The 72,089-nt window shown below is 45.6% G+C and overlaps 1 pseudogene; it reads right to left on the bottom strand.

Moving 5' to 3' along the window:
• Positions 1 to 14,992: 14,992 nt before the first annotated feature.
• LOC138299909 (histone-lysine N-methyltransferase SMYD3 pseudogene) lies at positions 14,993 to 47,830 on the bottom strand (annotated as a pseudogene).
• Between the last annotated feature and the right edge of the window lie 24,259 nt (positions 47,831 to 72,089).

The following is a 72,089-nucleotide window of genomic DNA, read 5'->3' as shown; positions in this document are numbered from 1 at the left end:
GCTCACCCAGGAGGGTGGGCATCCCCTTCGCCTCAGGCACCTCAGGCCCTGCCCCAGTGAGCCCTGCTGCCCTGAGTGAGGAGGCTATTGACCTCCTGTGATCCATCTCTGTAGGGCAGTCAACCATTGTGAATGCCATCCAATGGCTGGCATCCCAGATGCAGCAATGCAATGCATTCCTGGAGGGCATCTACGGTGCATTGGCGGCCCAACAGAGATCAATTCAGTCTCTGGCCTCCTCTCTGATGGCAGCCATTGTCCCTGTTTCTACTGTCCCCCCTCCAACTACCACTTCCCAGTCCCAGTCTCCTCAAACCCAACCAATCCCATGCACACATACAGACGAGCATGCACACAAGACATCACACAAGAGTGGCACAAACACAGGCACCACACTTCAGTCCACAAGCACTCACACAAGCACCAAACAGTTGTATACACAACCACATCCACTGCCTCCACTGTCTCCCCCTCCTCCTCGTCCTCCACCTCTCTCACAGTCACGTCCATACTCACACCTGCATGCACTGCTTAAACAGCCACCACCAGCATCACCACACAAGCAGCACACACACACTTCACTAGCAGACACCTCCACAACATCCATCCACGCGTCCCCTGTGTCCTCTCCCACCCTGTCTGTCTCCCTCCATCCTAAAGGATATAAAGGCAGGCACTCAGACACCCACAAGCCATCCACCTCACATCAGCACACTACCCATGTATCAGCACCCAAGTCCAGCAGACACACTCCGCCAACAACCACTCCCTCAACCTCCACTCCCATCCCTCCTCCCTCATCCTGCCCCACCGTCCCTAAGAAGCTTTTCCTTGCCCATCTTGACCTCTCCCTTCCCCCTCCCCCATCCTGCCTGTTAGAGCGGGTCCCAAAGACCCAGCCCAGAACCTCAGCCGAACCTTCCATGGGGACAGCGGAGGCCCCTCCTAGTCGTGGAGGGAAGACAATGAAGGATCCCACTCCACCAGCCAGGAAAGGGAAGGATCCCACTCCAACAGCCAAGAAAGGGAAGGATCCCACTCCACAAGCTAGGAAAGGGAAGGATCCCACTCCAACAGCCAAGAAAGGGAAGGATCCCACTCCACAAGCCAGGAAAGTGAAGTCTTCTACTCCACCAGCTTGTAAAGGGAAGGATCCCACTCCACCAGCCAGGAGGAGTAAGGTTCCCACTCAACCACCAATGACAGAAAAGGTTCTCACTTTACCACCAATGACAGAAACGGTTCATACTCAAACACCAATGACAGAAAAAGTTCCCACTCAACCACCAATGACAGAAAAGGTTCCCACTCAACCACCAATGACAGAAGAGGTTCCCACTCAATCACCAATGACAGAAAAGGTTCCCACTCTACCACCAATGACAGAACAATTTCTACTCAATCACCAATGACAGTAAAGGTTCCCATTCAACTACCAATGACTGAAAAGGTTCCCACTCTACCACCAGTGACAGGCAAGAAGCCCTCACCTCCAGCTGCGACACAGCTAACCTCACCTACAGCAGAGGCTGTCCAGGAGACACGTCCCCCAGCAGAGACAATGCAGCCCTCACCTCCAGCAGAGGCTGCCTAGGAGACACCTCCCCCAGGAGATACAATGCAGCCCTCACCTCCAGCAGAGGCTGCCCAGGAGACACCTCCCCCAGCAGAGACAATGCAGCCCTCACCTCCAGCAGAGGCTGTCCAGGAGGCACCTTCCCCAGCTGAGACACAGCAGCCCTCACCTCCAGCAGAGGCTGGCAGGGTACCACCACCAGTGGTAATGGAGCCCTCACCTCCAGCTGAGACACAGCAGCCCTCACCTCCAGCAGGGGGATTGGAGGCCACCCAACAGGCACTGCTGTACAAGGAGCCCCCTGCAAGATCAGTGGGCACGTTCCCCACCTCAGAGACTTTGACCTTGCACTCCCCAGCATTGGGAAATGGGCATGGAGCCCCCTCCAGGATCAGTGGGCAAGTTCCCCCCTCAGAGACTGTGACCTTGCACTCCCCAGCATTGGGAAATGGGCATGGAGCCCTCTCCAGGATCAGTGGGCACGTTCCCCACCTCAGAGACTGTGACCTTGCACTCCCAAGCATTGGAAATTGGGCATTCAGAGCCCCCTCCAGAACCAGTGGGCAAGTTCCTGACTTTAGCTCAGGTGTCCCCATCCCCCTCCCCCCTGAGGTGCCTGTTCACTTCTGTAATGTTGCCCCTGCACAGTTTTGTGCGTAGTTGGTCAGGATCAAGTTGGGGCTTGGACTGTGCCCTGTGGCCATGTGGGCCTTATGGACTTTGGACTGGGCATTGGCCCTTTCTGAACAATTGTTTATGTATCTCTGTTCTAAAATTGCTTCATATGGTGGCTTTTGCCTTGCACTTACAATTTCAGTACTGCCGACCTCTAGTCCTTGTATTATTATGCCGTGTGTCCTGCGCCATTGGTTTATGTCTGCAGCTGGTTGTGTGTATGGTGCGTGTCATGTGTGTGTGTGTCACTCTCCTTTTCCTCCCTCCCTTTTGTGCTAGGCGGTTGTACTCACCATTGTGTCTTCGTCGGCGTTGGTGTTACAGGTGGAGCATGGCGTAGAAAAGCATCGGGAAGTCTTGCAGTTCCGTTTCTATTGCGGCGTTGATCTTCTCTGTGTCTCTGTTGGTGAGTCTTTGATCTTCTGTGCAGTGTTTCCGCCAGGAACTTGATAGCGTTGGTACCGCCCCAGAAATCATGGTGGTCTGCAGTGTCATGATATGGTGGGCTGTACCTTGTCTTCCGCCTGTGTGTTGATGGCTACTGCCGTGGTGCGTGGTGTTAATGCCCTGGCGGATGGTGTGGTACATTGGCTGTCTATGGGAGTTATCACCGTCATGGTCTTAGTTTGGCGATAATTACCGCCAGCCTGTTGGCGGTATTACCGCCACTTTAACAGTCACCGCCAATGCCATAATGACCACCTATGTCATTATCCTTAGCTACCCTACTCAAATACCTAATTATAGGGACAAATGAAAACACCACATTATAATTGGAGTAGATATACTGAATGTACTTCTGGTTATAGAATCTTGTTAGTAGCAGACCACAACTTATTCCATATGTTAGAGACAGACTATGGTAAGTAACTCCTTCTTCAACTGATGAAGGAATCTGCGTACACACATAACAATTCCTCGCATCCATTGTCTCAACATACTCAATAAGCGATAGAAGACATTAGAAGAAAGTTCTCCCTGCGCATTAGTACCCTCATGTAACTACTTCTCATCTAAGCTAAACTTCTCTATTGCTGTTAGTGCAGTAGTCATCTCAAAAGCAGAAGTATGGTTGGCTTTGCTCACATCAAGAACAGACATTCTCACAATTAATATCACAAACAATATCCCACATGCAATCGTCAAACCAATACTCATATATTTACAGAGCTTCTCCTTCCTACCCTGCTGGCTAATGTTACTCATGATCTGTAAAGAATCAGAAAGCAGAAGAAAAATTTAGAAAAGCAGCAAATCAAAAACAAAATCTTCTTTCAGCAGTTATTTACAGCTCTCAGTCTTTTTTCCAGGATCCCTTGTCAAAACCGGTAAGCAGCTTGTCACAATCAGTTTTCATAAGTCAAATCAGGTTATTAAAGTCTTTTCCGGTTATTTTCAACAGTCTCTTTCTCAAACATTTTCCTCAGATTGTTTCAACATTTCAGTTCATCAGCTACCTTCAAGTGCCAAAATATTGACCCGGACCTGTATACCTTCGACTTGCTATTCTCTTTTTCGTCAACTTTCGATCACTATTCAATTCTTCTTCACTTAGATCTTCTCTCCTTGTTGTGTCTATTTCTTCTTCGATTGTTGTTTCACCAACTACTTCCTTTCTCTTTTCTTGTGACTCTGGCCGCTTGTCTCCTTTCAGTAGACTTTTGGCCAATGTTCTTTTCAGAGTCCAACTTGAAACTTCTCATTGTTCTATGGTCTTTTCTCTTGACGGACCTGAAACTGGTTCAGGAGGAGTCAGATCAAAGTGACTTTACTCCGCATCAACTCCTTCTCCCTCGGGGTCAGGCAATTGCTCTGTTTGTCTCTCAAAATCGTCTGCTTCTGGGAAAGCTCTCCTCTGACTAGGCTCTCCTGCTGCCTCAATTGAGACAGGCTCTCCGTAATCCTCCTGGAGGTCTTCTCCTTTGTCTCTCACAGGAGGTACTGAACCATCCTCATCGGGCTCAGATCTGGTCTTAGTTCCCCTGTGTTCTCCTTCCGGCCCTGAGACTGGTCCTGTCATTGTTGGTATTCTCAACAACTCATTTTCATTGTCCAGAGGACTCGCTACTTTCTTTGTGTGGCTGGCGTGGATCCAGTTTGGTACTCCAGTGCACTTCACAGCTGTGGTAGTTGTCAGAACTACCTGGAAAGATCTTTTCCAACGAGGCTCCAAACACGTTTTCCTCACGTGTTTCCGGACCACAATCCAGTCACAGGCTCTTAGGTTGTGCCCTGGGTCATGGATTGGTGGCTTCTACCTGCTGAGAGAAAGAGTGAACCACATCTGCCAGACCTTTGCAGTAGTTCAACACCATATAACCTGTAATGTTGACAAGTGCATGCGCAGGCACCGCTGGCAACCTCATGGCTTGGCCCCTAAGGATCTCATGCGGCGACAATCCTGTTTTCCTATCGGGTGTATTTCTCATTGTCATCAGAACTAAAGGCAGTGCGTCAGGCCATTTCAGATTCATCGACGCACACATCTTTGCAACTCTAGAATTCAGGGTACCGTTCATCTGTTCCAGTAGTCCTGATGCTTCATGGCGGTAACTACAATGCAACTTCTGCTCAATGTTCAAGGCAGCACATAGTAATTTAATTACTTAATTGTTGAAGTGACTTCCCCTATCTGAATCTAAAGAGATCGGAAATCCGAAATATGGTATCAGTTCCCTAAGCAGTAGTTTCACTACTGTGAGACTCTCACTCCTTTGTGTAGGGTAAGCTTCAATCCAGTAACTAAAGATGCACATAATCACCAACACATACCTCAAACCTCCACACACAGGCATCTAAAAAAAATCCATCTGCATTCTGCTGAATGGACCTCCAGCTCTTCTAATGTGGCTCAAATTAACCACTGTCCCTTTCCCCACGTCCATTTGCTGGCAAATGACACAACAATGGCAAACTGTTTCGGCAACCTGTCTAAACCTTGGGTTGAACCAATCATGCTTGAACAAACGAATCATGGCATCCCTCCCAACATGTGCTTGGCCATGATAATACCTAGCCTTTTGAGACAACAGACTATTTGGCAAAACCAATTGTCCCTCTTCTGAAACCCACAATTCATCTTGTCGTTGCACACATTTCATTTTACTCCATGAACGTTTTTCCTTCCTGTCAGCATTATTCTGCAACATTTTCAATTCCTCCAAGTTGTTAATTACTTTCAATGCAATACTTTGACATTGCGTCTTCTTCAGATAACAGTTATCACTTATCTTTGAACGATATACAGTTCAATGAGCAAAACCTTGCAACTTGATCCACATATTCATTTCTCATAGACACGAAGTCCTGTGACTTCAGATGTGCACTGCATTACACCACTGCAATCTTTTCAGGCATTTCAATAGCATGTAACAGTTCTTTAATCCTCTCACCATTTCTCACTGGTGAACCAGAAGAGGTCATTAAACCTCTCTGTGACCACACCTGGCCAAAATCATGGACTATTCCAAATTCATACTGGCTATCCGTATAGATTGTAACTTTCAGCTGAACAGAAACATGGCATGCTCTCGTAATGGCTACCAGTTCCGCTAATTGTTCAGAATACACTCCTCAAAGCCAAGAGGCTTCCAATATACCAGTAATTGTGCACACAGCATATCCTGCTCTCAGTGTCCCTGTATTGCCTCTTAGACAAGAACCATCAACAAAGATAATTTGGTCATTCTCTTCCAATCGAGTATCTCTAATGTCAGGTCTCGGTTTTGTGCACAAGTCAGTTACTTCAAGACAATCATGCGCAATGTCTTCCAATTTCTCAATTTCAACATTCTCATTTGGAAGTAAGGTTGCCGGGTTCAGCACTGTACATCTTTTCAATGACACATTTGATGACCCTAGAATACTTGTTTTATATCTGGTCAATCTTACACCAGTCAAATATTGGGTTTTTCATCCTTGTAAGTAGAATTTCATTAGAGTGAGGGACCATTATAGTCAAATGATATCCCATCACAATCCCTCACAGTTTGTAAGGCTCTGACCAACCGCTGAAACTGCACGCAAACAACCTGGTAAGGTTGCTGCAACTGGATCCAAAGTAGCTGAAAAATATGCTACTTGGAGGTTTACACCTTCATGGACCTGTGTCAACACAGACAAAGAACATGCATCATGCTCATGACAAACAATGTGAAAGGTTTTGTGAAGCCAATCATACCTAAAGCCGGAGCCTTGCACAGACTCTCTCTCAATTCAGTGAACGCTTTCATTCCAGCGTGGTCTAAAACTTTGGGATCAGTGACTTCCGTGTGAGTCAGCTTCTGCAATGATCTCAAAATGACTGAAAAATTGGGTTAGCATTGGCAACAGTAGCCTACCATCCCTAGAAGCATCCTGACATCTCTCTGTGTGGTGGGTGGATTCATCTGCGGTTTGGTTGTAACCCTTTCTCTAGATATCTTTCTCGATCACTTCTCAATCTGGTGTCCCAAGTATTTCACTTCTTTCTGACAGTATTGCAATTTAAGCGGGGACACTTTAAGACCATTCATTCCCAAATGGTTCAGCAAGGCAATCATTTCATACTTGCTGCGTCCCTTGTTTTGGACGCAATCAGTAAGTCATCAATGAACTGTACCAGGGTCTATTGGAAAGGCAATTCCAATGACTCCAAATTATTTTTCAAGATCTGATTGCATATGGATGGTGACTCTGAAAACCCTTGAGGAATTCTGCACCAACAATAAACTTGGTCCAAACACAAATTTGTAACATAAGAGAAATTGTCTGTCCTCATGAAGAGGGACAGAAAAGAAGGCTTGCGACAAATCAATGACAGTGAACCACTCTGCATCACATGGAATCTGAAACACTATCACAGCTGGGTTTGACACCACGGGGCAACATTTCACCACAATATAATTTATCTTTCTCAAATCTTGGACAAATCGAACTTTCCCACACGGCTTTTGCAAACTCATTATCGGTGAATTACATGGGCTGCTCAATACTTCCTTCAAAACCCCTTGTTTCACAAAGTCTGCAATTATTTGGGCGACCTTCATCAAGACATTTTGGGGGTCATTCTAACCCTGGCAGTCCGAGACTGCCAGGGCTAAAATGACTGAAGCACCGCCAACAGGCTGGCGGTGCTTCATAGCCCATTCCGACCGCGGCTATAAAGCTGCAGTCGGAAAACCGGGTCTCGCGGTTTCCCGCCGGATTTCCTCCGGCTGGGCGAATCCTCCATGGCGGCGCTGCAAGCAGCGCCGCCATGGGGATTCTGACCCCCTTCCCGCCAGCCTGTTTCTGGCGGTTTTTACCGCCAGGAACAGGCTGGTGGGAACGGGTGTCCTGGGGCCCCTGGGGGCCCCTGTACTGCCCATGCCACTGGCATGGGCAGTACAGGGGCCCCCTAACAGGCAACTGCACCCGTCGCACACCTGCAACACCGCCGGCTCCATTCGGAGCCGGCTTCTGTGTTGCAGGCCCCTTTCCCACTGGGCCGGCGGGCGCTACCTTAGGGAAGGTAGCGCCCGCCGGCCCAGCGGGAACGTTAGAATGGCCCCAGCGGTCTTTTGACTGCGGGGCGGCCATATGGCGGTTCCCTCCAGGCGGGCGGTGACCGCCGCCCGCCGGGGTTGGAATCACCCCCATAGTGCCATGTGGTACTGTGGAATTTGAGGAAAAACTGCATTTGGCTTTACAGTAACTTTAACTGGCTCAACTCCCTTTATCAGACCTATCTCTTTTCCTGTCAGATCCCACACTTTCTCCTTAACTGTTCGCTATAAATCAGGATGAAGCTCCACACCATGAACATCGGGAAAAATTCAATCAGAGGATATTCTTCATTTGTAGTCTTACATTCTGTTCCTGGGGCTTGATCAGCTTCATCATCACTATTCGTCTGAATCTCAATTCTATCATTTGAACAAGTAATCAAGCATGTTGTTTTACACAGCAAGTCTCTTCCCAGTAGGGATACTGGACTTGAATCACAGACTACGAATTTGTGCAATCCCTGAAAGTTGCCAATTTTAACCTGAACTGGTTCTGTAATCGCTTTGGTCAAATACTGATTCGCTACCCCTACAATCTGAACTGTTTTACCTGAAAGGGGCAAGTCCAGAACTTCTGCACTTCTCACTGAAGAGCGTGTAGCTCTAAGAATGAAACTCTGTGACCCATGACTTTTCCCTTCACATAGGGACCTCTCTGATCTACTTCTAAGGAGGTTGCACACATGGCTCCTCATCTGAACTTTCACTCCCCCAATCATCATTTATTCCATCCTCACTGTGTAACGGGAATTGATGCACTGTGTTTTTACTTTGGTTAGGCCTCTGACCTGTGACCTGTTGAGAAAGCATAATTTGCTGCTGTTCCATTGGGGCTTGAGGTATGTGAATTTGCTGTCTAGGTACCATGGGAACCTGCTGCTGCATTGGCTGCAACTGTGACATTTGTACACCTGGCATTTGCACCTGCCGCATGGGTTGGAAACCTTGCATTTAATTCCCATTATTTTGGAAATTCGGATTAGGACCTCTCATTCCTGGTCCTGTCATGTTCTGGAATGAATTGATGTCATTACTTTGCTGAACATGACATTCCTGCCCCATCACCGGACACTCCAGTTTCCAATGTCCAACGGTTCTGCAAATGTGACAAGGCAACAATTTCTTCATTCCCTGTACATCATTCTCAACCAATACAGTACCTAAGTCTGGACCGCGATTCATATTACCTCCGCGACCTCTATCTCTCATCTTGGCTGAAATACCATGTTACCCTACTGCTGCTGTGGTAGCTGTTGTGGAACATTTCCCTGCATCTCTGTTTGTGCAGCTTTAATCTGCATCACCATTGCCTTCTCTTTCAGCTTTCTTTGTTTCAACTCAGTCTCATCACTACAGTACTTTGCATTCTGCAACACCTCATCAATCAGCTTTGCTTGCCAGCAAATCAAATGACTCTTAAGCATCTGGCTAATTTCAGGTCTCAATCTTTCCACAAATCTGAACACAAAATGAATCATGTCCTTCGCCTCAGTTGTCTCTGTCCCACTGTAATGCTTGAACGCCTGTAACAATCTCTCATAATATGCATGTATCAACACCTTTGTTTCCTGAGCTGTCCTGTTAATTCTCTGCCAAATAATGTTCTTGGGCAAAATTCTTGCTTTAAAAAATTCAATCACCTTATAGTAACATTTCATTACTTCAGGAGATGGTGCACCTGTATTTTTATCTCTCTCTGGTTCGCTTGTTAGCCAATCTATACTCCTTTTACACTCTATCCACAGATCAGCTGGGACCAATATCTCTAGTAATGTGTTTAAGTCCTCCCATAGGCACTTTGCTAGTTTCACAAACCTGTCTGTCTGCTGGTACCATTCCACTGGCTTCTCTCTCAACTTTGGATAATCATGTGTTAATGATAGAATGTCACTTCTGCTCCAAGAGACGTGAATAAAATTCCCTCCTGGAACCTCTCTCATTGGTAAAATCTTCACTGTTCCTTGACCTTGCTGCACATTTGCAGTCTGCTCCACAGAATCCCTTTTCCTTTTGTCTCTTTTCTTTACCCATCTGGCTTCCCATTTGTCTAATGCTCCCCAGGTCTGGGCACTTTGAAGTAATTCCCTAAGGTGTGCCTTCATTCAGGCAGACCTCATGTGTTCAAAATCTTTAGTCTTAAAATATAATCTGTAACTCCTTTTTAAATGCTTAATTTTTTCGATTTCTATGCCGTAATTCTCTGACAGGTCTTCTAGTTTCCAATGCACATTACTCACTTCCCATGTGATCTTCAGGCACAAATATCTCAACTCTTCCTCTGTGTAGGATTCTAAACTGTTCACACCCATTGTTCCTTCAATGAGCTCACCAGCTTTCTTGCTTAGCCTAGCATAGTTCAAATACACCTCTCCCTATGGAGCACTCTGCAGGGTATTCAGCTTGTTTAACCATTCAGTCAACTGCTGAGATGTCAACCGTTGCAAGGAAATGTTGCTGGCCTGTACTGGTGTCACCTGCTGTGCAACTGCATTCAGGGTCTGCGGTGTCAACAATTTCAAGCTCTGGGTACTGTTTGACCCTATCATAGTATCTGGAAGTGATACAAATGGACTAAGATCTAGCAGTGATCTAGATCCGTCAAACGTCTGTCCCACAGGAGAGAGTGCTCCAGTATTTTTGTTATGCCCTCCCCCCATTGTATTCTGTGTCATGACTCCCTGTTCATATACACCTGGTTTCTTCTGAGCAAATAGGGGTACGACTGGACCAACAGTAATAGGCAAAGATATAGCATCTGGGGTTGGTCTGGTACTTAAGTTCTGTGGGAGAGTAACTGCCATGTTCTGATTCACCATTGAAGACATATCTGACTGTGTCCCTGTTACTGGAGTGAATCTCTGCATGACTTGTGGCTGCACTTGGGTCAGTAAAAGTGGAGTTGGCTCTGTCTGAACCAACATCGGTCTCAGGAAAACATGTTCTGTAGGAACCATTAAGTTCAACATCATTTCCATAATGGGCACATCAGGGTAAATTATCTGAACCTGATTTTGTACTACAGGAGTAGTAGGCGCATTAAGACTACCCCTCATCGGACTCTGTGTCAGGCTAGTATCAACCTGCACCGGACTCACTATCCCATTAACCTGGGTCGGAGCTGAAGGATCAGCACTGGTGCTCGGATCACTCTCATGTGCTGCATATGATGGTGGACGATTTCTCAATAACTGTAAAATGAATTCATCATCATCTGATTCTTCCTCCACTGTTGAAGTCTTTCCAGCCTCCCTATTTTCGGACGGGCTTTTGTTAGTCTTTCTAGTAGCTTTCCTTTCTTCCTTCTTATTGTCCTACATAATTGCCGAAACAACTTAATTCTGTGCAAAGTCTCCATCCTCTGAACTCTCTGAGCACTATCCCACCTAGCCTCTGTCAATGTCTTTTCTGCCTTTCTCTTTCTCCTCTCGAATTTCTGTTGCTGTTGCTATCTGGCTACTAGCTCCCAAATCGCTATTGCCTCAAACTGTGCTGGTCTCGGAAGGGGCTTTGATTCATATAGCACCATCCTTAAATGCTCTAAAACCCTCAAATTAAACATTCCATTTATAGGAAATGCTAAATTCCCAGCCTTTTCTGACACCTTGCACCTGACGCGACACCCTTCTCTTTCATTATAATGTAAGCGGGTGTATCTTCTGGCGGTGTAGCTTTGCCTATACTCGTTGTAATGTACATATCTCCCCTTAAAGCACTCTTTAAAGCTTTGAAAAATTTCATCTTTTCAACCTTTTTGTTATTCAAATCAAATCAGGAAGTGACTTTTAATTCAAGAATTCTCTTAACCCACTTTCTCAACCAATTGCCTCTCACGGACGGCTGCCAATCCATGCATGACCCTTCTCACTAACCAACCTATCCCAGCACGGCTCCAATGACGGCACACTCACACGTACTGTGGCTGACAAAGTCTTGCGGCTTGTCCTCCCAAACTTTGATTCACACAAACTAATGCAAAAATTGCGAGCACTAATCAAAACCAAAAACCAAATCTGCAGGTTTACTTCAGGAAAAGGTAACACAATCGCTTCAGAAACTTTACGGATTTTTCACTGACGGCTGTTCCCACACTTACAGCTTCTCCTTCTTTCTGAGTCTCCCTGATTCGCAAGCAAATTTCGACCTGCAAATTTTACTCTCAACTGATCAGTGGGTCTGTCCTGGTGCACATAGAACTCGCCAGATCTCAGTCGAAATTCTGTTCCACTCACTTTGACTCACACTCTGACTTGTTGACCAAGCCCGATCGACCTACTAAACCAGACAAATGACAACATAAAACCAAATGTCGCATACACTTTTCAATATACTCCAGAGTCTTAGACCACGCGGGGTCATACATCAACAACCGTGTGGACACTTTTTGAGCACAAAGCCCCACACACGTGAAGTTCAACGACTTCCCTACTCTCACACTTCAGAGTACGCACACTCCTTCTACAACTTCATTTGGAGTACGCAAACTTCCTAAGCCCTCACAAACCTCACAATTCACCTTCGATTTGCATAAGCTGTGCAAGCACAAACCTACAATCATTCACACTATCACTAGAACGCCGAGAACATCCTCAAACAACCATTGGCAGGCTCTAAGATTCTGGGAAAGTCATTTCTGGACTTAAGGGAACATTGACAAATAAAATCCAAATCTCAGTAATAAAGAAACTCTCAATAGACCAAATCATCAAGCTACCACCATCTCCGTTAATCTCTATGTCTTTCTGCTACCGTCTCTGTGAACATCAATCCTACTACTATCTCTGTCAATATCTGTGTTGGACCTGGCCCTTTTTGCAGGGTCATCCCCAAACTTTTTGTCTCCTTCCTCCTATTTTTCCTGACCTGTTTTTGTTGGATTTAGGACTCTGGGCACTTTCCCACTGCTAACCAGTGCTAAAGTGCATATGCTCTCTCTGTGTAAGTTGTACTGTTGATTGGTTTATCCATGATTGGCATATTTGATTTACTAGTAAGTCCCTAGTAAAGTACACTAGAGGTGCCCAGGGCCTGTAAATCAAATGCTACTAGTGGGCCTGCAGCACTGGTTGTGCCACCCACATAAGTAGCCCTGTAATCATGTCTCAGACCTGCCACTGCAGAGTCTGTATGTGCAGTTTTAAACTGTACCCACTTTCCAGGCCTAACCCTTCCCTTTTGCTACATGTAAGACACCCCTAAGGTAGGCCCTAGGTAGCCCCATGGGCAGGGTGCAGTGTATGGTAAAGGTAGGACATATACTAATGTGTTTTATATGTCCTGACAGTGAAATACTGCCACATTCGGGTTTCACTGTTGCAAGGCCTATCGCTCTCATAGGTTAACCTGGGGGCTGCCTTTAAACATGATCAAAGCGTAGATTCCCTTTGGGAGCAGATAGACATGTGGAGTTTGGGATCTCTCAACTCACAATTTAAAAATACATCTTTTAGTATAGTTGGTTTTGAGATTGTGTGTTTGAAAATGCCACTTTTAGAAAGTGGGCATTTTCTTGCTTAAACCATCTCTGTGACTCTGCCTGTTTGTGGATTCCCTGACTGGGTTAGTTTGACAGTTGGGCTGTTTGCACCTCTCCCTAGACAGTGACACAAAGGGGGCTGGGGTATAGCCTGCATATCCTGATGAGCCGTCTGTGCTAGGAGGGAGGGGAGGAGTGGTCACTCACACCTGAAAGGGCTGTGCCTGCCCTCACACAATGCAGTCTCCAACCCTCTGAGGTCTGAGGCCTTGCCTGGGCAAGGCAGGATTTCATAAGCAAGTGAGACTTTCATTTAAAGTAAGCCTACTTCCAAAGCCAAAATGGGCATGAGAAGAGCGCCCAAAACCACAGACTTTAGACACTTCCTGGGGTAGACACTCTACCTCACAGACACTTCTGGACAAGAAACCTGTTGGTGAAGAATCCTTGAACCAGACCTGCCAAGAGGAACTGCCTGGCTGCCCAAAGGACTCACCTGGACCGATTTCTGTGACGGACTGCTGCCTTGCTGTTGCCCTGCTGCCTTGCCTCTCTCTGGCTGTGCTGAGAAGTGCTCTCCAAGGGCTTGGATAGAGCTTGCCTCCTGTTTCCTGAAGTCTCAGGAACAAAAAGACTTCACTCCTGCAACTGGACTCCTTGTGCGGCAAAAATTCAGCCCGACTTCGCAACGAGAAGATCGACACAGTGCCAGCGTAGCGACCGGAACTTCGACGCACGCCCACTGTCTCGACGCACTGCTGACCTGGAACAACGCATCCCAACTTTCAGAGAGGAATCGACGCAGCGTCTGCTGTGCGGGAGAAATTTTCACGCAACGCACACCGGATTGACGCAGCACCTGTGACTTCACTCTGCAAGCCCAGGATTCCATGCATCGACCCCAGGGCTTCAGAAAACCCCGCAACCCGAAGAGGAACCAAGTCCGCGCACCAGGAATCGACGCAAAGTCTTCCCGTGCGTGAAAAATAACGACGCAAGTCTGTGTGCGAAGGGGCAAAACCGACACACCTCCCTGTTTTCCACGCATTGCCTTCCCTGTGGTCCCTTGCGGAGATTTTGAACGCAAACCAGATACTTTGTGCTTGCAAGAGACATTTATTGTTGTTCAGAGACTAAAGACACTTTATATCACTTTTACAGTGATATCTCAACACATACTTATTGCATTTTAATCATTTTGACCTGCATCTTATCAGATACATATTATATATTTTTCTAAACACTGTGTGCTGTATTTTTGTGGTGTTCTACTGTGTTATTGCATGATTTATTGCACAAATACTTTACACGTTGCCTTCTAAGTTAAGCCTGACTGCTCAGTGCCAAGCTACCAGAGGGTGGGCAGAGGATAATTTGGATTGTCTGTGACTTACCCTGACTAGATTGAGGGTCCTTGCTAGGACAGGGAGTAACCTGACTGCCAACCAAAGACCCCATTTCTAACAATATGTTATTCTATACTGGACGTCTATGATGGGCTCTTAAGGAGACAAACCATCCGTCTCTGCTACCATCTCTGTTTGCCCGTCTGACCTTCATAAGTAAACTTACAAGGGGACGCTAATAGGTTGATGAACCCTTTGACTCACAATTAAGACATTCCCACCATAACTCCAGTACATGCAGATCAATAATCAACCATAAATCATCAAAACCAATAATCAATGACAATCAATAACACTGGTAATCAATGGAGTCAGTAATCATCACACACCATGATCATTCAGTCATGAATAACCACACCTTTAGTATAGTTAGAATATTTATTCCCCTATATTAACAATGCTAATGTCACGTAAGATATTCTCAAAATCAAATGATACACATACAGAAACAACACTGGCTGTCCAAAGTGATGAAAGAAATGGAATCTAATTAATGCTTGAACTACTACACATTCTAAAGTTACAGTACAAATCAATAACAAGAATAATTGAGCAAACAATATTACATACATTTAGATTCAGCAAAGAAATACATCAATGTTATTCCCTATAGCAATGTCTCATTAGTGAGGATACTTATCTAACATCAGATTGGCATCAGTATGTTAGGCTTCATGCAAAACAATTTAGTAAACATAAAGTTGGAAACATTATGGCTCTATCAAAACCGTGCAGTTGGTACCTAGAAAGAAAAAGCAACTAGGCATAACAAACACATGGGGAAAAGAATACCTCTCCTCAATTGGATCGGCAAGCTAATATAGTCTTTCTCATCAGGACATCAGCCTGGTCAGCAAGGTATCAGGATTTAGAATCAAAGTTCAGAAAACGGAAAGTCTTTAGGCAACTCGAAAGAATAGAGGTACACCCTCAAGAAGAATAGAGAGAATGGCTTGGCAAATGGCAAAATGCGCAATGCTCAATGGCAAAATTCTGATTTCTTCTCAGTGCAGTCCTGTTAAGTTACATTTCCTAAAACTAATTCCCAAGTCCCCGTTGGTCAAGGGATCGCATGTTCACACTTTGTCCAATAAAACTAAAACTTCAAATCTACGCATTCTACCACTACTCTGTTCACAGGTCGCTGATTGGTTTCTCCTGTAATATCCTCATCATCCGGCTTGTCAGGTACCAATATTGTTGCAGCTTATACTCCAGTCAGTGTCTCTATTGTTCTTCTCCAGAGAAAGTCAGTCTCACACACATTACACTCATAATGTTACATTTAGCAAGAACAGCATCTGCTAGCAGTCGGTTCTCATGAGAAAGACTTTTAGCTACTAGCATATTTAGACAGTACAATGGAAAATCACAGTTTAATTCTCTGAACAGCCATTTTATTAAACATTAAGAAATACAGCTTGACATGAGGCCGTGCAACTAGGCCAAGAGCTCCGCTAAATAAAAGGTTCAAATTAATAAAGCTAATACATAATGCATAACCCCAAATATGACATACTACTACATTAATCAAACATATGCTCAACATTTCCTATTAATAAGCCATTAATAAGTATAGATTGTGAACATTGGCAGCCACTCATTGTGATCACATTTTCAAATGTGTGCATTATTTTCCTACATTCTTACATTTTCTACGCAAGTTCATTACTCAGAATACATGAACACTCATGAATAATTTTATTAAATCACCTACGCTCGCAAAGCTGTGTGTCCTATAAAACCACATCTAAATAACGTATCACTCTTCCTCTCCATAGTTTTTGTATTTTAATTTCCAACGTTTTTGCCTTGTTTTTTGTATTTAATTTCCTTCACCTCCGCTGCAGTCTCTTTCTCTGGACTTTTTATATAGTTCTTTGTCATTTCTATCTCTTTCATCCACACATCAGTGTGCTCCATACTCCTTGCAATCTGTATTGACTCCTCTAAAGACGGCTCAATGGATAATAATCTTTCTTTTACTTCCTTATTGTTTGTACAGCATACTATCTGATCACATATTAAGGAATCATTCAAATCCATAAAATCACACGTCACTGCTAAACCTCGTAGGGCTGCAACATAGGTCATTATATCTTCGTCATGACCTTGTGTACGAGAAAAAAAATGATATCTCTCAAATACTGTGTTTACTTTAGGTGTGAAGTGTATCTCTAACATCAGTAGTGACGTTTCATATATATTTATGGTTTCTAGTCGTTTCAAGTATCAGAAAGGAAGAGACTTCCTCCTGTTTTTATTTCACAATAGTCCTTTTTTTTGTTATTACTATTGTTCTTCACTCAGGATTTACATTGGGATGCCTATCAGAGCTAGAAAGTTCCATTAGCGTTGCTTGTTCGTAATTCCAAGAAAAAATAATAAAATATTGCTAGTATTGTGGAGCGCGTAGAAAAACACTTGTTGAACACATTGAAATTGATTTGTGGAGCGCACGTTCAACGCGTGTAACAAAAGAATGTTACTATGGTTCAGCGCAAGTCAAGCAGTGTGTAGAAAAACACTTGTGGAACACGTTGAAATTGATTTGTTGAGTGCGCGATCAGCGCGTGTAACCAAAGAATGTTACTATGGTTCCGCACGCATCAAGCAGCGTGGCGAAACAATGTGATTGCAGCACGCAGTGATAATTTAAAAATCAATATATCACTGCACGCCAATGCGTTTAGCAAAAAAAATGTCACTGTAGTTCAGCACGTGAGCGCATTCAGCACTGTGGCAAAAGATGCTATTGCAGTACTTCAAAATCAATTTACCACCGTACGCAATAATATAAACACATGGTGATTAATAGCAGCTGTCACCATTGGTTTTTTTAGCCACATTTTGACCGGTGAAGTTCAGATATGAACACTTTAGGGTCGATAATCTCAGCAAACAAAAAAAATATCTAGCTGAGTTATACTTGTCTGCCAAATCCAAGTGCAAATATACAGGTACAGATTCAATACACTCACGGTTTCTTTCTGTTTCTCCTTTTTTCTTTCTTATAAGTTCCAGTTAGGTTCGTCTACTTAGACCAGGGGTTGGGAGTCACCGATATGTTCTCTGCCTCCTGCGCATAGTCCCTCATCGCCAAATTTTGTAGTAACGGGGCAATTCAGTTGAGTTGTAAAGTTCTTTATTAGCAAGAAATCTTCTTCTACAGCAATGATAACTTCCAGCTTCCAGCTCCACAAACAGCTTTCTCCTTCCTCACATTTTCATTACATCATCAAGAATGTTCACACAGTCCTTCACTTACAAGCACATCTCTACACACTTACAGCCATAATAGGCATAACATATCACCTGGTTTGAGTAGACTACATGTGTGCATTCCGTATAAACCTGATTACCATCCAGTCCAGTCTAATAGATATTGATTTCTCTGGATCAACAAATCGCCTTTATAGAATCTCACTATAAACGCTATTGAATGTCAGCAACTGAGAGAACAGATGAAATCGTGACACAATTGATAACTTCATGACAGCATGCAGGGCCAATACTGGAGTTCTGTTCTCTGCTTCCTGTGCTCTGTAATTGGCTGCTCTGTTTAGCTAATCTCCCACTTGATTTTAGCAAGCTGAAAAGGGTCCAGTTCTAATCAGAAATAAAAACAATATATTTTATCTCCTTCATGGACTACATTGAGCAGAAGGGATTATTTTAGCCTTTGTTACCAGCACAGGTACATTAATACAAGCACCCATAGCTCTCTATAATGCAAGCAAATTACAGTGTCATTCTCTAACAGTTTAATTGTCAAAATACTATGGAACAACTTCAATTCCTCAACTGTTTATGCCAACAGCATCCCTCTCAGTCAGTACTGCAGCAGAGACATCCATTTCAAATAGGGATTCACTCTGTATGGACAAATTACGTCCTACTTGTCTTCCCCCTTTCCTTCCCTACCTATTCAACATCTATGCCACATTAGCATTCTTATGTGTTGGAAGTGTATGCCCAAAAAAATATCTTTCATCAAAGTAGCTCTAACTAACAGTATTGCTACTCTAAGTAAAAGCAGTGCACAAATAATGCCCAATTCTAGGCCTCACCGCTTGTCTTTGCCTCGTAAACAGGCAAAGCCGAAAAGTTGAAAAAACTCTTGGGAATATTTAAGAGCCCGTAGCATGCAATGCGCCACTTTGTAATCCCATGCATCACATAATGCCTGAGCCAGGCATTATGTATGCAAAGGGGGCGTTCTGGCATTAGGATTTACTCCACTGTTTTTGTAATCAATGTTAACGCCTGCTCAGAGCAGGTGTTAAAATGACACTCCCAAAGAAACCTATGGGCCTCCTTGCGCTTTGCTACACTAGCGTCAACATTTTTCACACTAATGTAGCAAAGCACCACAATAGCATCAAAAATGTTGATGCTATTGTGCTAATGACCGCCATGGAGCATATTATAAATACGGCACAACCATGGTGTTGTTAGGTGCTGGTAGGGGGGCGCAGAAAAAGTACCACATCAGCTCTGATTCACCAATTTGTCTTAAATATGGGCCTTTGTCAACATCCTAGTATCTTTATCAGGTTCTGTGTCATTGGATGTTCTCGCCCATAAAATATCTTCATAATACCATATGCTTCTTGAAACATAGACATACATTCAAGGAGCTTGCCTTGCTGGCCTAACAATGGACCTATTTTTATCATCTGCAGTGCCTGTGAAGCATTGATTCCTGAAGTATAGTATCTATACGGTTCCAGTGTTCTGTACCCATAGCGCAAAGCTTCCTCTGGTAGATTGAGTGTCATGCAGGCATCCATAGCATAATCCAGTATTCTTAGCTGGTAGATGTTCTTGTCTGGAACTAATCCAGTGTTTCTCTCTAATTGAGCCCTGCACAGAGCCAGGCTCTCCCCCCACTGTTTCTTTGATTGTAATTCAAGTACTTTTGATACCAGGTCCTTGGTCTTCTCCGAAGCTTGTCTGTCACCTGACAGCATCCTCTCATCATTGTCACATGTCTGACACAGACGACAGTCACATTCAAAGCAATATTTGCTCTTGAGCTGATTCTGTCGTTCTACTGTGGGCATCAGTTGGTCAATGTAGGTCACAGTAAGCTCCTCCCCGGCTTGGATCTTTCTGATTGCCCGCAAATGGAGGTGCCGTCCTATGAAAACAATCTTACAGTTTGGCTCACAGCTGTGGTTTAGAAGGGACATGCCCGGATATAGACCAACTGCAACAGCCAGCATTTCTCCATTAACAATTGAGAAACGGTTGCAGGTCACTTTCGCAAAGAGCTCAGGGAGGTTTACATCAGAGAGCAACTGAGACACATCTGAGATTTCTTCTTTCAGATACAGCTGCAACATGTCTGCAAATAGCTCAAACTCTTTTTTATATTCTTTGCTTATTTTTCCAAAATTAGTCTCAAGTTCAGGCACAGAATAGAGCTCTTCAGAAGGACAAGGTGATTTTCGAATCATCTTGAAGACGATCTTGCCAACGAGCCTGACAGTATCGGTGTCAAATTTAGACTTGGTGCTCTTTAGACATTTGCACTCTCTCTTGTGGTCAAGCCAGGCTTTTGTCTGGCATTCTTTACCACAATATTTTGCAAATTTGCACTGGGAGCACTGAAGGAGTTTTACTGTAGCGCGCAGGCAGTACTCACACACTAGTCCTCTTCCTTGCTTTTTGACAGTGTAGGCAAAAGGCTCAGCAACATACAGTACTTCTCCGGGTGACACATGCACAGTAGCCCGCAACCCATTTCCTTTCGAACCGTTCTGAAATTTCTCCATCTTGAGTGTCATCCTAGGGCGCTGGCTCATCTTCAAACTATTGTCTGCTGAAACTAGGGATCAGACTGTCTCAAGAGGGCTTGAGGTGTGCCTTTATGTTTTCAGTGACAATCGCTATTATGTTTGAGAGTGGAAGCTGAGGTCATGGGGTGGAAGGCCAGAACAATCTTCTGGATGCTTTTGCTGTGAAAAAGACAGAGAATGAGTCACAATTTCTTACTGGCCACCCAGAGGCATGACGTATTCAAACAGATGACGAAATTGTATGCTGCACTCACTAGTACTATCTAGTACGATGACTTAATACAGCAATCATTACACTATGGTTGTAGGCCAGCATATCGAAGTTATAAATATCGAAGTACAAAACTTACTTACTAGCCACCCAGAGGCATGACAAATTGAAGTTGTGTATCAGAATATCAAATTATAAATATCGAAGTACAAGAATATCAACAGCAGCATCTCGATTACTGCAACACTGTGAAGGTAAGTATAGGTGAGGACCTAATTTCCATGGGAATAGTGTTTTTTGACTTGCCTATATCTTTAGCACCATTTGACGAATCTTCACAAACTTTTCCCAAAAAAGTGTCCTAAAGGACCTTGTTGCACATGGAAAGTTTTGGGTCGATCTGTCAAGCTAGGGCTGAGAAAAGGGGGGGGTCAGAAAAAGTGTGTTTCCCATGTTAATTCCCATAGGAGCTTTAGACACTCCTACAGGCTGAACTGCTGAACGGAATTACACCAAATTTGCCAGGAAGCTAGATCTAAGATATTCAAGGGGAAAAAATATAGATATCTAGGGACACGGATCCTCTGCGGATCCAAGTGTCCCCGTGCTGATATCTCATTGGCTGCCAACACTTCAACAAGAAAGTGTTGGCAACCATTTTGGGACTCTGCTTCAGCTGAGTCCCACTGAAAAAAAGATAATCAAAAAGAAAAGGGGTCAGGGTAGCGATACCCTGTGACCCTAGCCTTGGTGTGGGGGTCCCCCAGGGACCCTGCCAGGGCTAAAAAGCCTTTTTTTTAAGAAATCTCCGAAAAATCCACAAATGGATCCACAGATTTTCCTGTGATTTATAAAATAAAAAAAAGGGCAGACTCCTGCGCTGTAATTGTTTTTGGCCCCTATGTGGGCCAGGTCCTGGGGGCATTAGGGTGTTAAAAGACGAGAGGGGCACCCAACCACCCCTAAGGCTTTCAGAAGCCCCTCTTATGGAGCCATGCATGGCCCTGGGTGGCTCCTACTACCTCTTGAGGTGTCCACCCTCAGGAGGTAGCTGTTTTCTTTTGTTTGGTGGGAGCTGACAGTTCCCACCAAGCAAAAGCAAATATAACTCTACTTTTAGCAAGTGGGAGCTGTCTAACAGCTCCCACTTGCTGAAAGCAGAGTCTTCATCTCTTTCCCTACAATAAAACATAAAAACATTGCTACTGCAAGCAGAGAGCTGCTATTTAAAGCAGCTCCCTTGTTGCAGGAGCAATGCTGGCTCCCGTACGATGCTGAGAGGCGGCTAGGACCACTGGGTCCCTCAGACTGCCCCCGGGATCCCTCTGCAGTCCTGTCAGCCAACATCTTGCTTGTGTGCCACTTTGAAGTCATTCTATGGAGAGACCATTGCTAAAACAATAGCAATGGTCTCTCCATAGAATGACTTCAAAGCGGCATACAAGCAAGATGTTTGCCACGGATGTTATAGTTATGTTTGACTCACCTCTGGCCTACTGGTAAAACTCTTGGACTGTCACTCAGTAGGTTGTAGGTTTAAATCCTGGTATCTCATGGCAGTGTGTCTGTTTATTTAGTAGTGTTTTGAATGGTAAATATTCATTGTCATGAAACATTGAAGTCTTTTTCCAGGCAAAATCTTTGGGTTGAATGTCTGGACACTGCATAATCAGGAATAACCTGTGATGTATTGGTTAAGGTCTTAGACACTCACACTGAAGGTTGAGGGTTCCAGTAGAGGTGTGTATGTGATCATTTCCCTGTTTGAATTTATTTGCAACTTTAAATGTTTAAGGTAGATACTGAAAGGTGATCTCATTCTTTTTAACTGACAAATTCATTTTTTCTTTTCAATTTGCCCTAAAATATCTAATTCAGAGCATATCATTCATCAAAGTCTAGAAAAACTCTCTCTCTCAATTTCTTTCTGTCAAAGTCTCCCTCTAAATATCTCTCTCTCTCTCTGTCTCTCTCTCTCTCTCTTAATCTCTTACTTTCTCTCTCTCGCTCTCTCTTCTATCCCCTAATGGGAAGGAAGAGAGATAGTATGTTGTGGTGCCCATTACAGCAGAGTCACTTGTGGCCTACTGGTAAAGCTCTTGGAGTGACACTCAGTAGGTTGAGGGTTCAGATTCTCCTATTTTATGGTGGTATGTCTGGTTTACTTACTTGTGTTTTCAATGTTAAACATTCCTCATGATGGAACATTGAAGTCTTTTCCCCAGCAAAATCTTTGGGTTGCGGCCAACCCCTATAACCACCCAACCCCAGGCCAGGCCCGGCGACCAACTCCCCCGTGCATGGCCAAACGCCGTGTTTGGCACAGGGTTGGGTGGTTACAGGGGGTTGGCTGCAAGCCAAGCCGTGCAGCCAACCTCCACCACACACGACCGAAGGCCAGAGAAGGCGGTAGTCGGATTAACATATAATAATTTTAAAAAATACTTTATGCTAAAAAAAACATTGAAATTAATTGAAAAAAACAAAGGTTACAGGGACATTATAGTTAGGAAATAGAATTTAAAAACATGAATATTCACTTAAAAAAACAAAGGTTACAGGGACTTTATAGTTAGGCTCATACTTTAAATGTACAGAACCATAGAAATTCAGTAGTTATAGTTATTTCAAGCCCTAAGGTAACTATAACTCATGGCCTGTTTTTTTACGTGAAAATAAATATATATATTTTTACACTTACACTTTCGTTGTAAAGGCACAAGTGGTAGAGGCAAATGTGAGGTAAAATGTTGTGTGGTAAAGGCATGTGTAGTAAAGGCATATGTGTTCTAATGAGTGCACTGCAGTGGCATGCATGGTTCTGTCATACAACTTCCAGAGTGCCATTGCACTTGGAGCTGCATGAATGATGGTGTCAGGTCGCTTGTTAAGAAAGTATCCAGGTAAATATAAGGAGCAGTTCTCTGTCAATATTTTCCATACTTGCAGACGTGCCAAATTTGAGGGTGCAAAACACAATGTTGTGTCACTCCTCTGAATCAAGCACAGTGCATTCCTTGTGAAGTTTTAGGAATCTGCTAGTGTGATCCATAGCCTATTTACAGTTAGTTCAAAAGCAATATCTCTAAAGAATTTACTCTAGCACTGGGAAGTAAATAAATAAAAAATCATCTTGTTCCTTCGTAATTCATTATAGTATTTCACAACGCAAGTTTTATGTAAGAAAACAGGCTTTTTTCATATCCCCCACTTTTTTGTCTCATTTGGACTAGCAGATGTTGTTTTTTGATTCTGAAAGGGCAATGGAGCCTGTTAACCAGGCCCCGTGCAAGTGCTCTCTCCCTATAAATGTTGAATTGAATTTGGTAACCCCAATTGCCAAGGACTTCAACACCCTTATAGGTCTTTGGTAAGTGGTACCAGTGGCACCCATGGCATGGTAGTTAAAGGGGTCACCAGGGCCGAAGCACTGATGGTGCCACTCAGAGTGACCTAAGTAAACAGATGGCAGTAGACCAAGATGGTGGCTGATTGGACAGCTTTTGCGTAAGGTAAGGGATAGCCCCAAAAAAATCCTGCCTAATCCTACCCTCCAGACGGTGATAACCTACGGTAAAGCACCCCCAGCATGTGGACACTATTGGGGGGGGCCCGAAATTCGCCCCCGTCCTGCCTGTGGAGAAGGAGCCATAAAGCGCATCCACATGGAAGGCATGGCCTGCTCCCCCAAGACCTGGCTGAGATCCTGGCCATGCGGAGGTGGCTTGAATGGGATGCAGCGGCTGGCTGGCTAGGGGTGAGTGCTGCGGCAGTGTGTGGCTATGGTGTTAGGAAGGCCCGGTGGAGTATCACCCACCTGGGAAGAGAGGAGGTGCCAGCGGAGAGACAGGAGTGATGACAAGGTGGCAGTGGCGGTCGGGAAGTGTGCCCAGCAGAATGAGGCTGTGAGGACGCCGCAGTAGCCTGTTCACTCTGATGAGGTTGATTGGAGGTGAGCATGGGTAGGGTTCCTCGCGGCATGGCTAGAGAGCCTGGTCAGTCGGACTGCACCCGGAGGACCCACATTGGGGCTGCCGCCTGGAGGCGCACCTGGGGGCCTCTGTCTTGCACCTTCTTGAGCCTGGGAGGAGGGGGCCCTGCCTCACGCCGTAGGGGCGTCTGGGGCTTGGACCCCTCAGGACCCTGGATCTGGAAAGGGTCCCACTCACACAACCTCCCCCCATAGAACAGTGAACTCTGCTGTGGAGTGTTGGCCGCCTAGTTGATTGCGGTCGCCTGTAGCGTTATCACCAGGTACTGTGCTGGAGTGCGATTGGCCGTGCCGGCCCGAGGCCTGGGCTGAGGGCGGCCTTGGGTGTGGGCCGGGGAGCCTTCTGTTTTCTTCTAGCTGGTGGTTGCATGACAGTCTCCCACCCAGAGACTGCAGTGAAAAGGAGGAACTGAGACCACAAGGGCACACATGGTGGGTGAACTCAAGCTAAACAACCTGCCCGCTCTCACCTTTAACATACAAGAACTCGCCCCTCAACCGCACGCTAACTACACATCCTTGTGGAATGGTGCAGGTGATCTGGTCACAAGAGTGTCCCTGTCCCCTACGGCCACCATGGGAAAAGAAAGGACGCTCCAAAACACACAGCATAACAAATTTGATCACTATACCACCTCAAGGAATTGGGGGGAAGTACTTTGCCAGCCACCATTGCCCCCTTGGAGCATCCCCCCCCACGGGAAGAACCATCAGGGACAGAAATACCAGCCACTATAGAACAATCCAGTGCACAGACTCTGGCCAAAATAGAGGCCGGTGTCATTAGATGTAGGCCTGCTCAGGACGGATCTCCTCATGATGTCTGAGCACTCCCAGATCACTGCAAGGCACGTATCTGAATTGCAGGGTGAAGTGGTAACCCTAGAAACTGCTCCTGAGGTGCTCACCTCCAAAACAGACACTGTAGAACGGAGAGCTGAGGATACAGAAGGTCATTCACGAAGATGCAACCTCTGTGTAATAGGATTTGCAGAGACTGCTGTGGGTAACAAGCCAGAATTATTCCACGAAAGATGGCTATGTGAAGTGAGTCCCAAAGCCCCGCTATCTAAAGTGTTCGTCGTGGAGAGAGCCCACCAAGCTTTGACCCCAAAACCAAGTGTTGGGGCCCTCCCCACACCCTCATTGCGCAAATACTTAATTACAGGGATCGCAGTGCAATCCTCCGAAATGTACGGCAAACGGGTGACCCCAAGTTTGAAAACCAATACGAATATTCCCAGACTACACAAGGCAGGTCCAACAGCTCCGTGCAACCTTCAGGGGTGTCAAACAGAAGCTAAAAGTGATGTGATTGCGTTAAATGCTGCTATTTCCTGCAAAATTAAAGGTGATACATGCAGACAGAATACACTTCTTCAGCACCCCAGAGGCCGCCAAGGACTGGCTTAAAGTGCGTGGAGATGGGCACATCCCCACACCAAAAATCATGTAAGCTGGGAGTCAGAGATAGCGGGGCTCCCCAGAGGTCCCAGAGCAGAAAGCAGAAGAGATACGGATTCTCTGTACCCTCCCAGAGAGAAATGATGCAAAAAGATAGAACACTGGCCTTCAAGCCAACTGGAAAAATGACAGAGGAGCAGCATAGGCCTGGCCTGGAGCCTGAGAACCTGTGGATGGAAAGAGAAAGAGTCAAGTGCCTGGTTGCAGAAATCACAACTCTGAACACTGATGACGGAGCCGTGAGAGAGAGTGATGAACATGACTGACTGCTGGCAGTAATTTTGAATTGAGTGTATGAGTCGGCACTGGAGTAGGGCCGGTGACTGGGACCCTTCAACTGTGGAGAGCAAATCGCTGACCAGTCTGTGCATAACATTTCTGGAAGGCACGAGTGGGGATTGGATACGGAAGGGTCAGTGTGAATGAAATGCTTGTAGAATTTGGTCAAAATGTTGTAAAAGTTAATTTCACAATTTGTCTATCGTTACATGACAATACAATATTGGGTTGCTTAGCTTTAGTGGTAATGGGAGGGACTACAGATGTAGTTGGGAATGCACAGTTTGTTTTTATGTGTTAACCCAAGAGTGGGGGGGGGACATGGCTGGCTCAGCACGATACGCCTCGACCAACATGGCTGCATTGACACTCTCATCAGACTTACTGGGCATCACACCCTCTCATATGAAACAATGGGGACCCGATATAAACTCTTGACATGGAATCTTCAGAGGCTGAACTTGTATGTTAAACATCACAGGGTACTAACCTACCTGTGCTGTCGTGGTATACAAATTGCACTCCTTCAGGAGACCCACTTGACTGATGCAGAGGCCACTAAATTACACCAGAAATGGAGGGGACAAGTATATGCTGCGACATACTCCAACTATGTGCGTGGGGTGATAGTGTGGGTTGCAGCACAAGTGTCCTTCTAGATGCTGGGACATCAGGCGGATGTTAATGGCCAATATCTACTGATACATGGCCAACTAGATGGCCTGGAAGTCTGTCTGTTAAACACATACGCCCTGATCATAAATAATAGAGAGTTTTTTCTAGCCATAGAAAATCAATGAATCCTCTACTTGGAGATACTCTTAGTATGGGCAGCGATTTTAATTGTATCCTCTATGGTGGCGCTGACAGACCTCCTCCGAAGACTCAAATCAAACCACACATATCACGCTCACTACAGAAGGTGACTGACAGACTGCAATGTGTTGACATATGGAGCTCCCCACCCTGACGCACAAGAATACACATGCTGTACAGCCCCACACTCCACACTTAGCAGACTAGATAGAATACTTGTGTCACATTTCCGTTGCCCTGGCGGTCATAGACACCCAGATTATGGCAGATTCTTGTTTGACCACGCCCTTAGTACAGATGGCCTGGCAGGTGGGTGGGCTCAGGGCCCGTGCCCTGCTCTGGAGACTTCGTCCTGAAACCCTGAAAGACTCAGAGTTTAGAGGGATACTTCATCTCGAACTGGAAAACTGCTGGGAATAGAGGCACTTAGTGGGAGGCCCTCAAAGTGGTTGCACGTGGGGAATGTATCACACAGATTTGCAGTATACATAGGCAATTGGAATCAGACCTTAAAGAAGTCAAGAATTCCTTGGCCGCAGTACAGAGTCAGCCCCCAACTGTTTACGACAAGCTGGAAACCGAGTTACAGATTAGCCGACAAAGCACTGAGCTATGGGATAGGCTAGATAAGGTGACAAAACAAGATTATAATCAATTATTGCACAGAGAGTGAGACAAGTCGGGTCAACTATTGGCCTGAGTCCTACATCAAGAGTGAGTACTCCCTCTAATTCTATCAATGCAGGGCTCAGATGGGGTGAGAGTAACCACGCGATCTGGTATTAACCAATTACTATCGGCCCACCTGTTGACAGTCTATTCTAGGGGTGGGATTCCTCAGCCCACAGAAATACATGCCTATTTGGTGAATCTCCACCTCCCTTGTCTCACTCACTCACAACATGAGAGACTAGATGAGGAACTTCAGCTGAAAGAGCTTAAGGAGGCGGTCAGACGATGGCACATCAGAATGTCCCGGGCCCGGATGGGTGGCCTATAGAATACTACCAGACTTACGGGATGGTGCTGCTGCCCAAACTCTTTGACAATATCAGGGAATCAAGGGAACTGGGCTCCCTACCTCCCACTATGAGAGAGGAACAAGTACTCATGCTCCACAAACCTGGAAGGGATCCGGAAGATCCAAACTCATACAGTTCCTTGTCAATAGTCTGTGTAGACACCAAGATCCTAACTAAAGTCCTCACCACTCGGCTTAAGTGGGTCATACCCAAATTAGTACACGCCGACCACTGTGACTTTATGCCGGGTAGGGGGACACATATGAACCTCAGGTGGTTTCTCATGTGTTGCACGAAATGACAGGGGCAAATATACCAGTGGCAGTGGCCGCACTCGACATAGAGAAAGTGTTTGACACTATCGAGTGGAAGTATATGTGGACAGTATTGGAGGAAATGGGTTTTAGAGATGACTTTGTGGCATGTATCCATCTACTCTATACCTGCCCCGTAGCTCGTGTGCGCATGGGCACAGAACTCTCTGACATCATTCCCAGCAAGAGAGAAACCAGACAGGGGTTCTCGCTATCGCCCCTCCTATTTGTGATTGCATTAGAGCCCTTAGCACACAAACTGAGAAGGGAAATGGCAAGATGGGGGGTGGAGGCAGCTGGACGTACACACATTGTCTCCCTTTATGTGGATGGCGCCTTGATCTATCTTACTAACCTGGAATGCTCTGTGCCAAAACTACTAAATATCCTAGCGGAATTCAGAAACATATTGGACTGCGGCTTAAACAGCGCAAGTTCACACTTTTCCCAATGGCGGGACTCACTGACTGGGCATCAGGGGACCTCCCCTGGACATCACTAGCCTGGGAACGTGATCACTTTAGATACTTGGGGATACACGTCACCCACTCCGAGAACCCCCATAACGATTTAAATATGGGAACCACGATACGACAGTTAGAAAACTCAATCGGATTCTAGAATAAACTTTCACTCTCCATCATGGGCAGGGTGGCTCTAAGCAGAATGGTCTTTCTTCCCAGCTGTCTGCACATATTGCAGAACCCACATTACCTTATCCCCCGGGCCACGTTCAACATACTTGATCAACTCCTGATATCCCTTATATGGGGGAAGAGGAGCAGAGTGAAACTAGATACACTGAAGTTAGACCCAAAGTTGGGCGGGCTGGGAGTACCAGATGTGCAATTATATTACTACACAGGCATATTACAATATGCGATCCAGTGGTGCGCAGATGACATGACCACTGAGAAGGAACTGTTGGGTAATTGGGAAGGTTCTGGAGATCTTCTGGGACACCTGATGATGGGCAGGAGAGTTCTTGGGGGAAGCTTCATACATGGTGCAACAGGTTGTAGAGGTCTGGGAACGAGCGTTTACCTTCGCACTAAAGGTTGCTCCTTATGCCCGACAACTTCCACTACGCTGGCTCTCATGCTTTAGAGAGACACAAAAGGTCATGGATATACAAAGCTCTCAAGGCAGATCGTAAGATAGACACGCTGACAGTGCAAAATAGATAGACGCAGGACCTGGATGTGCCGCTGAGTGATTCGGAGTGAAAGAGGGCCTCTGCACAGATCCAAGAAGTGGCGAGCAATGCACAATTTAAACTCACACAATTTCATTATCTCCACTGAACAGATTTCACAGAATTAACCCTGCATGCACACCTGACTGCCCTCGCTGCGGCCAGACACCAGCCACTTTCATACACATGACTTGGAACTGCACGAGGCTAGACGGATTCTGTACGGAGGTCATCAACACTCTGAAAGCACTTACGACAATACAGATTGACGGTCGCCTAAGCACTGCCTATTGGGGTTCTGCCCCTCCCTTAGAGGGGGAAGAAAATGCTTTACAGATTTGTCCTCCTGAGCTTGGTTTTGGCTAAGGGCAGGATCGCCATACACTGGACCAAGAATTCATCCCCCACACTACGACATTGGAAGGCAGATTGTGCAGAATGGGGAGGAACAGAGACTGAGAATGGCTCGCACAGATGAACACGCTGCGATGGATAGAGCAGTCTTGGGTGACATGCTGGAGGGCCTAGGGGACCAGGAACTATGGGGAGACTTGCAGCTTACACAGATGGAAACATCGGAATCAGGGGCGCCCCAAGATGAGGTGCTGGTACACGTAGCAACCAGGTGAGAGGAAGGGGAGCCTCCCACTGTACCCTCGACTCAGTCTAGACCCCTCCACATATTTTAGTAGGTGTAGGCCCAGAATACCGCCAGCACGCTAACCGAGGAGAGTGCCACCACACTTGCAGCACATGCCCCCACATCACTAGGACATGCCACTATGTCACAAATTGGGAGCCCCATAAGAGGATAACGAGCAGTCTGTAAATTGATAGATGGTAGTGCAGACTAGCATTGAGGTGAGTTGAGTTGACTTGTAACTGTTGTTCAATTACTTATCTGTTCATATTCATTGGTAACTGCACAAACACTGAGCATTAATTATGATACACTGGTTACTGGACAACTGAACTGCTGTGGACCCTCTACTTGAAGAGATGTAGTCCCATGATGATATGACACATCACAGGGGTGGGGGGACCAACAAGTTATGTGATTGCAAAATTTGCGAATGCTTTGTTGTATTGATGTGCAGCCTGAACAGCGGATACCGTGAAAACTTAATAAAGATAATGTTAAAAAAACAACAGATGGCAGCAGCCCTGCAATGGCAGACTACAAGAGCAGGGCAAACTGTTCTAACTTGATTTTGCCCTCACCATGTGTGGCAAGGTAAAAGTAACATTTTTAATATATGCCAGTCACCCCTAAGTTGAGTATCCTGAGCCCAGAACGCAGGGTTCATTATATTAAAGGTATGGACAAATAATTGCAAGTTTATATGTCCCTTTCCATTAAGGGCTGATATAAATGTTCAGGGGACAATAGGCGGGCTGGCACCTGAACTTCCTGAGGTTGCCAGTTCCATTATGGTCCCACTGAAAAGTGTCATGTTCGGTATCAAACGACACGTCTCATCAAATCCAACTTTTTCCCAAAGTCAGATTTAATGTGGCATGCACCCAGGTGCCTACCTTTGCGGGTGCCCACCTGGTTGCCCCGGCCTTCCCTGTGCCCTGGCTGGCAGCCTGCAGCTGCTGCCACTGAAAAGGAGTCTGACTCCTTGCCAGGATTTGTGAATGCTACCAGGAGTCAGAAACAAAGGCCTGGTAGTCTAGGTAGTAAAAGGTGACACCCTCCCCCCCTTTATAGTCATTTCAGGGGCGGATTAGCCGCTTGGTCTAGTAGCTCATTGGCTACTAGCACCCACACCCCTAATGCCCCTAAATTGAGGATTTAAGAGGCACCCCTGGCACCAGAACCTCAGATCAGATGAACCTGCAACAAAGGATAAAAAAGACACCTGTGACTGCGACTTCAGGGTCTGCACAGAGCACAAGCACAATACTTTGCACCTTAGACAATCATCGTGCAAGTAAACGACCACCACTTGTCCTGGACAAGAGACTAGCTCAAAAGGAAAGAGGAACCACTTGCAAGCCAAAGGCAACCCCAGAACTTCCTGGGACTAGGGGTACTAGTACCCTGCAGTTCGCAGGCAAATTACACTCCTGGAACCAAAGAATCACTGGCCATCAAGCCTATTGAGGGATCACCCAAAAGTAAATGGTCTAGTGCATTGTGGGAAACATAGTCCCGACCTCCAGCAAGTTTCAGATGGCTACTGTTTTTCCCTGGACTCCAGGATGCTGAAGTAATCAAAGGCTGTGTTTGCTACTATCAAGGCTTTTTGGTGGCCAGTCAGGCTACTACTACCTTTGTTCAACGCTGTGCCTGGAGGGAACCCAGAAGCATCTTCCACCCACCACCTCACTGGCCCTGTTGGCAAGAATTTGCATCCCCTTCCTCATCAGCACCATCCAAGCAGCGTTCAGCACCAGGGACAGCCAGGACAACTCTGCACCCAGGCCCTACAAGCCAGGGAAAATTTAACTGACTGTTGGACCCACATCACATTTACCCTCAGTGGGTTTCCCTGAACTTGACCTGCAAGTGAACGATTGTCACTAGTGCATTTTCCCATTGACCGCTATGTTATTGTTTCACAACATTTAAATGTGCTGATTTATTTTTCCTTTACAAATCTTGGTAATACTCATCCAATTGTCTTCGTTTTGGTGTCTAAAATAATATAAAAATGTGCTCTATTTTTATAAATTGGTGTTGAATTTCTTTCTAATTGTGTTAATTACTAATCATCCATGTTAATACTCTGAAATGCTTAACAATTGGTCTTCTAGGTTACAGAAATTGTGGAATTTGTTGGAAGAGATGAGTAATAATAATAATCGTAATAAAAATGTCGAGGGGCACTTCTGCAGTATTTTCTAAAACAATACCCAAAGCTTATGGTGTGGGGTTGGACAGAGCGGTAATGTAAGGAGAAAACTCCAAGTTCAATTCAGAAATACCTCTGAGAGATTATTTGCAGGAAACTTTTAAACATTTCCCTAGCAGGCAAGGAACATGTGTGCACTGTTCGGAAGAGGCCTCTCAGAAGAGGCAGATGTTTAGGTTGAGAGTCCTGCTGTGAAGTTGTAGACGCAGAGTGACTCTGCAAGTGGCCTGTGTCCAACACTGAGTTCTCATCAGGCAGGTTGGAATCTGCCCAAGAGATGATGGGGCTTTAGCCTTTCACCCGCCAGCCCTAAAAGCGAGCACTTTGGCAGTGGTGATAGCACGCACGGTGTGAGCCACGTCAGTCTGGTATTTTTCTTTTAATGAACCGGCACAAATAGTAGTTCAAACATCGAATACAACAGAGAACAGCAACAAGAGTTTGATCCAATATGCAGAGCAGTAATCAGGGGAGAAAAGAAGGAAACGGTTTCGGCATGGAGTTCGTTTTATATGATAGGGTAGGATAGAGAGCCCAAATCCCAAATAACGTACATCCCCGCAACAGTTCAAATCACCGTGCAGTGCACTAATGGCATAAGAAAACATTGTTATTCAAAATGTGTAGCTGGCTTTGTTGATTGGATAGGGATAATGAGGAAATTATTAAAGGTCGACACGTGTGGGGAGAAGATGTGAAAAGTGAGATCGTGAATACACCCACATCATAATCTTTTGAATTAGGAAGACACAATGCACACTAAGTCAGCACATTCAAGTAGTTTAGCTGACGTGTAGTATTGTCTCAAGTGTATTTAAAAAACAAAAATAATTGTGTCTTTTCCCTACAAGGTGTTTACACAAGCAGAATTGTAATATTGATATATTACAGGACTTATTGACAATGGTGTAGTTATTCCAACATGTCCCTCATTACTTGTGGTTTGGGGGTTTGAAGTTTGACAAATCATAAGCTGTTTGTTTTCATTCTCTGCCCAGGTGGAACTAGGAACTCCACAGCCAACATAGTTTGGTTGAGATGTAAGTTGCAAGAATATTGAATGACAGTGAAATATGTTTTTGGTTGCAGTAATAACATCAGGCATTGTTTGTCACATTTACCTGTGAGCGATCAAGGTGTCCCTGGTGGTGATTCGGTGAGGATGTTGCCCATAAGGTGGCTAATGTGCAGGAGTGCTTTTTTGTTGTTCGGAAGAAGTGGTAGAACCTGGCTGAGTTTGACACTAACATGCCATGTTCAAACAGTACGACTAAGATGGTTGAAGAACAATAAAAGAATAGAAGTGGAGTGAAACCTTGGGTCCAAGTGGCTAAATAACTATTTCTAGAAAGTATGCTGTTGTGAGTTCAAACATGTCTGCTGCAAGAATACTCAAAGTGTTGATGCCTTTAACGCATTGGGCTCATGGTGGAATATTGGGAATGAAAAACAGTTGGTTTGTAAGTTTTATTGACGGCCAAACTGATTTGGTGAAGGTGCATAAGAACTGGTTCTGATCGTGGGTTGGGAGTGAGTAACACTCAAAGTACAAGTCGAGTGAGGAGACAAAATGCGTCCAAGAGTACCTTTTAGTAACATGTGTTACTAAGATACTTTCCGTAAGGCCTCAATATGGGATGGTGAAAGTAAGCTGTTGAATTCATAGAGTTGGCTGTCACAACTGCTTGTTGGATTTATGTGATAAGCATATCCGGCATTACGGGTGCCTTGATAAGGAAACTGGTGTGCCTATGCTACTAGAAGGAATGAGGAGGTATTCGGAACTATTCAACATTAAGCACGTTACCATCTCTTACTATGCACTCTCTCACAAACCCCCAAGTATTCGACAACTGCAGAGATTCAAGTTAGTCTTTTGAAGCAAGGTTAAATATGCAGAAGGTGAAAACTAAGATATGTGCAGAATATGAAAAGATGAAAGCAAATCACAATGATATGTATCATCCCTGGTAAAGGGAGTTTTCTGTGGAAGAAGGAAAGTTTGAATATGGTCCCATGGTAAGGGTCATTGTGACGTGAAAGAATTCTGAAGAAGTCACGGAGATAGTGGTGAGAAGTAAGGCGCTTCACCAAGCCAAAGGGAAAAACAGAGTATTGGAGACAGAGTCCTCACGGTGATCTGGCAGGACTAATTGACTCTATATTGAACTTACAACATTCCAAACTAGCACACCATATTCCATGCTTTAAAATGGGAATATACCACAGATTGCTTGGTGACAAAATGGAGAATCTGCTGGAATTTTCGAGGGTTAATCATGTTTAAACAACAACTTGCAGACAAGTGGTCAATCAGTGTGGGAACAAGATGTGCCTGGTGAGGAATTGTTCCCTCTGTATAAAGAGAAGGCAATGACATTGATGGATGTGGCTGGAAGCAATGGGCACTTGCAAGGTGGAAATGTGAAACTGCGACTCAATAGAGGTGGGGTTGGAATGCAGTGTGAGAAGGAGGTAAGTACAGTGAGTGACATAAGGCCAGGCAAGTTGAAACCAAGGCCCATATTTATACTTTTTTTGCGCCGTATTTATGTAATTGTTTGAGGCAGATGTGGCGCTAAAAAAGTATAAATATGGGCCCAAGTGTCCGAGTTCTGGATAAGTTCAAAGATTATGAAATGTAAATACTGATCTGTTAAAGTACTGCTCCTTGTCTGTTTCATTGTATTTGTTTAGGGGAGATATGTGTCCAATGTAGGTAACTTTACGGTCTGTTCGGAGGGAAATTTGTAATATGTGAGTAGGTACCTTTTAATGATGTCATGGCTTATAACCCTGTGATATGTTAGAAGGGTCGAGCCATGAGACTTCCTGGGGGCGGTTGGGGACTGTGCTGAAAGCAGAGGTTGAAGACACAGATTATTCCTATTGCACAATGTAAACCATCCTTTTCTTTAACAGTGCTCGTGCAAGAGGATTATTACAAGGTGCTGCAGACGGAAGACTAGCATCACTGTGGAATATGGACTGGTTCAAGGACTGGGCTCTGGCTGCTGACTAAGTGCCCAGACACAGATATGACATTGAAACAATTATATCCTTTTCTGCAGGGATCTGAGACTAAGCAGGCACAGAACCAGTCTGCATGGCAGTGAAAAGTATGTGCTGGAGCCATGAGCCTCCAACAGTATACCCTGGTGCTACCGAATAAAAGTTAGTGCCAAGGGAATCAGTCAATAGTGTGTACCTGTGTAGTCGCAGGGCAGGCCGGGCCGCGTGCTGTGTCAGGCACCAGTGGAAAGAGGAAACAGATTAAACGAGGTCAAGGTAGAAAGAAAAGAACTAGATAAATATATGTAGCATATAAAGAGAGCAAAGACCCAAGGAAGAGGTCACTGAAATGAAAGCTGGACTAAGGTAGTCCCCCATAGGATGGCAGTACCTGGAAAGCCAATGGCGGCAAAGACATTGCATTAGTGAATCCAAAGGCATCCCAGGAACTGGTACAACAGGAACATCTCAGCCGGCAGCCAGACGAATCCAGGGACATCAAGGAGCACCAGCGGGAGAAGCAACAAACTTTGAAGGCACAAGAGGATCACAAGGAGAATTGTACAGAGCAATGGCGGTTGTCTGGCCTCGCCAGTGAAATGTCATGGTCTGTGTCAGTATAAGGACAGGAACTTCCCAGGTGAGTCCTAGGGTGGATGCTTTAAGAATAGGTGGAAAGCGATCTGAAAAGTGATGACACAGGGAAAAGGGATAGCATTCCCAACCTCCCAACCCTCAAATGGTAGAAGAAATACTGGGAAAAGAGTATGTATTTCCATCTTTCTATGTGTAGATATGGGTTATTGCGCCCTGAGAGGACAGAGATGAAACTTAAGAAACTGACATCTGTAAGTTAAAGGACAGGAAAATAAAGCTTGGTAAAGACACACTATGGGTTTTGTGTTTGTATTATTTCTTTTTTATTTTTATTTCCCTTTACTAATAAACTTACCAGATAACCTTCCGAGGATCTCTGACTTAAACTCTGGCAGGGAACCAGGGGATATCATCCACAGTGGGAAATGGTACCTTGAGGACTCCTGGCACGCGAGGGGATGGAGCACTTAGAGAGCCTAAAGTAGAGAGAGAAGAGTGTACAATGAGCTCTGAAAGGCTGTGGACATTAAATATTCCCATATCGCAATCCTAAGACTCGTGTAACTTACAATAAAACGTGGACAGCACCCTCAGGAGTGTAGTCTCCGTTCTTTTTTAATGTGTTGTTCTGGGCTCAGACTGTATTATTGTATGTATTGGTTTGACTTATTCATCACTTTAACTTTTTGTGTTGATGACATATGGTAACATATGTATATCTGCTCAGTACTACAGTGAGATTGTACAAGATGTAACCCATTTTTAATGGTTGTGGATGTATTACACTGCCTCGCCAATTTCTATCATGTTACCTAAAAAGTCTGTTTTTTGTGATTTTTGTGTAAATCCACACAGTTGTTTTTGAAAAATTAAGGTTCAAAATGTATAAATATCTAGTGATGCAGTACTACCGAGGGAATATAGAGGTAGAACAGAGAGAAAAAATGACAAATGGAGCATTCTGATTGGCTGGTCCCCTAGAACTGGGAAGGCAAGACAGAGTGCGGTGCTTGGCGAGACCCAACATGAAGATAAATGTGGTGGCCGCCGTTCTAGGACTGTGGGACTTAGTCCTCATGTCCTAAATATCACAATAAAACAACATATAAAGGAGCAGAGTATGGGTATCCTTAACCCCTTGTAGTGGGGACTTAGAGGGATGCCCTCTGTTGAAAAACACTATTTTCGCTCATCACAGACTTGCAGTACTATTCAGAGAGTACAGAAGGAGTACCAAAGTTTTTTAAAAAAACAAAAAATTAAGCATTCTGATGGGCTGGTCCAGCAGGATTGGGACCAGCCCTGCGAGACCGAGAACTGTGATTGGCTGGCCGCAATATGAAGAGAAATGTCAAGCCCGCCATTTAGGTCCCTGTGTCCTAAAAATGTTAATAAAATAACATATAAAGAGGCAGGGTAGAGGAACCCTGAAACTCTGGAATCAAAGTGCAAAATATATTTTTTTCACATTGCCATAGACTTGAGCTACACAGCGCACTCCACCCTACCCCCCACTCCGTAAAAATTTGGAGGAGTACTGCAAAATTTCTGCAAGATTACTGCCAGAGTGTTGTGGGACAAAAAAATGCTGAAAAATATTTGGTGGGTGTCTGTTGGTGTTGAACACCCATGGAGGGTTAGCCAGCAATGGGGAGGTTGGTTACCTGCGGGGGTTAGGCGCAGCAGTTTGCCACAGGCAAGGCCTTGCACCCAACCCCACACCACGCACAGCTGAAGCCCATGTGCAGGGGGGGTTTGTCACCCGCATGGGTGTTGGGGGCACTCATGCATAGCCAAAGGCTGTGTGCTGCAGGAGTTTGGCATAGTTAGGTATTGTACTAAAATGTTAAAAAACCTAGAAATTAGCTGAAAAACCCAAAGGTTAAATTGACGGTATAGTTAAGCATGGTACTACTCTAATTTACATTTGAAAAAACTCAGACATTTACTGAAAGCCCAAAGATTAAAGGGATGTCATAGTAACGTTAAAATGTCTGTTAAAATAAAATTTTAAACTCAAAGAAAAACACTGAAATTCACTAGTTATATTTACCTGAAGTAACTATAAGTTACATACTTGCCATGCACTGTTTATGACCTCACATATTACACCACTCATGACATGTTCTATTATATCATTGATATCACCACTGACGACATCTGAAACAACATAATTGACAACATCAATGTGCATGGCAAGTACACAAGTTATATTTACTTTAATTAAATATAACTGGTGAATTTCAGTGTTTTTTGGGATTAAAATGCAATTTTAATCATTATTATTTTGAGCATGCATTTTCACGTAACTATAACCTTACTTATATATATTCACTAAACATATATATATATATATATATATATATATATATATATATATATATATACATTCACTGAAAAAAACAAAGGTTACAGGGACGTTATATTTAGGATCACAGTTCACTTATACAAAACCAGTAAGATTCAGCAGATATAGTTACCCGAGCCAACTATAACTTACGCCCCTGCAATGCACTGCTTATGACCTCACATATTGCATCACTCATGACTTCACTGATGACATCTCAAATTACATTACTGACACCAACTCTCATACACACGCAACCACTCACATATCCATTCACAGACCCATACAAGTAGTCACACAACCACTCACTTATCCATAGAGCCACTCGTATACTGGTGAAATTTCCTTGTGCTCCATTACACAGCTGTGGTGTAGAATATGTACTGGACATTTATCCGAGGAGGTATAAAGAACACCACTTGAATAGATATTTTGTGCAAAACTGTGGACTCTTGTGAGATAAAAGGGCAGGTGAGGTTCCATTGTAGCCGAATTACTCACACAGCTAATGACATACCCACACAGATACTCACAGATGCACTCAGACACTCACTCCGACACTCATGCACCCACTCACAGACCCACTCAGGCTTGCGCACCCTCTCACAGACCCACTCAGAGACTCATGCACTAACTCACAGACACACTCAGAAACTCATGCACTCACTCACAGAAGACTCAGAGACTCATTTACCCACTCACAGACCTACTCAGACCCTCACACACCCACTTAGACACTCACGCACCCACTCACTGACCCACTTAGACACTCTCACACCCATTCACAGACTTACTGAGACACTTATGCACTCACTCACACACTCACTGTCAAAGGTTAGTGGTTACAGTTAGGAAACACATTGAAACAAAAACTTAGAAATTCACTTAACAAACCCAAAGGTTAAAGGGACATTATAGTTAGGAAACAGCAATAAAAAAAACTTAGAAATTAACTGAAAAAAACAAAGTTTCCAGGGACAATATAGTTAGGAAATAGAATTAAAAAAAAACTTAGAAGTTCACTGAAAAAATCAAAGGTTACAGGGACATTATAGTTAGGCTCACATTTCACTCATAAAAACCAGTGAAATACAGCAGTTATAGTTACCTGAGCATGTTTATCAATAGGGAATCGCTGTGAAAACACACCTGCTTTGCCTTTGCCAAAAATAAAAATAATTTGTTCTTTACAGAAGTGGAGCTTCAACAGGGGCATCTGTTATGTTTGTATTTCTATGTGCTTCCTGTTGAGTTTTAATTTCTGTGAAATGCGTATCATGGCCAGAACGGCCCCGGGGACCCAATCCCCTGGGGCCCGACCACAACTTAATGGGGGAGAGGGTCCAGGCAGTCCCCGTCCCGGGCAAATTTCGGTCCAGGGGACCCCATCCCCCAGGCCCAGCCTTTAAAAACATTATTTTTTCATAGAGGAGGGGGCCGTGCAGCCCACCTCCCCAGGCAGATTATGGCCCCGGGGGCCCCATCCCTCTGGGCTGTGACATAAATGAATAGAGGAGGGGGGCGACAGTGGGGGAACCTCAGGGCCCCATTGTCACAGCAGGCTCATCCCTCCTGCAGGAACCAGCATTGCTCTCGCACACAGGTAGCTGCAAGAAATGCAGCTCCCTGTGTCAAGAGCAATCGTTCCATCTTTATCCCTGCCCGCAAAGGCGATGAAATCTCAATTTCGAGCTGGTAGGAGCACTTTGACAGCTCCCATCCACTGGAACCAGAGTTTTTGCTTTTGCTTGGTGGGAACTGTCAAAACTCATGCCAAGCAAAAGCAAACAGCTATGTTCCTGGGACGGGTACCCCAGGACATACAAGGAGCTGGCTCTGGAGGGTGGTGGTCCCCAGGGCCATTTTTGGGTCCAGGAGGGGGGGCTGCGCGGCCCCCCTCCTTTTAAAAAAGAAATCTAAGCCATGGGGAGGTGGTGTTCCCCGGGGCACGGGCCGTGCGATCCCCACACTCCATATTAAAATAAGCCCCACGGAGGTAGTGGTCCCCGGAGTCTGGGTGGGGGTCCGTGTGGCCACCCCTCGCAGTTTTTGTAATTAAAGCCCTCGGGAGGTGGTGGTCCCCGGGGCCCTGGAAATCCGTGAGGCTGTCCCGTTATAATGTACAAGAGCCCCGGGGAGCTGGTGGTCCCTGGGGCATAAAAATGCCCTATGAGGGAGGCCCTGTGTGCCTCTCTCCTTTATTTTTTAAGTATGTTTACATGCCCCCGTGACCTGGCCCACCCAGGGGCTTTAGTATAAACAAGCGTGGAACATTGATACATTTTTTTTTATGTTAATTACCATTATGTCACTTTGTTACTACTTATGTTTCCTCTTTTCAATAAAACCTAATTAAACTAAAAAAAAGCCTATATACCTAAACAGTTCCAAACATTTTAGTCTTGCCATATTGCCACAGCCTACCAAAACATGCATAAGAACGCATCAAAGCCATGTGATCAGTTAATGATGTGTATCATCAAAAACACAGTTCCAAAGCTGACCAATGGACTATCGTACACCCCAGCAGAACAGAAAAAATGAAAACGTTCTCCTGTACGCACATCCATACACATTATACATTACAAAGATCACTGACAGGATCAAACATTTTCTAATTAACACTTTCTCCAATCTGCACCTTTACAAAACTATATACTGCCAAAAGATCTTCTCCAACCATACATAATGACAACAGACCGCATTGACTACGGTTAGCGAGAATCCGAGCACTGTGAATGCTGTCCAGATTCCAAAAGGATTACGGGCCCATGCCTGATCTACCAATGTCAAAAGAGTTTTTACAGTTGCATATCCTGTAATTGGCAAACTCACAGGCTTTGCAAACCCTAAAGTAGAAGTTGTTTTGTACTGAAAGTACTTTGCAAGTCAGTGAAGTATTTCTGGCTCGTAATGCCTTTTATGAATCACGCAGAATATCAAAGAGGGCGCATACAAAGGGGAGGACCTCTGCCATTGTGAGTCACAGTGCTATGTATCTATGTATGGTAAATGCAACTACAGCAGCAAACCACTCACAGGTTCCCAGCATGCAACATGAGGTGGTATCCTATTTAGAAAGTGTCATAGAGGCAGCTTCCCACTTGTAAATGGTGTAGAGTGGCCTCAGTGTGGAGCATCATTGGTCCAGGATACCACTGATGCACTTCCTAATAGTAATCTCTGCATGCAGACTTGAGTTTTTTAGAGCATGATCTGTCTTTTTATCCTATAAGCTCAATAGGAAATGTTTTTCATTCATATAAGGCAGACACCACTTGGATTCACACCTTTATACATTCTATATTAAAAACTGGGGACAGGAGTGGCAGGGAAGCTGACAAATGACCCATTCCTGGCTCTTTAGGCAAAACTTCTTTGTATTCGACAATTATCAAGCCAGTTGGGGTCAGGCAAAGCATTCACTTGTGATATCAGGCATGGTGCTGCAACTTTCATAAGAGATGACAGATTGTATGGCCAGTCCTGTACTGTAACATGTACATGTGTATCGGCTTCAGTCTGGCAGGACAAGAATGCTCCAGGCTCCCTCCTGCTCAAGCCCTTCCAGTACACTTGAAAACTGAAGATGGTTTAGGATCCACCATGTGTGTGGCGACGTGACCGTTTGTACCTGTGTGACACTGGAAATGTACATAAGATCTCTAGTTGCTCTCCTCTGTGAAGCTGACAAGACAATGGTGTCACTCCAAGAAGGGGACTCACATGGGGACTGCCGGAAGATGCACTTCCATGTTTCTGACTGCAATTCTCACCATCAACTAACACTCTCAAGTAGGAGCTGAGGTTGGCCTGCTTGAGGGGCTTTAATGAAGGTGGTTAAAATGACAGAACATGCTGCCTAATGGATCATGCTGTGTATTAAGCTAGAAAGAAGCTCGCTAGTTTTCCTGATGCTGCAAGGTGCAAGGAATGAAGACAATATTCTGATAACAAAGTGACGGAAGAAATGCCTGAATTAATCTCAGCCACTGGTGATTGCTCAGGACCACAATCCAGTCCATCACTTATTGCCCACCATACCACTCCAGACAAACACCCGCTGTATGTAAATCACTCTTGGTTCTGCTCCAAAAGGAACAGTCCAGCCTATCCTGCCAGCTCAGGCCCAATTCAGACAGGAACACAGGTGATACCAGACCGGTTTTAACCTACTTAGGCCTTATCAGTTTGGTATACTTTGAGTGCTGTGGCACAGTGGAGACAGGATCTACGTCTGGGCATATCTATCAGACTTTGAGCTTGTAATATAACAAACAACAAAATGATGGCCAGAATGTTTGAATTAATCTCAGCCCCCTGCAATCACTTGGGCCTGATTACAGACAATTGGTTGTCACCCATTGTGCCATTCTAGACATAGATCAGCCATTAGCAAATCAGTCTTGGTCCTCCTCCTAAAGAACCATTACAGCCTGAACAGCAAGGCTAGATCCCCTGCAGACACAACACATGCAACCCCAGAATAGTTTTGACCTACCTAGTCATCATCAGTGAAGTATAGCGTGAGTCCTGTGGCACAGTGAGCATGCTTAATGTGGACAAAGCAGGCTATTACAAAATATAGTGGAACTTAGCACATCTGTTGAAGTCTCAGTAGCATATGTGTCACATATGTAATAGGCAATATCAAGCGTGCAGTAAGAATGGAAAACAAGGTGGATCAAATAAAAGTGAGCAGCAGCTCACCAATGCTCAGTAGTGCTAAGTACTGGTCCACCTGTGGGGGACTGTGCCAGGAAATCACACACAAGAGAGGAACGTGTCTTACAAGATAGACTGCTTGGCTTGCAGGATCATTATTCATTTTAAAAAGGTGTGCAGGTTTCCCCATTAGAGGCACCAGCAAAAGGGCAAATTAACTGAAGAGTGCTTGGAGGAAGAAAATGAACGTTATTTCCATAGTATGGGGTGATGACATAAAGAAATAACTGCAGGGCGAAAATATTTGAAATGAAAGTAACTAATCTTAGACACTGGCTCCGCTGTTATTATAATGACGACTGAACACAAGCCCTAAAGTGTATGCCAAAAAAGCATGCATTTACTCCTTATAGAGTCTTTTAAGTTGTTTTCCATTAAAAGTCATCTTCATTGGATGGATTGCACAAGGTCAGGTAAAATGGAAACCAAAGATTTTTATCCAGTCACATATTTGCATGCTCCTAAGCTCCCATACCATGAAGGGGGTAAAACTGGTGCATTTCCAATGAGCTAGGCTGTCCAAAGAACAAACAAACACAAGTTGCACAGTGTCTGGTCAGGGGCTGTGTACCATTGAAACATCCCATTAAATGCCAGGAAGGAGGGGTGAAGAATCTGAAAAAAGCAAGGAGATGGACATCACTTGAAAGGAAAAAGCTGCACACCCTGGACCTTCCCTCTCATGGTCACTAAAAAGCCCCAGTTGATCCATCAAATGAGACTGATAACTAGCCACCTCAATGGATAGTATCACTGATCTGAATGGTGCTTTGTGTTTTTCCAAACTGGAGACTGAACACCAGCTACAATCCATTGGAACTTTTGAGAATAACAACGCTGTCTATAATGGACATCCAACAATTGACTCTGCTACGTTTTTACGCTTCTCAGAATGTTTTTTAAGAACACAATCAATCACAGTCGAAATCAGGAGAGGCATACAAGTCTTCACTGAGACAGGAATGGACATCACACAGAACTCTGAGAGCCTTAGCGGATATCTGCCATTGACAGATAGATCCCCCCTGGATGAGTCTTCCAAGCACCACAAAGCAGGGAGGTGAATAACAATGAAAAGACTAAAAAATTAGGCTGATCCCAAACAAATTCAACCTAGTTTGAAAGACAGAACCCACCAACTGAGGAGAGGCTACAAAAGGAATAGCGCCACAACACCCCAAGCCAAATAATGACACTGAATTGAAGATTGACACCTAACCCTAAGGAATCATATGACCCAGAATTATAGGGCCACGAGAGCCACCAACCATGATCCTTGGTGGCTGTGGACCTAAGTTAAGAATATGAGGCTGTAAGTGTGAAGAAATAAATGACAGACAGCACCTCTGAAACTTTGCACCCAGAGCATGCCCACTTGGTACGAAGACCCACAAAAAGGTGAAATCATGTCCCTGATCTTGCTGGCAGAGCAGAACACATTGAAACGAGGACTCTGAATCCTAGAATAAACAGCAGACATAACTAGATGCAGGAGCTGGAGGTCAGTCAACCCCAGGGCAGATGCGCCACATTGAAGAACTCTACCACCAAAGGTGTAACTCACCAAGTCCAATTCCCATGGGCTTCCGAGGCTGGCCTGCATCCAGGGCATACCCAGCCATGTCTGCACCTACAAAGCATTGGAAGATCCAACTAAGACATGATTAAAATATGGAAACAGTAGTGTATGGAAACCATCAATCTTGCAGCCATGGAAAAAACAGGCCAAAATCTGAGGCCAAAAGGAAGGAACTTAGAATGATCTAGTGGAAGAGAAGCAAGAAACAATATTGAGAATAGATACCTAAATAAAGCTTCCAAAGGCACAAACAGAGGATACCTGGAGACAGTTCCTAGGTAGAAGATAGTGAAATCTTCAACCAAAACCCTCCACAAAAGAACAAACCAGACAGCTCTCTGAATCCTGGCACTGTCAGAAGCACAGCAAAAAAAGATTGCAGCAGGTGGAAGGACAAGATACCCCACGTAGGCCTTGCTCAGACATAGCCAAGAAAAACGAAAGAACATTGTGACTGCAGGGGAGAAGAGAAAGCAAGAGTCAAATCACACATGAAAGGGTAGGACACAGCCCAACAGCACCAATTAAAATGCAGGCTATGAATCCCGGAGAAACCACCTCAGCAGCAGGTCCTCTGTGCCAAATAACAAAGACCCTGACCAGAAACGTAGGAAGCGGTGTAGGTAATGCATCAGAGCCTGCGACCCATCTTTAATAAGCCAACAGACCTGCATCCAATAAAGGTTATAGGATAGATTCTACACTCCACAGACTCAGCACACAACCAAGCAATGCAGGAACAGCAACCACTGCAAAGAATGAAATCCTTTCCAAAAGTGTGGACCTATCTAACTGGACACATGTGGGGTTACCCATAATGAGAAAGCACCAACCCAAAAGATTTCCTGCACTTGAGACCCTTGCGGCACAAGAAACCAGCAGAAAGAGAAGCAGAAAGGAGGCCAAGCAATCCCTAACTCACACCCTCATCAAACATTAAAAATGTACAGGGTCATTGCAGAAACAGCCAATGGCAGGTAGAGTCTTGAAAGGTCTGACCCAGAGGACTCAAGAGCAGGCTGAGTCTACCACAAGCACCCTCAAGTACTGCACAGTGACTCCACTCCAAACTCCATGGAAGAAACCTTAATAGACAGACCTTTGAGAACTGCCCACAACACAACTCTCTGTCCCAACCAGACACAGTTCGAAGGTCCAGCCAATCCAAGGGGAGGGGTTAAGACAAGGCCATAGCCAGATCCAAAGATCCATTGACTGACATCACCCAAACAAAGACCCGGTGCTGCTGCTAATAACCAGCTTGTGCCATGGTGAGACTGGAGCAGAGAGAGAACACATACCAGCTCAGTCTGCCCATACTCCAATGTCCGAAGACGACCCAGATGCCTTGTAGTTCTCCCCAACCGCTGAAGACAGAATCTCGCAATGTTGATCCTGCACACTGAAAGTGCTGAACAATGGTATCCAACACAAAAGTAAATAGCCAGAGACCAGCCCAGTTTAGCGTACCAACCAATATTTGCCACAGACATGCTGAATTGCAAGTGGCAAAGAGTCATACCAACAAGGAACTGCAGCAAAAAAACATAATCATCAAACACCATGGTGAAATAGACCAGCACCAATCATGCAAGCATACCTCCACAGCAGAAAAGTCAAACCACAGTCCACGCTACTAGAGGTCTGCACCAGCCCAATAAATGGCAGCGGGGAAGTAGTAAAGAACCTTAAGAGCATACCCAAAGCAGTCTGTGGGTCCCACTGCTCACATAGACCTCATATCTTGCAGCCACTAAGATGGCCATTAGGAGGCACCCAAAAGCTGCATCTGCAATGGCCACACTCCATCTCCACCAGCCAGGATCCAGGTGGGATTTGACACCTAGCTGCTGTTTACGTTGCTCCTGGCTATATATGTAATGTATGGTGCTTTTGTTTATGGTAGCTATGTAGCTGATGTATGTAATTTTATGGTATGTGATATGCATTGGCTACTTTCTATATTGTTAAGCTATCTTATATATGATGAACCTGCTGTGTGCCTTATGCTGCTGCTGTCTATGTGTTACACTCCGATACTACTGCCCAAGTGATGCTCTGCAGCCACTATCTTGCGTTGCCACTGACGTAACTACTTGTTATATAATGCTATAAAGTGCCTTTTTCGGCTTATTTGCAGTGCTTAATTTATAAATAAAAACGTGCCGGTGCCCAAAGCCCTCCTCTTAAACAAGGGGCTGCTGCAATTAAATGTGGGAACATGGAATACTGATGCCGCGTAATCCTGAAGCCATCTCGGGCCCCTTCAATCCATCTAAAGACATTCCTGCCCTTTCAGCTCACTCTTGCAGCTTTCTACATTCTCCTTTTGTGACGCTTTTTCGTTTTTCTCTTCCTCCTTCTTTCCCATGTGTGATTTTTGCTCGCAGCCAATGCTTGAGACAGAAGAAGCGCTGGCCCGCAAAAATAAGTGCCGGTGCTGAGCACCGGAAACAACAAGCACAAATTAAGCACTGCTTATTTGTATATCTGTTTAGCACAATTTACCTAATTTCTAGTACATAAAAAGATGATTAATCCTATTACTGCCTTGTAGCTTTCTAACACTGCATACCCCTCCCGCCTCCAACTGCCCTCCCTTCCCAAACCGGGCTCACCACACTATCTCTTCTTGCAGTGAGTTGCCGGGGATGGTTTTGATATACAAATTCAACTGCGTCTATTTAATGAAAACTGACTCATCGAAACAAAATGTCACTCGGATCGGGACGCAAGACACGAACTTGCCAGCGCCCTGGTTATTCCTCCTTCGGCCGAGACACCCCGTTGCGTGTCCTCTTTCCCACCTCTCGCGCGCGCTCTGTCCTCTCTCCGCTTTCCTTCCAGCTCTCTCCCTCCTTCACTCGGGCCGCTGCCCTCTCGCTGGTTCGCGCTCTCCCGTCTTCTGCCTGATCTCTTCCGCGTTCCTCTGACCTCTTTCTGGCAGAAGAAACGAAACTTACGCGTGTCAGGTAATGAAGCTTGTTGCTGCATAAGTTTCGATTTCATTTCTCCTCGGGCAAAAAGAAACAAGCAATGCCAATGCCAATAGCTCTGGCTCTTGTTTGAGAAAAAAAGGCTTTACAAAGCGCTTAATTAACGTGTGGTGTGATTGCATACTGATGCCAGTGATGTACCGAGGTTGCCAAGGGCCATAATGCAGACAAAGAGAATGAGCCCCAGTGGCCCCATTCAGGCAATTGTCACGCTAAATATATAACTTGAGGCGCTATGATTCCTCTAGGGCCGCTTTTGTTCTTTACAAAACTTCAAAAATAAAGGTATCCCAATCTAGGTGCATCGCTGTCTTGTCTCCAGGGCCAGTCTTAGGACTTTTTTTTTGGTCCCACGCTAAAGGGAACATGTGAGGCACCTCTAATTTGCATGTGACATCAAAAAGAAGTGACATGACAGAAAGTGACAGGACTATTAATCTTCTTTGGAATCAGTGAAGTAACAAAGGTCCCGATGTACAAAGCCCTTTTGCATTTCTTAACAGTCCAAATCAGTATTTCGGGCCCTTAAGAAATGCAAAACTGCCTTTTCTTATGTGCTAAGGCCTTTAAGAAATCTCAAATTGCAATTTGCAATTCCCAGAATAGGAAATCGCAAGTAGGGATTTCCTATTTGCGATTCCTTTTCTGATGTACAAAGCATTTCCTAAATGCAACTTGGACATTTAGTGTAGGAGGCTGGACTGGCTTGTAGTGAGTACCAAGGGGTACTTGCACCTTGCACCAGGCCCAGTTATCCCTTATTAGTGTATAGGGTGTCTAGCAGCTTAGGCTGATAGATAATGGTAGCTTAGCAGAGCAGCTTAGGCTGAACTAGGAGACGTGTGAAGCTACTACAGTACCACTTAGTGTCATATGCACAATATCATAAGAAAACACAATACACAGTTATACTAAAAATAAAGGTACTTTATTTTTATGACAATATGCCAAAGTATCTTAGAGTGTACCCTCAGTGAGAGGATAGGAAATATACACAAGATATATATACACAATAGCCAAAATATGCAGTATAGTCTTAGAAAACAGTGCAAACAATGTATAGTTACAATAGGATGCAATGGGGAAACATAGGGATAGGGGCAACACAAACCATATACTCCAGAAGTGGAATGCGAACCACGAATGGACCCCAAACCTATGTGACCTTGTAGAGGGTCGCTGGGACTATTAGAAAATAGTGAGAGTTAGAAAAATAACCCTCCCCAAGACCCTGAAAAGTGAGTGCAAAGTGCACCAAAGTTCCCCTAAGGACAAAATAGTCGTGTTAGAGGGAAAATGCAAGGAAAACACAAATCAGCAATGCAACAACGATGGATTCCTGACTGAGGGTACCTGTGGAACAAGGGGACCAAGTCCAAAAGTCACAAGCAGCTCGGAGATGGGCAGATGCCCAAGAAATGCCAGCGGTTGGTGCAAAGAAGCTCTTACTAGGCTGAAGAACTGTGAATACTGCAGGAACGACAAGGGCTAGAGACTTCCCCTTTGGAGGATGGATCCCCCACGCCTTGGAGAGTCGTGCAGAAGTGTTTTCCCGCCGGATGGACGCCAACAAGCCTTGCTACACGCAAATCGTGCGTTTGGCGTTTTTGGACGCTGCTGGGGCCCAGGAGGGACCAGGAGGTCGCAAATTGGACCTGCAGAGAGAGGGGACGTCGAGCAAGACAAAGAGCCCTCACTGAAGCAGGTAGCACCCGGAGAAGTGCCAGAAACAGGCACTACGAGGATGCGTGAAACGGTGCTCGCCGAAGTTGCACAAAGGAGTCCCACGTCGCCGGAGACCAACTTAGAAAGTCGTGCAATGCAGGTTAGAGTGCCGTGGACCCAGGCTTGGCTGTGCACGAAGGATTTCCGCCGGAAGTGCACAGGGGCCGGAGAAGCTTGCAAAGTCGCGGTTCCCAGCAATGCAGCCCAGCGAGGTGAGGCAAGGACTTACCTCCACCAAACTTGGGCTGAAGAGTCACTGGACTGTGGGAGTCACTTGGACGGTGTCGCTGGATTCGAGGGACCTCGCTCGTCGTGCTGAGAGGAGACCCAAGGGACCGGTAATGCAGCTTTTTGGTGCCTGCGGTTGCAGGGGGAAGATTCCGTCGTCCCACAGGAGATTTCTTCGGAGCTTCTGGTGCAGAGAGGAGGCAGACTACCCCCACAGCATGCACAAGCAGGAAAACAGTCGAGAAGGCGGCAGGATCAGCGTTACAGAGTTGCAGTAGTCGTCTTTGCTACTATGTTGCAGGTTTGCAGGCTTCCAGCGCGGTCAGCGGTCGATTCCTTATCAGAAGGTGAAGAGGGAGATGCAGAGGAACTCGGCTGAGCTCATGCATTCGTTATCTAAAGTTTCCCCAGAGACAGAGACCCTAAATAGCCAGAAAAGAGGGTTTGGCTACCTAGGAGAGAGGAAAGGCTACTAACACCTGAAGGAGCCTATCACAAGGAGTCTCTGACGTCACCTGGTGGCACTGGCCACTCAGAGCAGTCCAGTGTGCCAGCAGCACCTCTGTTTCCAAGATGGCAGAGGTCTGGAGCACACTGGAGGAGCTCTGGACACCTCCCAGGGGAGGTGCAGGTCAGGGGAGTGGTCACTCCCCTTTCCTTTGTCCAGTTTCGCGCCAGAGCAGGGGCTAAGGGGTCCCTGAACCGGTGTAGACTGGCTTATGCAGAATTGGGCACCTCTGTGCCCAACAAAGCATTTCCAGAGGCTGGGGGAGGCTACTCCTCCCCTGCCTTCACACCATTTTCCAAAGGGAGAGGGTGTCACACCCTCTCTCAGAGGAAGTTCTTTGTTCTGCCATCCTGGGCCAGGCCTGGCTGGACCCCAGGAGGGCAGCTGCCTGTCTGAGGGGTTGGCAGCAGCAGCAGCTGCAGAGAAACCCCAGGAAGGGCAGTCTGGCAGTACCAGGGTCTGTGCTACAGACCACTGGGATCATGGAATTGTACCAACAATGCCAGGATGGCATAGAGGGGGCAATTCCATGATCTTAGACATGTTACATGGCCATATTCGGAGTTACCATGGTGAAGCTACATATAGGTAGTGACCTATATGTAGTGCACGCGTGTAATGGTGTCCCCGCACTCACAATGTTCAGTGAATTGGCTCTGAACAATGTGGGGGCACCTTGGCTAGTGCCAGGGTGCCCTCACACTAAGTAACTTTGCACCTAACCTTTACCAGGTAAAGGTTAGACATATAGGTGACTTATAAGTTACTTAAGTGCAGTGTAAAATGGCTGTGAAATAACGTGGACGTTATTTCACTCAGGCTGCAGTGGCAGGCCTGTGTAAGAATTGTCAGAGCTCCCTATGGGTGGCAAAATAAATGCTGCAGCCCATAGGGATCTCCTGGAACCCCAATACCCTGGGTACCTCAGTACCATATACTAGGGAATTATAAGGGTGTTCTAGTAAGCCAATGTAAATTGGTAAAAATGGTCACTAGCCTGTCAGTGACAATTTGGAAAGAAATGAGAGAGCATAACCACTGAGGTTCTGATTAGCAGAGCCTCAGTGAGACAGTTAGTCACTACACAGGTAACACATTCAGGCACACTTATGAGCACTGGGGCCCTGGGTTACCAGGGTCCCAGTGACACATACAACTAAAACAACATATATACAGTGAAAAATGGGGGTAACATGCCAGGCAAGATGGTACTTTCCTACACAACCCCCCCCCAAACGAAGGACAATAAGACTAGCCATTACCTGATGAGTCTTCATTGTCTAAGTGGAAATATCTGGAGAGTCCATCTGCATTGGAGTGGCTACTCCCAGGTCTATGTTCCACTGTATAGTCCATTCCCTGTAGGGATATGGACCACCTCAACAATTTAGGATTTTCACCTTTCATTTGTTTTAGCCAAAGTAGAGGTTTGTGGTCTGTCTGAACAATGAAGTGAGTGCCAAACAGGTATGGCCTCAACTTCTTCAGAGCCCAGACCACAGCAAAGGCCTCCCTCTCAATGGCAGACCAACGCTTTTCTCTAGGGGTCAACCTTCTACTAATAAAAGCAACAGGTTGATCCTGGCCCTCAGAATTAAGTTGTGATAGGACTGCCCCTACTCCTAATTCAGATGCATCAGTCTGGACATAGAATTTTTTAGAGTAACAAGGGCTTTTCAGGACAGGTGCAGAGCACATGGCCTGCTTCAGCTCCTCAAAAGCTTTCTGACAGTTTGCTGTCCATAATACCTTTTTAGGCATTTTCTTGGATGTGAGGTCATTAAGAGGGGCTGCAATGGAGCCATAGTTCTTAATGAACCTCCTGTAATACCCAGTGAGGCCTAGGAAGGCTCTCACCTGAGTCTGAGTGGTAGGGGGAACCCAATCAATAATAGTTTGGATTTTCCCCTGAAGTGGTGCAATCTGTTCCCCACCAACAAGGTGTCCCAGATAAACCACCTTACCCTGCCCTATCTGGCACTTTGAAGCCTTGATAGTGAGGCCTGCCTTTTGCAGGGCCTCCAAAACTTTCCAAAGGTGGACCAGGTGATCATCCCAGCTGGAGCTAAAGACAGCTATATCATCCAAATATGCTGCACTGAAAGCTTCCAGCCCTTGCAGGACTGTGTTCACCAACCTCTGAAAAGTGGCAGGTGCATTTTTCAAACCAAAAGGCATTACAGTAAACTGGTAATGTCCTCCAATGGTAGAAAATGCAGTCTTAGGTTTAGCATCTTCTGACATTTTGATCTGCCAATACCCTGCAGTCAAATCAAAAGTGCTTAGATACTTGGCAGATGCCAGTGTATCTATTAGCTCATCTGCCCTGGGTATAGGGTGAGCATCAGTTTTGGTTACCAAGTTGAGACCTCTATAGTCTACACAAAACCTCATTTCCTTCTTTCCATCTTTAGAATTGGGTTTTGGTACCAGTACCACAGGAGAAGCCCATGGACTGTCAGAGTGCTCAACCACTCCTAGTTCCAACATCTTCTGAACTTCTTGCTTTATGCAGTCCCTGACATGGTCAGGCTGCCTATAGATCTTACTTTTGACAGGTAAACTGTCTCCAGTATCTATAGTGTGCTCACACCAAGAAGTGGTGCCTGGCACAATGGAGAAGAGTTCTGAAAATTGTCCTAGGAGATTTATGCAATTATCTTTCTGCTCAGCAGTAAGACAATCAGCCAAAACTACACCTTCCACAAGAGCATCTTGTTCTGTGGAAGAGAAGAGATCAGGTAGAGGATCACTGTCTTCTTCCTGTCCCTCATCTGTTGCCATGAGCAGGGTGAGATCAGCCCTGTCATAGTAGGGTTTCAGGCGGTTGACATGGAGCACCCTAAGGGGACTCCTGGCAGTGCCTAAGTCAACCAAGTAGGTGACTTCACCCTTCTTTTCAACAATTGTGTGTGGACCACTCCATTTATCTTGGAGTGCTCTTGGGGCCACAGGCTCCAAGACCCACACTTTCTGCCCTGGTTGGTACTGAACCAAAACAGCCTTCTGATCATGCCATTGCTTCTGGAGCTCTTGGCTGGCCTGAAGGTTTTTACTGGCCTTTTTCATGTACTCAGCCATCCTTGATCTGAGGCCAAGTACATAATCCACAATATCCTGCTTAGGAGCTTTTAAAGGTTGTTCCCAACCCTCCTTTACAAGTGTGAGTGGACCCCTAACAGGGTGTCCAAAAAGAAGTTCAAAGGGGCTGAAGCCCACTCCTTTCTGGGGTACCTCCCTGTAGGCAAAAAGGAGGCATGGTAGAAGGATATCCCATCTCCTGCGGAGTTTTTCAGGGAGTCCCATTATCATGCCTTTGAGAGTTTTATTAAATCTCTCCACCAGTCCATTTGTTTGTGGATGATAGGGTGTTGTGAACTTGTAAGTTACACCACACTCCTTCCACATGGCCTTTAAGTATGCAGACATGAAATTGCTTCCTCTGTCTGATACTACTTCCTTTGGGAAGCCCACCCTGGAAAATATTCCCAGGAGGGCCTTTGCCACTGCAGGAGCTGTAGTGGTCCTTAAAGGAATAGCTTCAGGATATCTTGTGGCATGGTCCACTACCACCAAGATAAACCTATTGCCTGAAGCAGTAGGAGGGTCAAGGGGGCCAACTATGTCAACCCCTACCCTTTCAAAGGGAACCCCAACCACAGGCAGTGGGATAAGGGGTGCCTTTGGAGTGCCACCTGTCTTGCCACTGGCTTGACAGGTTTCACAGGACTTACAAAATTCTTTTGTGTCCTCAGACATCCTAGGCCAATGAAACAATGGTACCAATCTGTCCCAAGTTTTCATTTGACCCAGGTGCCCAGCTAAGGGAATGTCATGTGCCAGTGTTAGGAGGAACTTTCTGTACTCCTGAGGAATCACTAATCTCCTGGCAGCTCCAGGTTTAGGATCCCTATGCTCAGTGTACAAGAGGTTGTCCTCCCAGTAAACTCTGTGTGAGTCACTGACATCCCCATTAGCCTGTTTGACAGCTTGCTGTCTGAGACCCTCTAATGTGGGACAGGTTTGCTGTGCCACACTCAGCTCCTCTCTGGCAGGCCCCCCTTCACCCAAAAGCTCAGCAGTGTCTGCTTCCAGCTCCTCTGGTGTAGGTTCTGCACAGGGAGGGAATTCTTCTTCCTCAGAAGTAGAATCCACTGTAGAGGGAGGGATAGTAGGAAGTGGTTTGCTTCTACTAGCCCTAGCTTTAGGGAGCACTTGGTCCATTGTTCCAGGATCCAAGCTTCCCTGTCCTTTTTGCTTTTTGGCCTGAGCCCTTGTCAAAGCAAAAATATGCCCTGGGATGCCCAGCATTGCTGCATGGGCCTCCAACTCCACATCTGACCAAGCTGATGTCTCCAAATCGTTCCCTAATAGACAGTCTACAGGTAAATCTGAAGCTACCACAACTTTCTTTGGACCAGATACCCCCCCCCAGTTGAGATTTACAACAGCCATGGGGTGGCTTTGTGTTATGTTGTGAGCATCGGTTACTTGGTACTGGTGTCCAAGTATGTGTTGTTCAGGGTGCACCAGTTTCTCAATCACCATTGTGACACTGGCACCTGTGTCCCTGTAGGCCTGGACCTCAACACCATTTATTAGGGTTAGTTGCTTGTACTTCTCCAAGTTATGGGGGCAAGCAACCAAAGTGGCTAAGTCAATAGCCCCTTCAGAGACTAAAGTAGCCTCTGTGGTCTCCCTAATCAGACCAACCCCAACTAAATTACCAAAAGTGAGCCCAGCTACTCCCTTGGATTGGCTATTAGTAGGTTTGCTCCCACCACCACTGCTATTAGTAGGGACACTAGGTGTAGCAGTAGGGGTTGTAGTGGTAGGAGCTGTGGTGCCTTTCTTTGGACAACTGGGATCTGTTGTCCAATGGCCTTTTATTTTACATAAATAGCACCATGGTTTCTTTTCCTTGTTCTGATTAAAGGAGGATTTGGGCCCACCACCCCCACCAGAGTGTTTTTGTGGGCCTGATGAAGACTCATTTTTAGATTTGTCCCCACCCTTGTCAGAAGACTTACCATCCTTCTTTTTGTTGCCATCTTTGTCACCCCCTGTATGAACTTTTCTGTTCACTCTTGTTCTGACCCATTTGTCTGCCTTCTTTCCCAATTCTTGGGGAGAGGTCAGATCAGAGTCCACCAAGTACTGGTGCAACAAATCAGACACACAATTATTAAGAATATGCTCTCTCAGGATCAAGTTATACAGGCTGTCATAATCAGTAACTTTACTGCCATGTAACCACCCCTCCAAGGCCTTCACTGCCTGGTCAATGAAATCAACCCAGTCTTGTGAAGACTCCTTTTTGGTATCTCTGAACTTTATCCTGTACTGTTCAGTGGTTAAGCCATAACCATCCAGGAGTGCATTCTTAAGAACTTGGAAATTGTTAGCATCATTTTCTTTTACAGTAAGGAGCCTATCCCTACCTTTTCCAGTAAATGATAGCCATAGGATAGCAGCCCACTGCTTTTGAGGGACATCCTGTACAGCACAGGCCCTCTCAAGTGCAGCAAACCACTTGTTAATGTCATCCCCCTCCTTGTAAGGGGGAACTATCTTGTGCAGATTCCTGGAATCATGCTCTTTTGCAGGATGACTATGGGGAATACTGCTGCTGCCACCATGGGTATCTAAACCCATCTTCTGTCTTTCCCTCTCTATTTCTAAAGACTGTCTATCCAAATCCAGCTGTTGCTTCTTGAGCTTCAGTCTGGTTTGCTCCACTCTCAATCTATTGAGCTCCCTTTCTAACAATCTGTCATCAGGGTGGGTGGGAGGGACATTTCTAGATACAGAGGTATGATGGGAATGAACAGAAGGAGACCTGTCCCTTACCAAGGGCACCCTAACAGCTTGGCTACCAGCATAATGTGAGAGCACATCATCAGTATGATGTGATTCAACCTCTGTACCAACTATGCTAGACTGTCTAGTAATGGGCAGGCTGAGAAGTTTCTTTCCTGAACCTTTTCCTGGGGGAGTCCCTGGATCAGATTGAGAACCATTAGCTACTTTTTCTACAGATTGGGCACTTATGGCCTTATCCTGTACTCTAAGCATATTAATTAACAGTTCTAAGGAAGGATTCTTCCCTACACTCAAACCTCTCTCTATGCAGAGACTCCTTGCTCCTTTCCAGCTAAGGTGATCATATGCAAGTTTGGACAGTTCAACTTTTTGGCCTGTGCCAGACATTTTTAGAGAGAGTTAAAGTGATAGACAACGAGAAAAAAGTTTTCAGAACTTTTTGGAAAGACAGAAAAAACTTTTTAAACTTTTAAGAACTTTTTGAAAGTTTTAGAAGTACTTTTCAGCACTTAGAAAAGAGTGAAAAGAGGAAATGCAAAACTTTTTGGCTATGTGTATATACACTGACCTTGTTTTGTATATTTTTCTCTTATGAAAAGTACAATGACAAGAGTGGTAAGTAGTCTCAAAGCACTTATCCCACCGCTGCACAACCAATGTAGGAGGCTGGACTGGCTTGTAGTGAGTACCAAGGGGTACTTGCACCTTGCACCAGGCCCAGTTATCCCTTATTAGTGTATAGGGTGTCTAGCAGCTTAGGCTGATAGATAATGGTAGCTTAGCAGAGCAGCTTAGGCTGAACTAGGAGACGTGTGAAGCTACTACAGTACCACTTAGTGTCATATGCACAATATCATAAGAAAACACAATACACAGTTATACTAAAAATAAAGGTACTTTATTTTTATGACAATATGCCAAAGTATCTTAGAGTGTACCCTCAGTGAGAGGATAGGAAATATACACAAGATATATATACACAATAGCAAAAATATGCAGTATAGTCTTAGAAAACAGTGCAAACAATGTATAGTTACAATAGGATGCAATGGGGAAACATAGGGATAGGGGCAACACAAACCATATACTCCAGAAGTGGAATGCGAACCACGAATGGACCCCAAACCTATGTGACCTTGTAGAGGGTCGCTGGGACTATTAGAAAATAGTGAGAGTTAGAAAAATAACCCTCCCCAAGACCCTGAAAAGTGAGTGCAAAGTGCACCAAAGTTCCCCTAAGGACAAAATAGTTGTGTTAGAGGGAAAATGCAAGGAAAACACAAATCAGCAATGCAACAACGATGGATTCCTGACTGAGGGTACCTGTGGAACAAGGGGACCAAGTCCAAAAGTCACAAGCAGCTCGGAGATGGGCAGATGCCCAAGAAATGCCAGCGGTTGGTGCAAAGAAGCTCTTACTAGGCTGAAGAACTGTGAATACTGCAGGAACGACAAGGGCTAGAGACTTCCCCTTTGGAGGATGGATCCCCCACGCCTTGGAGAGTCGTGCAGAAGTGTTTTCCCGCCGGATGGACGCCAACAAGCCTTGCTACACGCAAATCGTGCGTTTGGCGTTTTTGGACGCTGCTGGGGCCCAGGAGGGACCAGGAGGTCGCAAATTGGACCTGCAGAGAGAGGGGACGTCGCGCAAGACAAAGAGCCCTCACTGAAGCAGGTAGCACCCGGAGAAGTGCCAGAAACAGGCACTACGAGGATGCGTGAAACGGTGCTCGCCGAAGTTGCACAAAGGAGTCCCACGTCGCCGGAGACCAACTTAGAAAGTCGTGCAATGCAGGTTAGAGTGCCGTGGACCCAGGCTTGGCTGTGCACGAAGGATTTCCACCGGAAGTGCACAGGGGCCGGAGAAGCTTGCAAAGTCGCGGTTCCCAGCAATGCAGCCCAGCGAGGTGAGGCAAGGACTTACCTCCACCAAACTTGGGCTGAAGAGTCACTGGACTGTGGGAGTCACTTGGACGGTGTCGCTGGATTCGAGGGACCTCGCTCGTCGTGCTGAGAGGAGACCCAAGGGACCGGTAATGCAGCTTTTTGGTGCCTGCGGTTGCAGGGGGAAGATTCCGTCGACCCACGGGAGATTTCTTCGGAGCTTCTGGTGCAGAGAGGAGGCAGACTACCCCCACAGCATGCACAAGCAGGAAAACAGTCGAGAAGGCGGCAGGATCAGCGTTACAGAGTTGCAGTAGTCGTCTTTGCTACTATGTTGCAGGTTTGCAGGCTTCCAGCGCGGTCAGCGGTCGATTCCTTATCAGAAGGTGAAGAGGGAGATGCAGAGGAACTCGGCTGAGCTCATGCATTCGTTATCTAAAGTTTCCCCAGAGACAGAGACCCTAAATAGCCAGAAAAGAGGGTTTGGCTACCTAGGAGAGAGGAAAGGCTACTAACACCTGAAGGAGCCTATCACAAGGAGTCTCTGACGTCACCTGGTGGCACTGGCCACTCAGAGCAGTCCAGTGTGCCAGCAGCACCTCTGTTTCCAAGATGGCAGAGGTCTGGAGCACACTGGAGGAGCTCTGGACACCTCCCAGGGGAGGTGCAGGTCAGGGGAGTGGTCACTCCCCTTTCCTTTGTCCAGTTTCGCGCCAGAGCAGGGGCTAAGGGGTCCCTGAACCGGTGTAGACTGGCTTATGCAGAATTGGGCACCTCTGTGCCCAACAAAGCATTTCCAGAGGCTGGGGGAGGCTACTCCTCCCCTGCCTTCACACCATTTTCCAAAGGGAGAGGGTGTCACACCCTCTCTCAGAGGAAGTTCTTTGTTCTGCCATCCTGGGCCAGGCCTGGCTGGACCCCAGGAGGGCAGCTGCCTGTCTGAGGGGTTGGCAGCAGCAGCAGCTGCAGAGAAACCCCAGGAAGGGCAGTCTGGCAGTACCAGGGTCTGTGCTACAGACCACTGGGATCATGGAATTGTACCAACAATGCCAGGATGGCATAGAGGGGGCAATTCCATGATCTTAGACATGTTACATGGCCATATTCGGAGTTACCATGGTGAAGCTACATATAGGTAGTGACCTATATGTAGTGCACGCGTGTAATGGTGTCCCCGCACTCACAAAGTTCAGTGAATTGGCTCTGAACAATGTGGGGGCACCTTGGCTAGTGCCAGGGTGCCCTCACACTAAGTAACTTTGCACCTAACCTTTACCAGGTAAAGGTTAGACATATAGGTGACTTATAAGTTACTTAAGTGCAGTGTAAAATGGCTGTGAAATAACGTGGACGTTATTTCACTCAGGCTGCAGTGGCAGGCCTGTGTAAGAATTGTCAGAGCTCCCTATGGGTGGCAAAAGAAATGCTGCAGCCCATAGGGATCTCCTGGAACCCCAATACCCTGGGTACCTCAGTACCATATACTAGGGAATTATATGGGTGTTCCAGTAAGCCAATGTAAATTGGTAAAAATGGTCACTAGCCTGTCAGTGACAATTTGGAAAGAAATGAGAGAGCATAACCACTGAGGTTCTGATTAGCAGAGCCTCAGTGAGACAGTTAGTCACTACACAGGTAACACATTCAGGCACACTTATGAGCACTGGGGCCCTGGGTTACCAGGGTCCCAGTGACACATACAACTAAAACAACATATATACAGTGAAAAATGGGGGTAACATGCCAGGCAAGATGGTACTTTCCTACATTTAGGAGATGCAATTACCACCGACTTGGAATCGGTGGTAAACAGGTGCAATTTAAAACAAGCATTTGCAATGCAATGGGTCTCGCACTTGTTCAAGTTAGAGCTATTAGCGTTGTACCTGGACTTTTCTTGCCACATAAATTTAAATGAAAAAAACGAGCGCAATCGCACTGTGTAAAACCCAACACGATCGCCCTGTGTGAAAAATAAAAAGATAAGGTAGTGCAGACACCAGGCTGAAAACATGGATTCTCGTATGTTTTAGTAGTTGGCCAGTGCACTCGAGGAGGGCTAAACATCGGAAAAGGCATGACTTGTACATGCCTTTTACTAATGAAATCAAGCGGATTTTAAAAGGCAAGCCCACAAACCAATGAAAGTGACAGGCGTGACATGGGTGTGGTTAAAAGCCCAAAGAGAGATTACAACAGGGACGGAGCGCTGGCCTATGTGCTCTACAGGTGCACCCCTATTTTTAGGGTGCACCAAGGGGCCTTTTGCCATCTCTGTTTTTTACGTTTACTAAATAGCGATTTCTTAATAAGAAATGACTAAAACGCAATGGGATTTCTTTATACCGATTTCCCAATAGCAATTCCTACTCTGTAGAAATTGCTATTGGGAAATTGATATCTCTGTACATAGCATTTTGCATTTCTTAAATAGTGATTTCTATGAAGTCACTATTTAAGAAATGCAAAATTGCATTTTTGTACTTCTGGCCTCTAGTCCTTTCATTTGGATCTTGTACTCCTGCGTTTATGATGGAAAAACAAAAACACAAGTTCCAGAATGTAAGAAAATAACAGCAGGATAAACTTCTGTAATTTGGTCTAAAGAAGCAACTTGAGACCTGATACACATTCTCTTCAATACACTATAACTTTATGTCAAGTCCTCACCATTTATTTGCTTCAGGTGTGCATTTTCATGTTTAGGTTTCTACATTGCCTCACTAAAATACACATCTTTATTCATTATTCCACAATACTTATTGTTTAATCAGAAACATTTGCAAGGTTACATGTTAGTGATTTATTCAAGTTAATACATTTTATTAAACATATGCCTATGAAAAGTTCAGAAAACATTACATTTCACATTCTTGAAGTAGGTCCGTTATCAGTAAAAAAAAAAAAAAATGCATCTTTGGTTATTCAGACTAAATACATGTAACAATGGCTGTTTTGTACACATTTTTTTTCTCTTCTGCAGTTTAAATGTTTGTTTTTCGTATGAGGCAAATTCTGCACTTTAATAATATTAAATGTATTGTTTTCATAATTTATAAAATCTGCTCCCTTACCTTTTACTCATCCCCGGAGAATTGGTCTTATACTCTTGGAGTCATTAAGAAATGCTTGCACATCATTGCTGTGGGGATGCTACTAAAGAGCTCTTGCTGTGGTGGTGAACTAAGGAGGGGCATTGCTGTGACGGACTTACTATAGGGAATGCATCATCGGTGTGTCAGAACGTGGGACTTAAAGTAGGGAGTCAAAATTTGTTTATTGGAGCTTTGCAAAGAGCTGCAATATAATTGCAATACCAGGAGGTGAGCACTGGCTGTCAGAGGTCACAAAGGTACTTTTCCCTGCAGCTTTCTTAAAGAAGGCACTGAGGGTATACTATTACACCGTTTATAGCTACATACAAAATATACATCTCAAGCGTAGATCATGGTCCCATGCGGCTCTGTCTAGAACCTTACACCTAAAACAGAACAAGTTGCCATTTACAATTACTAGTGTAACATTCAAGTAGCTGTTGGCTGTCACTCAAAATATCACACGTGTGCTGTAGTGATGCTATACATAAACACAAGCAAATACAGAAATGTCACACATAGGCAAGGGAGTATTCTAAAAATTAAAATAATATATCCACCACTTTGAACAAAAGCTCTTATGGCACCAAGCAAGCAAAGTAACTCATTGCGACCCTCCCCAGAAGAGCTCTCTTGTCTCTTCCATCCAAACATCTGTCCATTCATCCATCCATCCACCTGCTGATATCCACCATTTCACCTTTACGTTCTGTCATCCATTCATTCTTTCATCATCATTCAGTCTTTAACAATTCAGTTTGTCCGTCCAACCATGTGCCAACCCATATCCAAACCTATCCATCCATCTCCACACCTCTCCCTCATCCATCCATCTATCATTTCACTCATCCATCCCTCCATTCACCCTTTCATTCATCCACCAAGCCATCCATCCATCCATCCTTTCAAACATCCATCCATTCTTTCATTAATCCATCCCCCCTTTCAGTCCATCCATCCTTTCACTCATTCATCTATCCTTCCACCCACCCACCCATCAATTCATTAATCCATCCATCAGTTTACCCTGTCACCCTTCCAGGCATCCTTTCACTTACTCATCCATCCAACTACTCATCTGTTCATCCATTCAACCTTTCATTTATCCATCCATCTTTTCTTTCATCTGTCCACCCTCCCTTTCACTAATTTATCCATTCTTTCACTCAGCCAACCTTACATCCATCGTTTGACTTCTCCATCCACCCATCCACGCTGCCATACTTTCGCTCATCCATCCATCGCTCCATCCATCCTCCCTTACGCTCAGCCATCCATACTTTCACTAATCCATCCACCATTCCACGCATCCATCCATTCATTGACCCTTTCACCCATCCATCCACTCTTTCACCATCATCCATCCACCGTTTCACTCTTCCAACAATTCCCTCAACCTTTTACTCATCCATCCACCCTTTCGACCTTCCACATTCCCTGTTGCTCATCTCTCCATTCTTTCACTCAGCCATCCTTACATCCACCCTTTCACTCATCCATTCACCCTTTCACTCATCCTTTCATCCATTTATCATTTCACTCATCCAGCTATCCATCCTTTCAATCCATCCATCCACCTTTTCCATCAATGTAACTAACCTGACTTTCACTTATCTATCATCCACCATTTCACTCAGCCATCCATATTTTCCCTCATCTATCCACTTCCACTCATCCATTCATCTGTACATCCTTCCATATACCCTTTACTTACCTATCCATCCTTCCACACATCCACCCATCCACCCTCTCACCCACCCACACTTTCAAATAAATCATGAGCCTTTGTGGAGTTGCAGACAGAAGAGACCTACCAAGGACTCCATCCCCCCATAGCTGCTAAAGCAAGGAAGGAGTGAGTTCATGATGCCCACTCATAGGCAATCCCGCACATAGGCAATCCGAAAACTCGGAATTCACAAATCATGCATGATACACAGTGCCAGAATGTGAGGTGACTGTGACATGGTATTGTGTTTCCTTTTTTTGTGGTTTTATATAGTGCAGTCTCAGCCCAAGGTCGTTGGAGCACTTCACATGAGTACCAATCACATTACAAAAGGCCAGATGTTTTTATAGACAAGGGAAGTTTTAAGTGATTTGCCCAGAATCAAAGGATTTAGAGCCAATGCCAGAACTTGTACCTGGTTCCCCAGTTCCATTAAACTACTCCATGTGCAGCGAGGCCCAAGGGTGGGAGATTCATCTCCTGTGCTTCACAGCCATGGTGTAGGGCTTCGAGGCCAAGGAGAGAGGGCCCCTGGCCTGGGCCTCGCAGCACTGTTTAATGACTGCAAGGCTTAGGGATGGGGGTCCCACATCTGGCCCTTGCAGCCTGATCCTCTGCTGTTCACTGCATTACCCTGCAAGGGCTGAAAAGATCACATTTACTTAGTGAAAGCAGGTGAGTGCCTCAGCAAAGAGACGAACATCAAGAAAGTACACATTTTAACTGTGGTATAGTAAAAATGTTGTTGCCATCTTTGTGAATGCACCCAACACAGATTGGTTCTGTATGACCACTAGTAATGCAGAAAGGAATAATAGGTAGAAGCAGTGCACACTTTCTAGAGCACACATAGACTAGTGCAAGTATCTGTTGTATATAGAACAGGTATAGCTATGGTAGCGAATGTGTAAACTTCCATTACACACAGACAACGCGCCACATGACTAGAGCGCCCTGATTTTCAAAAAACAGAAACCGAAACATGGTACGAACATCGACGTAGGTCTAAATGCACTCAATCACTTGGCTGCTAAAAAATAACTTGGAGACCTGGGAGAGAGGGCCCCCTCCCCTGGGCCTTGCAGCACTGGATAATGGCTGAAAGGCCCAGGGTAGGATGCTCCATGCCTGGGCCTTGCAGCCTGATCCAGCACTTCAAGGCCCAGGCGAATGAGCTTCGCTAAATAGTCTGACCTGGCGGCTCTCTCCTCTCCCGACCCACCTCTCTTCACCTAATATTGTCTGGCTTGTTTTTGGAACAAAAGGGCCGTTTGTTGCCTTGCAACTAAAAAAGATAGGAGAGATAAGGCTTCAGGCCAGCCCCCTCTAATGTTGTGATCCACTACATATTGTTACAAGTGCATTAGCATATAATTTTTTTTTACAGTTTTGTAGACTGTAAACCTGTAAAAAAGAAATCAGAGCACATTATATGAACACAAGTTCATCAGTTTACATTACGCAAGGTTAGATTTTTTTTCACACTGGGGGATTATGGGCCTAATTTAGAGTTTGGCGGATATCATGCCCGCCATATTATTATTTCATTAGGAAATAACGGAATCATAATACGGCGGATGGGATATCCGTCACATTTGTGATGGAGTAGGCCCGTCTGCCACCCTCTAAATCAGGGCCCAATTGATTTGCCCAGAAACAGAGGATCTTGAGATGACACCAGGATGCCCACGTCCAAAGTTAGCACCTCTGGCCATGAGGCCACACCTCTTGCACTTGCAGATGAGATCTCCCTCACATTTGTAATGGACCTGTTTGTGAAACTAGAGTGTTTTCCAATGATACCTGTACTGAAGCGTAGACCAGAAACCAAACCTGGGGCTGGGATCATGTTTGAGATGGCAGCAAGCGAACTCCACAAAAACCCGAGCAGAGGAATCCTAGATGGAGACAACCGTGATGGAGCCGTTCCTACAGGGAAGAACAGAGGCAAAATAGCTTTGGGGCTGTGGGCACAGCTTAAGTATGGGTCTTCACGCGCCACAACCCGGAAGACCGGCATTACCCCCCGAGATCTTATGGGACCCCAACACTTTGGAAATGATACTGCTTACCATAGTGGCTGATTACAGGATGTACCACCAGTCTGGACCTTGTGGTGGCTGAAAGAAAGGCTGAAGAGGCAACTCAGGGAGTAAGTACATATCACCTACAACAACTCTCCACAAACATACCTTATCGCATGCATAGCAGCTACTCATGACTAGCACTGCCCAAATCAACACCCCATGGTCATACGCTCCTAACCATGACATGAGGTTTTGGTGACGTGTCCTGGATGATGATCTGATTGGAAGCCACCAATAAGGTTGTTTCATTTCTGGTAGCTGTTTATCCGAAAAGCGTCACATTGGGCCATGATTTTCATTAAAACTAATTGAAGTCCTATCATGGGATGGAAATTATCAAGAAAGGTCAGCTATTGTTTCCTTAATCAATGGTTTAACGTCCAATGTTCAGTTTGTCAGAAAAAGGTTGAAGCTCTAAGAATGAATTAATAATTTCAATTGTGGCGTTAAAGTTGGACTGTTTCTTTTAACAAGAGTTGTTGGATTTTAGTAAGCAGCACAGCAGGAGGGTTTTGTTTGGTTTACAATGTCCTCGAGAGGGTCCTTTGTAAGGTAATTTATGTGTAAGAGCAGAATTTGTGTCTGATTGGATTAATAGTGTTGATGGAAAACTGTGCAAATGCATCACATTCCTCTGCACTGATTTCAGTCTTGGTTGCTGGAGTGCACGACTCTTAGCATTTGAAACTACTATCTTGATCTGCTTTTGATCCTATTCAATTGGTTGCTGAAATACATAGCTTTGATGAACATGACATTTGCTTTGCAAGCTGCTCTTTAATCTTTTAAAGCATGCTTATTGAAAATGGATGCGCTTTTATCCATTTTTCAGTACTTATTAAGATTCTCCTTTCATTGTTATGACTAACAGTGTACAATGTTTCAGATTTTTCACCATATTTATCTGTGGAAAGGGTGCGACCTTGCTTGTTTTTAAGTTTTGTTTTAAAGTGTTATACAGTAACCACAGCAGTATAGCAGTACGATATTCATTGCGCACAGCTAACATGGTCATCACATTGTGTTGTTTCATTGTACTTAAAGTCCATTCGAGAATTGCATTGGAGATGTAATTGTACTATAAATATAACCAACATACCTGCATCTGTATGCACGTGCAGTTTCTTAAACCATTGTGGTTGACATCTGAGGAATGTTCCTCTTAGTTATAAAGTAAGATATCATGTTGTGTTCTGTTTATCTCTCGTAGATTATAAATTCCAATGTACAGTTCTATATTGGTATTTGCATGCTGAACAAATATGAAAAAATAAAATGAAACAATAATAACTGCTATGCATTCCGTCCATTGCAGACTAGAGCCGGTGGAGAACATGGGCTGACAAGCTAGATCAGCTGTTTCAGCATCTCCGGCAATGATCTGTGGGTAATTAGATGTTGATTAAGCAAATCTATTTGCTTGCTGGTGAGGTATTCATTCAATGATAGGAGTGGGGGTGGTCCTCACTGCTAAGATAGAGGCTACATTGAGGGGAACTGCTGAGAGTAGTGGTGATGGAAGGGAGGCTTCCACTTGTGATATGGAGAATGTAGGAACAATGATAGAGCAGTGGTGGCTCCTCCACTATGGGGGAGGAGCATCGCCCGCTGCAAATCCTTTAACAAGAAAAGGATAATAAACAAGGTTTATTATCCTTTTCTTGTTAAAGGGGCCGGGCATGTGGGATGACGAGCACTGAGGGGAGTGCACTGGGCACTCCCCTTAGTGCGCATATGTGTTTGGCCAGCCGCCTGAGGCCTGCCAAACACACATACGCAGTGTGCTGTCTCCAGCCCTGTGTTGCTCTGAAGAGTGTCAGGATTGGCCACAGGGCAGGCTGGGAGCCTGTGCCCATAATATGCCAGGAATTACCACCATACAGCCAGGACCACCATTATGCCATGGGTGGGCACCAAAGTCCCATAGAAGCCCAACATGTTCTGAAGTATGCCCAGAAGAATTAATGGTCCCCCTGATAGATTTTCGTAATCTTCTGACCATGAAGTCATACACATTAGTAGTGCAAAGAGAAAAGAAAAATAGACAAAAATATATCCCATGAAATCCATCTCTTACATGATACTGCCAGATAGGCTTATTTTGGGATGTACAGTTAGATCTACCTGAAACCCGACAGCTTAGCAATAAGAAAGCCGGACTATGTCTAGGGTGGATATCAGTCCTCCTTGGAGACTCAGCTCCCTTGATGCTTTCAGTCTTTTCTCTCTGCCAATGTATAATGTATGAAAGATTGCACTTTTTCCTGTGAGAGTATGAAAGCGCTATATATACGATAAAGGCAGCACTATATAATGTAAATGCATGGAGTACAGACACACTTTTGTGAATAACATTAGCTAATAACAATGAACATAAGCATAACAATGCAACATTACATAGGCCTTATGTCCAGCCTTATAACCAAAAGAAGGGGTCCCTATTTAGAAATTAGCTGATGCATCTTATAGGCCACACTCATTAGAAATATTGATACACAAATGAGTATGCCAAGAATAACCACCACAATGTCAGGACCAGCATTATGGGAAATATAGGTACATATCAAACCATGGATGGCCACGAAATGCCAGAAATTATCACCATTATGTGAGGCCCAACAACTTACCAGGGATGGGCAAAATGCCAAGATGTTGACTAGCTTGCAAAGAATTACCATCACTATGCAAGGGCTATGATTTTGCCAGGGTGTGGCAAAGTGGATGATACCATAGATGCCAACAAGTTGCCAATAATAACCACTACTTTATGAGGCCCAGCATTTCACTATGGTTGTGTGGGTGTGTCCAGCCTTATATTTCTTTTGATAATTTATTTATAAGGTGACATGTATAGGGTAACCATCAATTAACCTAAGAGGTCAACACTAATCTTTGGACTCAGATAGAAGTTAGATACCATCTTAACAGTCAACATCAATAAAATCAAGATAATCCTGCCGATCCAGGTGCTGCTCCAGGCTATTCACGGCTCCGGACCCGACGGAAGGTGCTGGGAACGGAGCGGCCGCAGGATGGAGGATAACAACCTCCTGTGGTGAGGAACAGCAGTGCTGAGGACGCGGCAAGCGGAGACAGGGCAGCAGCACAAAATGGCAAGCGCGTGTCGTCCCTAATGAACTGGTGGAGTGTGCTGGCTGCCGCCGGTGGATGGAACGTGCCAAAACACCAGGCGCTGCATGCAGACACTGCAGGGGCCCCAGGCCCTCGGGGGACAGAGGCTAGCGGTGATGGAAGATGACAAAGACGGGAGGAACGTGAGGGCCGATGGGGGTCCGGGGACCCCCCACCTTGCCCAGAGTAGAAGTGAATGGGCGGATGGCACCTGATGTAGAGCTGGCAGACCCCCATGGCACAAAAGGTGAGCCAACACATTGCAATGGGGCAGAACTGTGAGGTGCAACCTGGGAAGATGTACTAGCACCAGTGAGCGCCGTGGGTCCCGCCTCCCATAGACTGCCCGCAAGAAGTGAAACAGAGGGTAGAGTGAATACAGCCATAGTGGAAGACGGAACCCCCCCACTAGGCCCTGGAACTCAGGAGTGGTGCAGACAACCGGTTCAGGCTGGACCAATCGCCATGGGAGGCCGGGGGCAACACCGGGCCCCTGTTGAAGTGATACCGGAGGAGCAGCTCGGGTTGCCGACGGCTCTGTGCCTCGGAGAACCTGCTGAGACACTGTGGACTCTGAGTGGACGAGAGGGGGCCAACATTGCTGGCAAGAGGCCCCCCCTAGATTTATACCTGGCTACTGTGACCAAGTGAGCTTGATGGGGAAGCCATGCCCTAGGCCGCAGGAACCGCTGGGCGGCAAGCCCGGACACCGACGCAGAACCACAACGCCTACCCCACAGAGAGCACCCCAGCTGCCCCAGGTGCAAGACACCTTACAAAAGATCCTGAAGGCAATTGAGGACTCTAAGAACACCCTCCAACAAGAAATAGGAAAATTGTCAGCTGAACCGGGCCTTCTAAGAACAGACAATCGAAAGCTGCTGGAGGGAGTGGACAATGCAGAGGAAGAGCTGAATGAAATGGGCACATCCGACTCAGTGCAATAAACTAAACTTTTCCACCTTACAGACAGAGTGCAGAGACTGGAACATAGGGCTGAAGATGCTGAGGGCCGCAGCCGGTGCAACAATGTCCGAATAGTAGGCCCACCAGAAGGAGTGAAGGGCAGCGACATGGTGGCCTACTTGGAACCCTGGATGAAGGGACTTGTGGGCCCTCACCAACTCACACCGTTCTTTGCCTTGGAGAGAGCGCACAGGGTCCCGACCAAGCCTCCTGCACTGGGACAACCCCCAAGACCTGTTGTGGATAAGCTGCTCCATTACAAGGATCGGGACTTGCTACTTCAGAAAATGCTGGAAGAGGGGCCCTTTGGCGTGGAGATCAGCAGGGTCAGTATGTACCCAGACTACAAAGCTGCAGTGCAGGCCAAGAGGGTGTCTTATACTGAAGTGAAAAAGGCCCTACGGACTGAAGGGATTTGATATGCTCTGCTCTTTCCCTTGAGATTGAAAATAATGTGGGATGGCAACACCCATTTCTGCCTGAGCCCACAGGAAGCATGGACCTGGCTTGAAACGCATAAAACTGGAACAGTCGATCAGAACCTACATGAGACTCCCCCTCCAACCCTGCCCTCCAGCCAGATGCCGGAAAAAGAGACGCAGCTCCGGTGACTGCACTCGTCGAGACAGGGTGCTTGGGTCAATGAAAACACAAGCCAGCCAAGGTAAACAGGTGGCGATTCAAGCAGCCTCGTCTCTGACGGAGTCGCCCTCCTCTGATAAGGACAAACGAAGTCACACGGATACAGGTGAGACAGGGGACCCATCGGACCATGAGTCGGTCGTCGATCCACTTTGCAGTCCGCCGCACGTGATGCCTCAGACAGCTGAAGACATTATTTAACCTCTGCCGCTTCTCGCCACTACACTGAATTTGCTATATGCGAGCGGCGCCCGGCGTGCGGGTGTGGAGCCAGTCCAGACTGCGCCGATGACTGACGCCACTAAGATGCTCAAAGATGAACATAACTCCCCATTTGCCCCTGGACTGGTCCAGCAGGGTGAAAACGATGGGCAATTTTAGACTGTGAACACAGATTTGGGAGGTCAGCCGTTTCTGGTCTGCCCTGGGGATGGGGAGTTAGGGGTTGATTACTACTGTTGATGTTCTTGCTATTGGTGAAGCCCAGGATGAGGATCAGTGTGTGGAGCTGGGGGACGGAATGGGGCGGGGTTGTGGCAATCTAGCGGCGAGTGACAGGCTGGATCCATGATGCCTACAGTAACTACTCTTAAACTGATGTCTTGGAACATTCGAGAGATGGGTAGCATGTCAAAGTGCCACAGTATCCTGACATATCTGAAGAGAAGAGGAGTCCATATTGCACTGTTACAGGAGTCACACCTCACCAAGGTGGATGCTGACCGCCTCCATAAAAGATGGTGCGGGCAACTGTTTGCCACCACATACTCTGCGAATGCGCGTGGGGCGCTGATCTGGGTAAGGGCGGGAGTTCCGTTTGAACCAGTCTCGATGGATTCGGACAGAGAGGGCCGGTATGTATTACTGGAAGGTTGCTTGTGCGGATGAGTGGTGGTGCTGGGGAGCATATACACGCCCAACCAAGATCAAGTCTCCTTCTTACACAAGGTGTCTGCCCGACTGGCCCTGCACCCGGGCGGTCCTTAACTCCTGGGGGTGACTTCAACGCTATCCCTGACCCCGACATAGACTGTTCTATTCCACCTCTGCAGGGGGAGACGGCAACCAGGGTGGCCAAGGGCCTGGTGAATTGTAGATCTGGGTGGGAACTGGAAGATATATGGCGGTTGCAGCACCAGCACAGCAGGGAGTTCTCACACTACTCTCACATTTACCAAATACATTTTAGAATCGACCATATGCTCTGTACGGCCAGCATTAGCAGTACGTTCACTCACTCAGAATATTTAGGCCGCACCGTGCCAGATCACAGTCCACTACTAGTGATGATGCAGACAGGTGAGAAATTACCACCAATCCCGACGTGGCACCTAGATCCTAGAGCCTTGGAGGACAAGGCCTTCCGTGGCACCTTAGCGACTAAACTGATGGAGTACTTCACATTAAATAAAGGGACAACCTCAGATCGGAGGGTGTAGTGGGAGACTCTGAAGGTGGTGATCTGGGGCCATTGTCTAGGTCAAACGGTGGGAATCAGAAGGGATCTGACGGCTGAAGTCCTTTGCATAGAGACAACAATACGTAGGTGGGAGTCAGAGTTGGGTATCAACCCGGAGTTGCCTTGACTACTCTCAGCAGCGCAAGAAGAGCATAATGAGGCACTAGAACGCCTTCGCTGCCACAACTATAATATGCACACTAATAGAATTCAAGAGGAGGAGGGGAGAGCTGGGAAACTACTGGCCTGGCTGATAAAACTGGAAAGCAGGGGCGCTCCAATTACCCACCTGACGACCCAGGACGGGACTACACTGCATGCACCGACGCACATTAATGATGAGTTTAGATCTTACTACATGACCCTCTATAGCGCACCATTGCTGGCAGAGAGGGGCGCTGCACATTTATTTGGGTGGCTTACAACTGCGAACGCTGCCATGGCCCGACAGTGAACAATTAGGGGCGCCAATGACGGCACTGGAGGTGCAGACTGCTGTAAAAGACATGGTGACGGGGAAAACCCCTGGAATTGATGGTCTCCACTCCTGAATTTTATCAAATGTTCATGGGAGTACTGATGCCACAACTGGTGGAGATGTACGCAGAGGCCTAAGAGAAGATGGAATTGCCTTAATCTGTTAGGGAGGCGTTGGTGATACCCTTGCCTAAGAGGAGGCGGGAAGAGGTGACGGTTGCTAATTATCGCCCACTTTCAATGTTGAACACCGACTTTAAAATACTCAGCAAGGTACTGGCGAACCGACTACTCCCACATATGAGGGACCTCATCCACAAAGACCAAAACGGGTTCATCCCTACGTGAAACACATCCAGTGATCTACAGAGGCCCTACAAGCTGTTCTGTGACGAGAAACAGCCACATGACCCCACAGCCATGATAGTGTCAGTAGACCTGGAAAAGGCCTTTGACACAGTATGTT

This window comes from Pleurodeles waltl, chromosome 6 (assembly GCF_031143425.1).
Source record: "Pleurodeles waltl isolate 20211129_DDA chromosome 6, aPleWal1.hap1.20221129, whole genome shotgun sequence".
Classification (NCBI taxonomy): domain Eukaryota; kingdom Metazoa; phylum Chordata; class Amphibia; order Caudata; family Salamandridae; genus Pleurodeles; species Pleurodeles waltl.
Note: the sequence above shows the minus strand (reverse complement) of the source record. Positions and strands in the feature narration are given on the sequence as shown.